Genomic DNA, 70,542 nt, shown 5'->3' on the forward strand with positions numbered 1-70,542 from the left:
GATGTTTCAACTTGCCAGCTTTTTACCTGTTGGAGGGAGTGATGGCTTCTAGGCTTCTCACATGATGGATCAGAAACCTTATGCTGTTTTTGAGCTAAGCCAAGCTCTTTCATGGTCAGCCCGCAGCCAGGGACTGAGCAGACTGGGGTCTCTAGGGCCTGGCTGTTTCGGCACAATGGGATTCTTCTGTTGTCCGGGACTTGGACCACGGTCGGAAGTTCTCTCCACCTGATCCTGCTTCCTCCTGCTTTATCTTTCACAGGTATTACCCTCTGGTACCCCACTTGCATTCCTGTGTCTCAGCATCTGCCGGCCAGGAAGCCCACCTGGCACATTTGAACATATGATCAATACTGTTTTGGTTCCAGGAGGAGAACAGGCAAATCTATGAGCCACGGATGTGGATAATCTGATTTACAAGGTGTCGCTACACTCACTTTCAGGCTAGGCTCCACCACTCACCCTGTCACAGGTCCTCCTTTAGCTGTGGTGCTACGAGCCACCCTACACAGCACCGCCCGTGAGTGAAGACCTCAGCACCCGGCCTTTCAGAGTCCAGGAAAAAGGAGGAGTTTCTGCCTCTCTGTTAAGACTGGTTTTTGTTTGAAGACCTACCTTTTCCATCAGCACCTGACACAAATGATACTTTCACCAGAGATGGTGAACTTCTTCTGGAAGGCCTTCATGGAAACCTTGTCTTAGGTTTCCAACAGTCCTGGTGATCTTACAAGAGGAAACATGGAGTCGTCATGGGGCAGTGGTGGTGGTGGGGCCCTCATGTCATCATGGAAAGCAATCACGACAGCGTAGCTGAGAGATGATGAAGGCTTGGATTATGGCAAAGGCTGTGAGAGTGGAGTGGGTGCGGGGCTGGGGGAGTGGATCAGAATGGACCACTCATCAAAAAAAAAGTGAAATGGACTTTCATCACTGAGGGGAATGAAGGGGTCACTAGTGACCATCATGAGTCTGACTTGGGGACTCGGGCATGGGGATGTATTTACTGTGTTGAGGACCCAGGAGGAGGTGGAGGTAATTTGGGGGAAGAGAGTGACTTCGGTTCAGTATCTTTTGATTCGGGGATGCCTGTGGGACATCTAAGGGAAGGCATCCCAATTGCTGCCTGACTTTTATTTTCTTTTGTTCTGCTTGCAAAATCAGAGAGAAGCCGCATCCTGTCAGGGGCTGTTGCTTTCCCTTTGGTCCCTCTGCTGGGTTTTTTCCAGCCCCTTGCCCTTAGGCAAGAGAGGAGCCAGCAGCGCAGTCTGCTGGGGGCTGCAGGGCAGGCTCTTAACACAGCAGGGCCCTTCAGATGTTCCGAAACTGACAATCCCAGGTCTACCACCTGCCAGCATTTGTTCACAGAGACACAGCATCACAAACTCTCCGGACTGGAAGGGACGTTAGAGGTCATCCATTCCAGCCTCGGGGGTGGCATTTTCAGACCGTTCTAAGAATTTAAGAGTTCCTCCTCCTATTAATGTGGGAGCCTTTCTTCTGACTTCTCCTTAATATGCTGTTAAAGACACGGTCCACCTGTGCGCTTCCTTCCTCGGGAGGAGTATGCTGGGGCTCACGTTTGTGGGTCCAGCGGGCAGGGATGAGCGAGGCCAGATTTGCGAACACAGTTCTTTCTGTCCTTCACACTACAGCTACGAGAATGGTCTCCATGGTTACAGCAGCTTCTCAGAGGTGCCTGGATGTTCACTTTCTCTATTCCCCTAAATGTCTAATTTATGAATAATCTGTTTAGGTAAATTGCTAGAAAGTTTCTGTATATATATGAAAATCAAGATATGTATAAATATACACACACACTCAAAACAGCAAAAAAAGTAGGCTGATAGGCATTTTGGGTACATTTTTTTCCTCCTCCTAATAACAAAAATTGGGATTGACTTTAAAAATTTCAAGTTAAACAAGATTCAATGAAAGAAACACTGCCTTCATGTTCTTCAAAGGCATGTGAGTGAGAGGGGTTGGAGCTAACCTAATTATGTTTTCTTTAATGTGAAATAGCTATTTGCCTGACATTCCATTTGCATCTCCCCATCACATTCAAATGGCTGGGACATTGATTTTTTTTTTTTTTCTGCTAGGGCTCCCTTTGAACATGAAAGTGCTTTTTCCTATTTTTTTCCCCCTTGTGAGAGCAGTGATAAGAACAGATCGATAATTACATTGTTGGATAAAAATGAATATAAATTTTATTGAAAAACAACACCAGCAACAATGTGGGGAAAGCATACTCAACAGCCACTGGCCCACACAACTCAACACACACATTATGAAAAGTAATCACCATTTAAGAGTTCCAGCTACTTATTCCAAATGAAATGATAGACCCCAGATAAAGTGATGTGGGATGCGGATGCACACCCGCCTCTGAACACGCTGCTAACAGCAAAGGATGCGGCAATCCTGTTCACCTTGCGTTTGCTGGGGGCCATGTAGCGTATTTTAAGGATTAACTGGTTTGGTGAGAATTTAGTCCTTCCAGTGAGCAGAGCGTCTAATACCCAGACCACTGGGAAACCTTTTCTACTTTCCAAGTCCTTTGAGAAGAGGATTTCACAAACTTTCTTGGCAACGTGTCCCTCCTGCTTAAAAACAGGAAATAGTTCTTTATGTCTAGCCTAAATCCTTCATGCTTCAGTTACTCTATTTATTTCCTTTTAATCTCAGCAGGCGGTGAGAGGTTTGCCTCTGGTGGGACAATGTAGCATATGGGGAGCTCACAATGATCATAATCAGATTGAAACGGGCTCCAGCTGTGCTGCTGGCGCTTGGGAACCAAGCCAACCAAGCCGCACGCAAGGAGTTAAGAGCAGTTAACTCCCTCACCCTCCCCGACCTCTGCACCCTGCTGCCTGGGGTGAGGGCCACCGTCCTAGGACTTGCGGGGCCAAAGCTCGGAGTGTGATCGGTTCGGTCCTTACAATGGGGGCACAGTAACGAGCGCTCGCAGAGCTGTCCCTTCCAGTCTCATACCCAGGGTTTGCATGTCAAGATGGGATTTCCCGGCAAAACACTCCCCAGTGGCACACCCCGGTGTCTTCTCACCCTGCCAGGCAGTCCCCAAGCTCGCCCCACAGCCTGTGCGCTCCGTGTGCACGCCAGGAAGCACGCGGTGAACGTGACACCAACATCGGAGTGAGCCGGAGTGAGCGTGAACTCTCGGCAGCTCGCGGACTGGGCACCAGGGAGCGCCCGTGCCATTCCACCGTCGCGCCACGGCGCCACCAGGAAACAAAGCTGGGGATTTGAATAAAAGACTTCAAAATGCAGCCCTGCGTTCCACCCTGAGCAGCATGCGTGTAAAAATTCATGAAGATTGGATTTCATTTCATGTATTTTTACTTCAGTGGAGAGAAATACAGGTGATTTCTGGCTGCGCCCACAGCTGTCTTTACAAATGGGGTGGGGTGGTTGGGGGGGGCCCTGGTTAACGCCGCAGACGGAGGGGCACGTGGTTGCTCCGCAGACACTTTGCGAGGCTGGGCCTTGTCTTGCTTCCTGGGGCAGCTCCTGTGTTGCTGGGTGGCATCCTCCGCATGCTCCAGAATGTATTCATTAGCTGCACTATTTTAAAAAAGACGCACGTTGTTCTCATCGGGACGACCCGTGGCTCTGGGTCCGGTGAGCGACATGAGTCATAGGAGGCACTTATTATTCAGATAAAACACAGCAGGTTTCTTTCAGCCCATAAAATCAAAGGTGTGAAAAAAATTTGTTTTCAGGGCATCAGAACCCCCTCCTTGTTTCCCTGCCGAGTGCTCAGTGGTCCCTCCTCTGGGGCCTTTGTGCTTTTTTCCAGGCACGGGTGACAACAGTGCCTGCCAAGGGGGTGTGGGACACGGGCCAGAGGAGAGCTCAGACCCCCCGGGTGTACCGCCCTCGTGTTCGGCCAGGGGGGTGGGCAGCCCTAGAACATGGCCCTGGGACCCCAGGGAGAGGATGGACTGAAGCCTCCGGAGCCCGCAGCCTTAGGCAGGCCTGTTGGGGGGAGGCTGCTGCTGCCCACCCTGAGCTCCGAGATGGCAGGGGCGGGACCCCCTTGTTCCCCCCTAACCCCGGCATCTAGCACAGAGCCCCGTGCTCATTAAGTGCCCCGTGAACATTTGCTGAATACACAAATGTGAGAATGAAGGCAGAGGAGGCGTGAGCAGCGGCTGGCCTGGCTGTCGCGGAGCCTGGGGACATTTAGCAGCGTGGGGGAGGGGGACGGGGGCAGTGTCCCGCTCTCAGGGTGAGGGGCTGAGCCGGGAGGGGCGGGGAGCCGGCGCCAGGGGGCGGGAGCACCTGCAGGGGGCGGGCGCTGCGGGGTGCTGCGGTGGCCACGCGGGCCTCTCCCCCTTCCCCTTCCCTCCTCTCTGCCGTTGCCATGGCAACACGGGCCTGAGGCGCCGCCGAGGCCGCTGGGCCCAGGCTCCTAGGGCAGCCGGGAGGTGCACGCGGACCCCAGGGTCTCTCCTGTCAGAGCAAGGCGGGGAAGGAGCGGGGACAGACGAGCTCAGAGGCTCGGGGCGGGGCGGTCCCCCTGTGCGGGCTTCGCGCGTGGGGACCCTCGGGGCCAGCAGGGCCCTGCTAGTTCCCGAGTCTCCTGGACACTGTGGTATTTGCCCGACTCCCTGCCCGGCCTCCCTGCTTGGGTGTTTATTTAGGGTTGTCCGCAAGCCCCCACCCCAAGGGCCTAGCAGCCTCCTGAAGCTCCCCCTATGGAGGTGCAGGCCAGGGCCTGACACCCAGGCTCTGAGAGGGCCTGGAGGACCACCAGCTAGACCGAACCGGACCGAACTGCCCTGTGGGCTCGTCTGGGAGCACGGAGTCTGGGGTCTCACACCCTCAGACTCAGGTTGTGGGGCTGCTGCAGCGTCCCTCGCCCTCTGGCCCTCCACCCAGGCCACCCAAGAGTGGGCACCGGGGGCCCCCTTCCGACTTCTCTATTGCCACATCCCCAGAGTATACAGGGATTGTGGAACCTCCAGGCAGAGGCGGCCTGGCTGGCTTCCTCTTCACACCTTCTCTTTTCTAGGGCTCCTGAAGAGCACGAGGCTGCAGGAATGCAGAGGATGGTCAGGTCTGGGAAAAATGGGCGTCCAACCCTCCCTGGGGTCGAGGAATTGGTGAGAAACACCGATGCTACTTGAAAGGGGTTCTGTGATTCAGGACGACTCAGCCTCGCAGACCGGGTCCCTGTGGGGCGTAGAGGAGAGTCCTCTCACCATCACGTGCAAAGCTTTCTGCTGGGGCCATATGCCTGCTTTCCCACATCAACCCTACAAAAACAACAACAGCATGAATACGAGAAGGGGCATCTGGGCAGTGGTGTACAGTTTACAATACCTTGGATTTACATAGCACCTTTTTCTTCTAAAGGGCCTTTGCCTCAGTCCTCTCGGCCGTTGCCACAGCTGAGCGAAGCCATCAGAACACAAACATCGCAGCTTCCACGGCGGGGCAGGGAGACTGAGGCAGAGGCCCAGAAGTGGTTTCATGCAGACTCGCTGGTGGCCGGGGCTCGCTGCACTTCCGTTGGGCCCTCCCTGGGCAGGTCTGGCCTTGGCCCTCTGGGAGGCGTGACCGGGCACCAGGCCTCACTGGGAGTTCACTTTGTATTTCAGGATGTAGGAGTAGAAGTTGTGGTTGGCGTTCTCCAGCACCATGACATAGATTTCTTGGCAGCCGGCCGTGCTGCAGCTGCCCTCCCAGTAGCCCTCTCTATTCAGGGTCAGGGGCCACGTGTCCTGCCCCTTCACCAGGGCTTTGGCGATACCATGTAGCTTCAGTTTGAATGGGACATTCCGGTTGGCAGGAAGCACGCCCGACAGGGGCTCCAGCAACTCATTGTCCTGCCCCCAGTTGCCAAAGCTCTCGGGGAACATGGGCCAGTTCACCTTGGTGTTGGTACAGCACAGAAGGTAACTGAAGACAAAGACGTAGTTGCCCGGCTCCAGCCTCTTCTTGACGAAGATCTTGAGGGCAAACTTGCCGGCCTGGGGCAGCTGGACCTTCAGCTCCGCCCGCTTCTCTCGGTGCAGCTGGAAGATGTAGCGCCGCCCGGTCTCCTCGGTGATAGGGCCTTCGTCCCCGTGCAGGGAAGCCAGGACGCTGATGCCCTCGTCTACACCGAAGCTGACGGAGCAGCGGCCGTCACTGGTGTGGATGATGGGGTCGGGGTGGGAGGGCTTCACGATGCCCATCTGCTCCGAGAACCAGCTGGGGCCCACGGGCTGGTGCAGCTCAGCGGGCAGCTGGACACCGATGTCCACGTAGTTGCACTTGAGTGTGTACTCCAGCACCGAGCTGTAGATGTCAGAGTTGCCTTTGGCAAAGATCTGCAGCTTGTGGGTGCCCACTGTGGGAGGGTAGATGTCCAGCTTCATCCCGTTCTTCCTGAGGCTCAGCAGCCCATGCTCCTGCTTGCCATTGAGCATAAACATGAAGAGCGTCGGGGCACAGCTCTCAATGGTGATGGTGGCCTTCCCGTTCACTGCGGAGACAGAACCAGGGTCGGGAGGTGGATCCAATATGTGCTGACGTGCTGCTAAATGTTTGACAACTGGCTCTCCGGGGGGACCCTGACTCTAGCATCTGCCCATTTCCATGATGTGAATACTTTCAGCACGATGGATTTTAAGCAATCACGGTGGTATCCCAGACCTCGATGCGGGCCACCTGCGGCGTACACTAAAAGGATCCCCTCCCCACTGGCAGGTGCTTCTCTGAGAGGGAGTTGAAAGCTGAGGGTCTCAAGAGAAAATCCGCCCCAGCCGTAGATGCTGGCCTCACCCTAGTGATTCTCATTAGATGAAGGTTGCATGGAGGCTTAGCCTGATTCTGGAACCGGGTAGAGGGCCCAGGGGCAAGGAGGGCCCGTGACCCGTTGGACACCCTGTGTCTCCTTCCAGGTCTTAAGTCTTGCCTCCCACCGCTCTCTCCGCATCTGCTCATTGCCAGCAGCTGTCAGGTGAACACAGGACCTTACAACCTGGCTTGAATGCCATCGTGCGCTAGAGGCTGTGCTCCAGGGCTACGACTGCCTCCTCGCTCCACTCCTGCCCCAACCCCAGGACTCTCACTTAGCTGTGGCTTGGCCCGGCTCTGGAGGGCCTTTGGCATCCACTCTCCTTCTGCCTCTCCCCATGCCCACCAGTTTTGTGATCTTCCTCTGTCCTGCTGTTTTTCAGGGACAGGTGGTCAGTCCTCTGGTCTTGCAGCCCATGAGCATTTCCTTACCTGGTCCTCCCTGTCTCGAGGGACCACGGGCAGGGCGGGGGCGGGGGAGGGCAGTGGCTCCTTGCAGAGCCTCAAGCCCCTTCCTCTCGGAAGCCCCACACCTGCTCCTTGTCCCAGCAACCTCCCCAGCCCCATTCGTGTTCACAGATGAGCATGAGGGAAGGAGACAGACTACTGCCAGAGCCATGCTCACTAGTCACCTTTCCCCAGTCTGAGGTCCAGTACTCTTCTGCGGAGGCAATGCCTGGGCTCTGGGACAAGTACCTCCAAGATGTCCCCTCTAATCTGCCACAAGGGCCCCGACTCCAAGCTGCTCTGCTACTGCATTCAGTGCTAACTTCCAGCCAGCCAGTGAGAATCCCACACAGGCAGCAGGAAGAGATGGGAGCTCACTGGCCATCTCCCCTCTGCTTCTTCGTGGGCTTCCTCATCCAGAAACCTTGGCAGGGAACCCCTCCCCACTGCGGTCCTCTTCCACCCTGTAACTCTCATCTGGCCTCCGTCCAAAGACTTCAGTGAGTTCCTTGGAGCATCGGGGCTGCTGGCAGGCCCTCCTGGACGCCCTCTTCTCCCCTTGCAGCCACCACGCTCTCCAGCCCAGCCTGCTGACCACCACCCCAAGCCCTTTGCTGCCCTTCCTTCCTTTTCTGGTATATTGATTGTGGGGCCCCTTGTGCTTTGGTGTTCTTTTCTTGTCTGCTTTCTTTCTCCACTGCCTCCAGCCGCTATGGGACATCTACCTCCAAAGGAAAGTGACCAGGAGCAACAGGCTTGTTATGAGTCTCTCTGGTCTGAATCTCCCCTCACTTCCTCTTCTAAGCCAACTCAGTGGGCAGAAGCCATCTCAGCCTTCAACTGCTCATGGCCCCATCCTGTTCCATCTTGCATCTGAGTTGGCTGTGAGATCCCACGGAATTCACCTTTGAGGTGGAGTGTCCACCCAGCATTTCCACAGGGCCTCCCGAGGGCCCCTGGGAAAATATCTACCTGCCAACTCCTGGGTTCACTCATGTGGGTCACCATCAGCCTGGAGACCAGTGAGAGTCTGTCGCCTCCTGCCTAAGCTGAGTCAGGACCCGCACAAGCATCCTCCCACATCCTCCAGGGCTCCTTCACATCCCAGAGCCCTCACTCATGTTCTTCCCTCCACTGCTTTCCCCTAAACCTGCTAAGACCTTAGCATAATGTCTGACTGCAGAGGAGTGAGGTCGAGCTCCCCCGGGAGCCCCTCTTCTAGCTCCACATCTCCTTCAGGAAGCAGCACTGTTGTAGTGAATTCGTTCTCTGTGATGTCTGTCTTCCCTGCAGGGGTGAGCACTGTGGGGAGCTGCCCTCCTCCCTCCTTTCCTGCACTCCTCAGGCTTGACGAGGGCACCTGGGCCAGCAGATTCTCTACCAAGGTGAGCTGAATGGCCCGAAGACTTGAAAGAAGGACTGGCGACTCCGGGGACTCTGTGGGAGCCTGCATCCTCCCCTGCATCCTCCCCTGCATCCTCCCCTGCATCCTCTCCCTGCACCTCCCCTCACCCCTGTGGGTGGTACTCCACTCCCCACATCCCCTGTCCTCTTCATTCCCTGTCTTTCACCCACCTGTTTCCCTCTTCTGCTTTCTCCGCATCCCTACTCTTAACGAAAGTAGCTCCAACAAAGAAATATTCTTTAAATAAGCAATCATGAATATGGAATCAAATTTGAGATTACTGTATATTAAGAAACCCAGCGTTGACATTTCTGTGCCTCTTGCAAAGGCAAGTTCTTCTACTCCGTGGCATTAATTTGATGTTGGTGTGGCCTGGTCCATCCTTCCCTGTGGTTCCACAGCCTGCACTAGACAGAACAGGCTCCCCATCCGATATAAACAGAGGAAACACTTTCTCAAAGATAGCAACCTCATGCTGTTATTTTAGCAGCAGGAGCCTCCAGGTATTTGTAGTTTTAAAAAAGTATTCAAGAGAGCTCCGCAAACTGGTTAAGGAAGCCATTGTGAGGTGGAAGGGACAAATCAGCTGGAAGTAACTTGGGGACACCTGTGCTCCCCATGCCCCTATCACTCTACAGTGTGGGATGGGGCTCACCTGCAGGCCCACCCACAGGTGGCCTGTGCGCTTGGCCTTCTCTCCTGGGAATACACATCCCTCTACCCCCACCCCCACCCCCACCTCACCCCCATTAGCAGAGATGGTACCAACAGGCAGGCCTTTGCTGAAGTGGTGTGTGTGTGTGTATGTGTGTTTGCGGGTGGGTGGGGGGTAGGTACACTGACTAGGTTGTGCTGAGCCCTGGAGCCTGTCCAGGTTATGTGCCCAGCCTTGGACCAGGTGCCAGGGCCTTGGACGTACATAAGACAAAGTCCTCTGTGGTTAGCTCTGCGAGGCTCGTGACCACAGTTCTGTACCCTCTCCCACACAGCTGGCTCCCCCTAAACCTCAGAGTGCACAACACACTTAGCTCGGTGCCTGTGGCCCCTGTGGGGACCTGGGGAGTAAAGGTCAGTCTGGGTCAGCCGTGGGGACAGCTCAGCTAGGTGTCCTGCACTTCTTACTCCCAGGGACGTTGGCTGGAAAAAGCTGGCCTCTGCCTCCAGGAGGGAAGCAGGCAGAGTGAGCATCTGAGCTTGTGAGGGAAGGGCATGGAGGAAGGCAGGCTGCGCCTCTGGGGCCAGCCCTCGTCTAGCGGAGCTTGAGCTCAGACGTTGGAGGGCTTGCTGTGCCCGTCCAGAGCATGTCTGTCCCCTGTGTGTGGCGGTGCCTGTACTCTTCCAGCTCCTGAATAAAGCGCCTCCCCCCCCCCCAGTCCTGTGTCCTGGGAGACCCACGCTGCTCTCCCACTAGCTGGTTAGACCACTGACATGGAGATCCCTGCTTGGCTGGGCCAGCAGGAGCTCTTTGCCAGGAGTTTGGGAACTCCTGTCGGGAACCTGAACTGGGGGTGGGTACAGCCCGGCCCGAGGCAGTCCTTTACTGGCTCTGGGAACTGGGAGAAACTCATCCAGCTGGGGACCCTCCAGTCCTGGCTCCCTGACAGGTTGGGCTGTAAGTGTGGCCCTCAGGGGCTAGGGAAACTCAAGGACTTCCTATGCACCCCGTTTTTGGTTTATGCTGCTGCGAGCGGGTACCTGTCCCTGCAAATGTGACCTATGGCTGGATCTTGCCCCAATGGCCTCATGGCCTTGGCTGCCGTAGAAGCATCTGCACATACGTTCTGCTTACACCAAGCTCAGGGACCCTGGCTGTACCCTGGCAGGGCGGTCCCCTGGAGGCCCAGATACCTTGAGACACAGGGAAAGCTGCTCTGTCTCTGATGCTCGCATGCTGGCCACCTGCTCAGGGCTTACCTGTTTTGATCACAGAAGTCTCTGGGTGGGCACTCAGCATCCCCTTGTTGTAGAATTCACTCTTGTGATACATGTTGTTCTCAAACTGCTTCAGGGATTGAGGTGGTTTTAGCAGTTGCCAATTCTTGTTGTCTGGGAAATGGTCCTCGATGAACAGTGCGGGATGGGTGAGGAAGTAGAATTCATTGTATCTAGAAGTGGGGTGGGGAGGAAGATGGTCAGTAGCCATATAGGGTGAGTAGGCCTCAGCTCTGTGGAGAAGCAGGTGGGGGCTCACAGGGGGATCCCTGGGGCCTTCTTTGGCCTAACACATCCACAGAAGGGGTCCTGCCAACAACCCAAGGGGAAGAAGCACTATTTCCAGCCTTAACATGGGCACTGCAGATGGCTCCTCAGTGGCTGCTTCCAGAAATAGAAGCCATGGCAGGATCTGAGGCCCCTTTTAAGAGAAGGCCATAGCCCACGTGGAGCTGTGTCCAGGTGGGGAATGGGCTCCCCCTACACTCAAAGCCAAAAAGAGATTTGAGGGAGCAAAGGCATAACCCATGGACGAGGTCCCAGCCATCAGGGTGGAGGGACGGCAGGCAGGGAGTCTTGGGTGAGCAGCCCTCCTGTGGTCCCCAGGGCCAATGAGACACAGCTCCCTAGAGGTTAGTGATGGGGATCAGGAGAAGAACACGGAGACTCATCTGAGATGGGGAAGCTTCACTCTTAGCTTGTATTTGGCCTGTGTGCAGGACTGTCGAGATTTAGACTGCAAAAATCAGAGACAATGCTCTCATTCTTCTGGATAAAAAGGAATCTGAGCTGCTGAGAGATGTCATGATCCATGAGGAAGGTCATGGCTTTAAGGTTAAGACCACAGTTGGCCAGAGCCTTGGAGAACAGACGTGCTCCAGTGCCCTGCACCCCACCACCCTGCCCCACTGCGGCTCACAGGGACTCTGGGCACCCACAGCCCCCTTCCCACAAACTATAACCCCTTCCTCCGAGATGTGATGTGGCTGCCTTCAGTGCGGAGGAGCCCTGGTGTCTGGGGGAAACAGACACCAGGAAGAGAACTCTGGCATCCCTGCGTTACAATATGGTCAATGGGTCAAAGGCCTGGAGGGAATCTTGATAGTTCAGTAGCTTCTCAGCCCTGCCTGCCTCTCTTGTATGGCCCGTGGGCAAATAAATGCTGGGCTTTCAGCACTTGGGTAGAGGGAGCAATGGGGAGCCAGAGGAGGGATTTAGTCAGTGGAGGGTGAGGTGACAAAAAGGTCTGGGCCCTTCCTCTCGGCCTGGGGCCAGCTCATTTCAGAGCCCGAGGAAGGCTGGGGTGGCCGGCAGCGCGCACCTGGCTCTCCCTGCCCTCCCACCTGGCCTGCCCCACCTGCTGCTTCCTTCACCTGTGTCCCCCATTTCCACCAACAGAACCCAGATTCATACTTACAGGAAGGTGAATTTGGAGGTAGCAGAGTCCACCAGGCCACTGCCCCAGGTGCTGTCCACCAGGTGCCACCTCCCCTCCAGGTACACGGCGTTCCAGGCGTGGTCAAACTCCCCCGAGAAGCTCTGGCCCGTCTGATAGCCAAAGCCCTTGGAGTAGCCAGGCACAGTCATGCACTGCACCCCGGCGATCCTGGCGGCGGGACAGGGGTCTGAGAGCGGGCTCCCGCCGGGGCTGCCCACTGCCTGGGACTCTGTCCATGGCCCCCCGCGCAGGCCTGTCTGCTGCGTGTCAGTCCCTCCCTGCCTTTCACACGGTCCCATACAGACAGCCTGAGGACTTTCATCCCCAGGGCTGGGGCGGGGAGGGAGGTACAGGGGGACACCGGGCTGGCTGGTCCTGCTGGCACCCACTGGCTTTAGTCCCCATTGCCGGCTCCTCCTAGGGGACGGGGCAAATCACTTCTGGAACGTTCTTCCCCAGACAGAACCTGCCTGAGTGCTCTCCCCGCAGCCCTCTGGGAGGACACTGGGTGCCGTGGCGAGTATCACCCCGAGAACATGGAAACCAGGGAGAGAATGATGTTCTCGAAGTATCAGAGCAGCTCTAAATTGAGGAGCTAGGTCTGGGTGACACAAGTGGGGTGATGAGGGAGGGGGCTGGATAGGAGGGTTCAGGAGAAAGCTCAGCCCTAGTCTCTCCATTATGTCCTGTTTTAGGACATCCGTGGGGGGACAGCTGGGGCAGGCTGGCCAGTGTCTGCAGCCCTGACTGGGGAAGACTGGCCCATTGCTGAGATGGCTCAGGTCTGACCACCAGGGCCACTGCAGTGCAGTAAGGTAGTCTGCTGACTGATGGTCCTGGCCGCAGTTTTGGAGTCCCCCATGGATGTCCCTTGAGGTGTGACACGTGGGCCAGCCAGCCTGACTTGTTTGGCCCTCTGACAGTGTGCTCCCCCACTGCTTACAACCATGCTGGCACCACTTTCTGTGGCCTGGGCAGTGAGAGATTGGTGAAGGTCACCTATGGGGACCACAGAAATCTTGGGCAAGCTCCCATGTGGGCATTTGTAGCCGAAACCCTGAGGCACCACCCCAAGGCCAATGCAAGAGCCCCGAGAGTCTTTCCATGACCAGCTGGCTCTCCTCTTCAGCAGCCCTGCCCACCACCTGGCAGTGACCAGAGTGGACCACTATCTGCCCCAGGGGACGCCCTGTGCTTGCTCCCCTGGGGGTCTTTGTGTGAATTAGAAAAAGGTGTTCCTTTTTTAAGACTCTCTCCTTCCACTTCTGGCAGATTGGCATAATAAAAACACAGTCCATGATTTCCAGGCTATTCTGGTGGCTCCTTAAATAGGGCCCCTTTGAGGATCATGCAAGCTGCCCTGCTGAGTCTGCACTCCCCTCAGATGAACCGATTCTGTACACTGGGTGTTAGCCAGGCCTGGAGGCCTCTGGGGGCCAGGGTCCTTCCGTGGACCAGGTCTGCAGACTCCAGTGCTCTAAGCAACAGGGCCACGGAGCCTCTCAGGGTAATGGGGAAGATGGCTCTGCAGCCATAATAGGAACAGGGGAAATTTTCCCTATAAAAACATAGGTTTCTAAATCTTTTCTTTTATTTTTTTTTAATTTTTTTTTTTAGAGAGAGAGTGTGAGAACACGCACCTGCAAGCAAGTGGAGGGAAGGGCAGAAGGAGAGAGAGAGAGAATCTCAAGGAGGCTCCAGGCCCAGTGTGGGGATCAATCTCACAACCCTGAGATCATGACCTGAGCTGAAATTCAGTCAAACGCTCAACTGACTGAGCCACCCAGGTGCCCCAAAAACATATATTCAATTAACCACTAGAATGCTGGATTAAATATTGCTTATCATTTGCTGAGAGAATCCGTGAAGCAAAATGGGGGGTCTGCAAGTTTCCACACCCCACCCTGCCACGGGGTCGCTCCACCCGCACACGACAACAGTGTCCCCTTCCCACGTCTGCCTGAACTTCCCTCCTCTGCAGGGTGCAGGCAGGGTGCAGAAGGTGCCCTTCTGCCCACAGCTTCACAGGAGGAGGTCCAGGCCTCCCAGGCTGTCTAGGACATGCCGCAAGAACAGAGCAGCTAGGCCCCCTGGATTTTAGGAGCACCTGGGGAATGCGGGGCAGAGAGCAAGAGGGACTGGACTGGGATGTCAGGTGTTTCTGCTGGTACAGGCCGAAACCCACTCCTGGAGCAGAAGGGCAGCCCAGAGGCAGGAAGCCAAGAAGGAGCCCCAAAGTGAGGGGGGGCGGCAGGCCTGGACGGGTGGGGAAAGAAAGTGCAGCGTGCATGCCTGGAGAGTCCCCGGTCTCCTTAGCTGCAGAGGGTGGTGAGAGGATGCTTCTGGGGGTCGGAACTGGATACGTTTCCAGGCAGCAGAGGGGTTGGGATGAGAGTGAGGCCAGAAGGGCGGGATAGAGGAGCAGACTGGGGGGCTTCCCTGGCAGGTGGGGCTCCACCCACCCAGAGTGAGTGAGAGGAAGTATGGGGTAAGACATGCTCCTGACACGATGTTAACTGACAAAAGCTCATACAACCGGGCCATCAGCACAAGGCCCGAGTGTGTGTGTGCACGTGCGCGTGGGTGCGTGGGTGCGCGTGCAGGGCGAGAGGCAGACAGAGGAGGGCGGCAGAGTGAGACCGGCGGGCTGCACCTGCTCTCCTAGTAATGCGATTATGGATGAGTGTAATTTTCTTTTTTAAACTTCTCTGTATCTCCTAAATTTTCAGTAGTGATTAGGTGTTACTTTTAGAATTGGAAAAAAGCCATAAATACTACTTGAGATTACATTCTTCAGTGAGTTATCTTCCTTTCTTGGCCAGCAACGTCTGTGAGCATCCATTTCCAGGCGCGTGTGGAGGGACAAGTGGAGACCTGGAAACAGTTCTGGGGTAGGTGTGCTGGCTGCGGGGAGCTGTGGACTTCTGCACACGCTGCCCACTAGGTCCGCCTCCGCTCATGGCCCGCTGTGGTCTGGGCCCGAAGGAGGGCCTTGCACATCCACACGGCCCGTCAGCACTGCAGTGAGACGGAGCAGGCATTGCTGTGGGCAGTGTGGCCGGCTGGAACTCGGGCTGAGTGTCCTCCCGGGAGAAGCTATGGGCCTGGCCAGTGGGCCCGGGGCTACCCTCCCACCGAGGGATGGAGTGGAGGGAGGCTCTGAGAGCCAGGTCGGGGAGCAGCAGTGAGATCCTGACCCCAAGCCCGGGAAGGGCAGAAGGAAGCAGAAGTGGGTGGCCGGAGGGGTGGTCCCTGGGCTGAGAAAGGGGATCAGGGCTCAGTCTCAGTAACATGGTCACCTCTAGGGTGACCTTGCCAGGCCCACGATGGACCAAAAGAAATGTTGGATTAAATGGTCTCTAGGGGGGTGATTCTCCTATGACAAGCTGAAGGGAAGCTGGGGAGGCCATGGGGAATGCCTGGGGCAGAATAAAGATGAAAAAGGAAACTTAGCTGTGAGCTTATACCATGCTTGACTATGACATGAGGGTATTTTACTACCTGGAAGCAATGTGCCAGATGGATTGGACAAAGAAGTCATAATGTAAAGCATTATTGTTAATAATCCATAATTCTCTCACAAAATTGTGGAACTAGTAATTCCAGCTGCTGGTTGCTAGTCAGGATGACCCATAGCCATTTCATGCCATCGAAAGACACCACCTTTCGTGCAAAGCACTGTACCAGGCACCAGGGAATAATATCATATATCATCTCATTTCATATAATAAATATTATAGCCTAATAAAATATTCTGGGGACGTCTGGTGGCTCAGCAGTTGAGCGTCTGCCTTTGGCTCAGGGAGTGACCCCAAGTCCCGGGATCGAGTCCCACATCGGGCTCCCTGCAGGGAGCCTGCTTCTCCCTCTGCCTATGTCTCTGTCTCTCTATCTCTCATGAATAAATAAATAAAATCTTAAAAATAAAATAAAATAAAATATTCTGAAAGGAAAATTCACTGGCTTCCCTAGATGTGCTGATAGGTGCAAGAGGGGCAGATATGTGAAGCATCACTAAAATGCTAGTGATACAGACTTTTAAGGAGACCCAAAGGAAGAGGAATTTGCTGGAAAGATCTAGGAGAGTATTGAAGAAGGGACAGAAAGTGAGAAATGTTTCCACTTCCTAATGAGATCTGACTAGTCATGCTAGAGCCTAAAATATCATCCCAGGACATCTATCTAATAATCTCAGGTTGTAGAGTTGGCTTTTACTTTTGATAGCTTTTAAATTGCCAACACCAGTGGTATCAATTGAGGAGTTGGTGGATCCAGTCTGTGACTATTATTTTATACAGACATGGTCCGGGTCCTGCTGTGGGAACCGTGTAATACTGTGTTAGCCACACCACTGCCAGGCCTCAGCAGGGTGGCTGCACTGTCCGGGGTGGCCAATGAGCTCTGCAGGCATCAGGCTTTGACCATAGTGTACTTCCCCAACTCTGATCTCCTCCCAGAATACGTGAGCCATGTGGAAAATAAGAGAGGGAGGGAGGGATGTACCAATGGGAGAGGCAATGAAGCATGCTCTTTTTTTGTGTGTACCTTGATGAAAATATTGTGATTTTTTTTCTTTTTCTTTTCTTAAAGATTTATTTATTTATTTACTTATAGTACATGAGCGAGGGGGAGGGGCAGAGGGACAAGGAGAGAGAGAGAGAATCTTAAGCAGGCTCTGTGCTGAATGGGGAGCCCAATGTGGGGCTCGATTTCACGGCTCTGAGATCATGACCTGAGCTGAAACCAAGAGTCTGCTACTCAACCGACTGAGTCACCCAGGCTTCCCCCAAATTTTGTGATTTCTATACTGCAGCAGGACAAGTATAGCCATGTATCATGTTTCACAGTTTATTTACATAGTTGATTTCTTATAAATCTGATGGTGCCTATATTCCTGCCATACGGTATTCTTGGACCACCCTTTATGGTGAGGTCAGTAACTATAACTACAGTAATTATTCTTACTCTGAGGCCCTTTTGGGGTGTGACTTCAGGGCCCTCCTCTCTGACAAGTCAAGACTCAGAGAGGGAGGCTGATTTGCCTGGGGACATATAGCCAGCCAGTGGCCAGAGCAGCACCAGGACTCAGTTGTCCAGATGCACACAGTTCAGGAGGCTTTGTATTATAGTAGCACTTTTGTATGCCAAGATTCATTTTAATTTATAAATATGTGGGTGGAGTAAAATCAAAGAATGGTTTGATTTAGTGACATCATTCAGCTCTGTAAGCACTATCCTTTGATGTATCTACAAGGGCAGGGGAATTCAGATGTCCCTTTTAGAGGCTTTATCTGACAAAGTCAGAGATCTGGGCAAAACTTCAGGTTATCCAGGGTATCTGCCTCTCCCAGGAGGGTGAGATGGTCAGTCCTGGCCTTTGGGGCCTTTGGAACCAACCGATGTATTGGGATCGTCTGGGACATCATGTTGAGCAGAAGCATGCCGCTGCTCTTGCTCTCTGTGACAGCAGGAGGACGGATGGAGAACAGGCTGACATCTGATTGGTGACAACCAGTCTCTCCGGCAGCAAAGTCTCAAACTGGTAATAAGCTCCTGACTTTATCAAGTCTCTGGAAACCCTAGTAGCTGATGGTGGCTGGAGCTGTGCTAACAGAGGGAAGCGTTCTACTGGGGGCTAAGTTGGGGGCAGGAATCTGGGAAATTAAGCTTGGCCTCTCCAAGGAAGTTCAGCAGAATTCATTAAGGCCAAGGGGGATTGAGACAAAAGAAGGGACATTAATGATGGGTGATGGGAAGTCAGAAAGAAACCAGACCAGCAGTTACAAGCAACAGCACTAACAAAAAAACTCACATAGCTTACTTGGGAAAGACAATGTGGAAATGAAGGATGCTGCAAAAATATCTGAGTTCTCCACCAAATTACTTTATTCAATCAGTCTTTAATGAGGCCATTGCGAGGAGGCAGAATGGACAGACAGAAGTAATGAAGGCCGCATAGGTACTACTCTTGCTAAGAGGCTGCCCTGGCGACCGAGCCGGGATAAATCAGCAAGTGTGGATTACATGTCTTCTGTTATTAAGGACTCCGCTAATGAATTTACCAAACCTTCGGCAATTATTTGGAAGGTGGGGAATTAGGAAAGTGATGCATAGATGAGGTTACTGATTTTTAAAGCCAAAGTTAAAGGGTTCCAAGGGACCGTGAGCTACTGTTAACCGTCTGAGCGGTAGTATAGAGTTTTTCACATGCTAACTGCCAGGTTAGAACCTAGCTTTAAATGATGTAAAATGTTGGGATTGTTTTAATGATCAGCTGCAGGCCAGGATAGGGCCATTGTTAAGCATCTGGATTAAGCCAAAAAGCTGACAGATTCACTCAAGGCAAGTGTCAATTTTCTGAGTCGATGTGTGTCTGTAGGAAAGTTCCACAGAGCAACAGCATTCCCAGACTCAAGAAAGACAGGCAAGGTTAAAATAAAACACAACCACCCCAAAATCAGGTGAACAAACTCCAAACTGCATGTTCTCACTTAGCCCTAGCATTGCCAGCAGGCAGTACAGTCCCCATGTACGGATGAGAAAACTGAGAAATTCCTCAGTTTGTTCCTCAGAAGGCACAAAACTAACAAGTAGTAAATCAAGGACTGGAAATTAAGGAAGGGGGACGGAGGACTCTAAAAGTCTTTCTGGCTTTGAGTCTGGCACCCTTCTATATCATGCTGGAAAGCTTATACTGGATGAAGAAGGATGTATCCTAGGATTGAAAATCCTGAGTGCTTTCAAGTTGGCCAACTAAGATGCAAATTACACTCTGAAAGATGCCAGGCACAAACAGAGCTGAAAATAGACTGAGGGTTAGTCCATTGTTTAAAGAGAGGAAGGCCATGTCATACAAATCTGGTAGGAATATCTTATCATTTCCTGTCATTGCGGACCTATGGTGTGTAGGGTCTGAGATGGGCGTTCACAGGGGAAGCAGAAACAGCGAGCGCCTGAAGACACATAAAAGACATATTAGACCCACAAGACATATAAGGAAAAGTGAGCACAGGTAACATGTATGTGATAGAACAAGGTATGGAAAGGAATGTGACAAAATGTGAAGTGTTATCTCAAAGTGGTCAGAGTAACAATTTTCTTTCTGCTCCTATACATTTTATAAGTCACTTATAATTAAAAAGTATTTTTTCCCTTGATTTGGGAAAGTTATTAAATAAAAGCATAAGGCAAGACAGGAGCTTGTGAACAAGGCGTGCTGATGATATCAAGGGAGAGGAAGGTGGGGTGACCATCCTGGGGTGGTGCTGGAAGGAGCATTAGAGATAGGGGAGCAGAGTGAGCTTGAATACACGTAAGTGCGGCCAGTGGCACAGGGGGTAGGGCTGGAAGGGTGCTGGAGGTCAGATTTTGGAGGACTTTGTAAGACAGTGGAGCCTGTGGTCTTCTTCAGGAGTCCAGGGCCTAGGGAGTCTGGGCAGAGGGCCAGTGAGGATCCTGCATCCTGGAGAGGCCCCCCGGCATATTGGAGTGCCTGGGTCAGAAGCAGGGGCAGGAATGTGAAGGGTGGGAAGGACTAGCGCTGGGGGGGTGGATGGGCTGCTGAGGGGCTGGCATCCTCTGCAGGCCGCAGGCTGACCTGCCCTGGTGGCCTCAGGGACTGTGGTCTTAGCGGTGGGGTGTGTAGGTGGGATAAGTGAAGAGCAGGGAGCAAGCAGGAGGCTGGAGCAAGATGGGAACAGACACATGTCTATGCTTGGTGGTGGCATTGAGGGGTGGGAGGCCCGACAACTGGGAGTTAGACAGGAGCAGGACGTCTTGGGCTGCCTGTACAACTCCGACATGCGACAGCTGCCCCACTGTGGACTCGTGTCTGTTGCTACACTTGGTTTGATGAATCGTCACCTGGGTCCTGGTGGGCTGACATCTGGGTGCCCGAGAAGACCCACTCCCAGAGGCCTGCAGAGATGGTGGGCAGAGCCTATCCATCTCCCTGGGAAAGAGACTTTTCAATGGCCTCCAGGGCTGACTGATTGATCCTGGGGAACCCAGCAGACCTCGGAGAGTGAGCAGAGCAAGCTGTGGGGTCGGTGGGGCTCCCCCTGCCTGAAGTGTGTCCTGAGGTCACCTTGAACCAACAACGGTGTCTCTGTACGCAAGTGGTTTCCTTACCAGCCACTCTCCTGTCGTCACCCACCCGGGCAACCTGGCCAGGTGCTCATTCCCAGAGCAATGAAAACGGAGCCCAACGCCTCCAAGAGAAAAGCTGCTTCCTAGTTATTCAGCTTCTCCAACTGACAAATCTTTTCAGGTAGGAGATCATCTGTTTCCCCCGCGAGAGGGCCCCCGTGCCAGCCCCGAGGACAGGTTTTCACAGTCCCCTTGGCATCAGCAGCCACTGTCCTCCTATTCTCAGACCTGCCATTCTTCTAACCTTCAGCTGCGCAGAGATCGGCGAAGGTGGAAAAAGGGCCTTTTATAACCAAATTATCTCTGTGCATTCATCTGCCATTATGTTAATGCATCGCGAAGCCCGGCAGATGGTACAAAGTCAATTATGCTGGTGTTAAAAAGGGAGAAATTGACCTTTTCAGGACTCACTTGGATTCCAGAGCAGAGTTTGCAAACTCAAGTTTCAGGCCTGGCATGTGGGCGAAGGCCCACAGCGCTTTGGAAGGGAGGAAGGGATGTGTCAGGGTGGTCAGCCCGGGACTGGGGGACCCCTCTTGTACCTGCACATCCTCTCAAAGAGTCCAGCGTAGCCATCACAGTTGGTCTTCTGTGTCCGCAGGATGTCGGTGGGCTTGAAGGCCTGGCGGTCCTTCTCCTGGGCCGCCTCGACGTCGTATTCTGGAGGGCAGAGGCGTCTGTGAACAGCTAGGTCCGGGGAGGCGACCAAAGCTTATGCAGAGCAGAGGGGGTCTGTGGCCGGCAGCACTGCCCTCCCGCCCTTGGCTGTGCTTTCAGCACCACTTGGGCTGGCCTCCCTCAGGTCCCAGAGAAACCACTGTAGGCCGAGGGGAACCAGGGCCCAGCCAGGGCCAGTGCTGGGAAATGTCACCCCCTTGCACAGGTGGCTAGAGGAAGAGCGGAGCATTGGCAGAGCAGGCCTGGCTCGGTGGGCCTCTGGGGAGAAGCTGGGAGGGAAGGGGGCCGAGACAGCACTAGGGGTGGGGGCTCTGGTCTTGTCCCCACCACACAGCTCTGCCAGCAGCTCCCCTGAGGCTGCTCACCCATCCCTGCTGAGGCTGCCACCTTCCAGACCTCACACTGACCCACAGGGGGCGCTCTGAGCTGCCGCTAAACAGCCTGTCTGGTCTCTCTCTGGTCACTAACAGAGGCCTGGGGTCACTAAGGCCTGGGGTGAGGCCCTGAGGCAGGAATCACTGTGGCCACTGGGCACGAAGGGAACATGTGGGAGGGTGGCAGGCAGTATATGGAGTCCTACCTAATGTTCTCTTTCTGCCCCTGTAAGGCCGAGGCTGAGTGGAGCTGCTGGTGGTGGAGGGGGAGGAAATGGCCTCTCAGGCCCTATGTTCAGATACCCTCCCTGTGTCCGGTGAGTTCACCCTCTAAGCTGCATCCCTCACTGCTGCTTTAGAGGACAAAGGTAAAGCCCAGTGGCAGCAGATCAGGAGAGCCCGGCTGGTTGTGGGGTCACAGGGAAAACGCTAGAAGTCCACCCCACCACCACTGGCTCTTCCACTGACTGCAAGGGGTAGCATCCAGCATCTCCCTGGCAACCACCCACGGGGCTTGGCTTGCCCTGGCCAGACTCCCAAGGCTGTCCTGTGCAGAGCTGGGGACAGGTGCAGAGGCCCAGGTCCCCTGAGGTTGCTCTGAGTGCCTGGAGGCGGGGCTGAGGTCATGGGTGTGGGAACAGGGAGCAGGGAGAGGCGAGCCCACTCTTCCTGGCACTGGTGCTGTAAGAAACCTCTTGGTGTTGCAATAACTTTCCAACAGTTATGAATCTTCTGCATCCTTCTGGAGATGACCTTCTGTCCTGTGTTCTCAGGTCTGTGCAGCAGGTTTACCAGGAAGCCAGGACTGGGGGAATGCTGCTGCTGGGTGAAGGGCCTTAGCTCTGGTCACTGGCTCTGGGCTGATGGCCACAGGAGATCCCCCCACCCAATGACCCTTTATGGAGACTGAGTTTTATGCTCCTTGGTTAGTCTTTGATTATTCACCTAGCCATCTGGGAACCTTTCTCCACTGTCCATCTAACTCCATGCACACTAGTGGTCAAGTGAATCCCAGAGAGGCTCCCCTAGGGACAGGGTCCTGCAAGGAGTGGCATCAAGGAGTCCTAGAGCCAGTGGCACCACAGGTGGGCCTACCTATGTGGTGGCAGATCCAGATCCAGATCACGCGGACCCTCTCCAGGTCACTGTGGGCTTCCTGGAGCAGGTCACTCACCAGCTCATCCAGGCCACTCTTGACCGTCACCTGGGGAATGGGAGGGGTGTACTATGTCAGGGTCTGGGTGAACTGTGGGAGCTCGGTGCCTTGCCACCTGCAGCCAGCGCTGCTTTCCCTTCAGTCAGAGGAGGAGGAGGAGAGGGCCAGGGGCACAAAGGCTAGGCTGAGAGCAACCCTTGGTTGGGGACTGGACATATCAGGTTGTGCCGACCAGCTGGGTCACTGGCCCAAGAGTCACACAGACCCTGGGGCCAGCATTGTAGATGGACGTTTGGGCAGATGTAGCAGCTCCTACTCATGGTCAATACTCCCCAAAGCAATCTATGGACTAAACACAATCTCTATAAAATTCCAACAGCCTTTTTTGCAGAAATGGGAAAGGCAATCCTCTACCTCATATGAAATTAACAACAGGCCCAGAATAGTCCAAATAATCTTGAAAAAAGAATAAAAAAGTTGGAGGACCCATGTTTCTGGATTTCAAAACTTACTACAAAACGATAGTAATCAAAATCAAAATCAAATCAAAATCAAAATCAAAATAAGTCAGTGCTTATGGTACTGACATAAGGATCATTTGGCCAGTGGAATGGAATTGAGAGTCTAGAAATTAACTTGTACATCCATGGCTAACTGACTTTTTTTGACAAGGATGACAAGTCTATTCAGTGGGGAAAGAATAGTCTCATTAATAAATGGTGCTGGACAACTGGATATCCACATATAAAAGAACGAAGTTGGACCCCTACCTCATACCATATACAAAAATTAACTGGGAGCACCTGGGTGGCTCAATCGGTTAAGCATCTGACTCTTGGTTTTGGCTCAGGTCATGATCTCAGGTTTGTGAGAACCAGTCCTGTGTTGGGCTCCACACTCAGCAGGGAGCCTGCTTGAGATTCTCTCTCTCTGCCCCTCCCCCTGCTCTCGCTCTCTCTCAAAATAAATACATAAATCTTTAAATAAATTAACTCAAAAAGGGTCAATGGTTTAAATAAAAGAACTTAAATGCTAAAACTCTTTGAAGTAAACACAGGAGTAAATCGTCATGACCTTGGATTTGGCAACAGATTCTTCAATATGGTACCAAAAGCACAAAGTACAAAAGAAAAAATAGATTAATTGGGAGTCATGACAATAAAAAACTTCTGGGAATTGAAGGACAAAATTGAGAAAGTGAAAAGACAACTCAAAGAATGGGAGAAAACGTTCACAAATCATGCATCTGGTAAGGGATTAATATCCATAATATATAAAGAACTCCTAAAACTCAACAACAAAAAGACAACCCAGTTTTAAAATGGGTGAAGGAAAAAAAGTAAAAAAAAAAAAATGTATGAGGGACTTGAATATACACTTCTTCAGAGATATATAAATGGCCAGTGAAAAGCTGCTCCACATCATTAGTCACTAGGGAAATGCAAATTGAAATCACTTCACACCCACTAGGATGGCTGTAGTAAAAAAGACAGCAAGGATGTGGAGAAATTAGAACCCTTGTGCATTGCTAGTGGAAATGTAAAATGGTGCAGTTGCTGTGGAAAACAGTTTGGCGGGTCCTCAAAAAGCTGAAGAGAATTCTCATACGATCCAATAATTCCACTCCTTGGTAAATACCCAAGAGAACTGAAGACAGATACTCAGATACTTGTTCACCTGTGTTCACTCGAACATTATTCAATACACAAAAGGCAGAAACAATGCAAGTGTCCATCACACATGAACGGGTCAGCAAAAGTAGTGTGTCTCCACGACGAAATATTATTCATCCATGAAAAGCAGTGAGGTTCTGACACATGCTACATCACGGATGCTAAATAAGCCAGACGCAAAGGGACACGTACTACATGATTGCACTTAAACGGAACATCGAGAGTAAGTTAAGGGAGACAGTAAGTAATGTAGAGGGTACCAGGGGGGATGGGGAGGGATTGCTTCATGGGCACAGGGCTTCTGTTTGGGGTGATTTTGGAAACAGATAGTGGTGATGGTTGTACAATATAGTGAATGCAAGCAATGCCACTGAGCTGTACACTTAAAATTACTAACACGGCACATTTTATGTTCTATACATTTTACCACAATTAAAAAAAAAAAAAGAAGGAACAAATGAGGTTTGCTGGCCGGGGCCCTCAGGAGGAGAAACAGTTGGGGTTGTAGGAAAGGCACCCCTGACCATGTTTAATCTTTCTAGAGAAGCTGGGGCAACTGGGTGCCTAATTCCGTGACAGTTGCTCATGCCTTCACCAGCCCTCACCCTAAGGTACTCCCCAAGCTCCCGGACCCTTTCTGCCACTCACATCAGAACCCCAGGTGCACTGTGTGACCACAAGGAGACCTCTGGACCTTTCTTCTGTCTCCTACCCACCCAGCTGCTGTCTGCCTCCTTTTGTTTAGTGTCCAGCTCCAAACCGATGGTTCTTGTCTTTGTCTTTCTCCCAGGGCGGAGGACAGCGCCTGACTCCAGCCTGGCTGACTCTGACCTAACCCCATGGCTTCTGTGCCTCTGGTCCCCACCTCCTGGCTCTACTTGGGTCTGGCTGGCCCCGGACACCCACTGCTCCGTGGCTGGGTCTCTGGCCTCAGCTGGGCTCCCGACACCGCTCCCGGAGCCTGGCCAGTAGCCTGGCCTGTCCCTCCCAGCGGCCACTGCAGCGCACCCCACGATCCTCGGACCCTGACACCGCCCCCTTCTCGTCCTTTCAGACAACCTGGCCTCAGATCAACGAGGCTCAGGCAGGACTTCCCCTAAGGAGCTCTCCCTCTGGCGCAGCCAGCCTCTCGGCCAGCCTTCGGTCCTGGCCCCGTCTTGGCAGTGCCCTTGCTCACCCGTGTCCTCGCGCCTCCCTTCTAGTCCTGGTTGCCTCATCCCCTCCTGTCTGTACCTCTTCCCCAAATCTCTTCCTCAGGGCTGTCTACACGTAGCCTCCCCTCCTCTGCCGGCTCCTGTGGGGTCTTCACTCCCTCCTCCTCCATCCCTGCGTTGCTCCTTGGCCTGCAAGAGTCGGGCTGAGGCTCCAACCCCTGTCCAACCACCCCTCTGGGGGTAGGAAGCACTTCAGTGCTGACATAGTAGAAATGAGTCCATCCTAACCTCACTTGACTAGACTCAATAGCTCACGCTGTTGACCATCCATGCCCTCAGGGAGCTCTCCCTGCACCTTCCAGAACATTGATCCCTCCTGGTCTCGCCCTGGCCTCACATGGCTCAGGGGCCTTTGGACCTCCTGCCCTGTCCTCCCTAAAATGACACCCACCCTCTGGCTTCAGCTCTTAGCTAAATCTGCTGGTTCCTGAATCAGTGTTTCCTGCCCAGACGTCTCCAGGCCGGATAAGGCTCTGGGCTTCGAGACCTGGCTGCCTGCTGCTCACTTCCACTGGCTGTTCCGCAGCTGCTAGCGCCCACTGCCCCTAAACAAACTTGTCAGCCCCTGGGACTTGCTTCTTGTGATGAGCTGCTGTCCCACCCTCTGTCACTCAGTCCGGCAGCCTGTGAGCCACCTGCCTTCCACCTCCCTCACACACACTGGGATGCAGTCCTCCCTCTGCCGCCAGCTCAGTGTTGACCACTCCTCTCTGCTCTCAGTGTTCCCACTTAATCCTGCCAGCACAGCTGGTGGCCCCCTACTGATGACCCTGCCTCTAACGTGATTCTGGATCCATGCCCCCATCCATCTACTCATCAGTTCAACAAACAAGGTTCCTGAGTACCTACTATGTGCCAACCGTAGGGTGGTCTCTTTAGATTGCAGGGGATCTTACTGCTTACTAGCCTACAGTGGCTCACTCAGACTTGAGCAATGGGTCCAGCTCTTTGGCCCTTATAATCAGACTTTCTGTGGTGAACTCTCCCACCTGGCTCCCAGGACCCCAGTGTGCCTCTGGTGCTTCAGCTCAGGTAGCTGTTGCTCCCTAACCACATCCCAGATGAGCCTGGACCCAGAGATGTGACCCATTGACAGCCCATATGCTCCAGGGGTGAGCATGGCTGTGGTTGCAATGGGTGCTAGCCAGCTGCATCCATGGTCCTCCCTCATCCTCTGGCTTGCTTCCATCATGGGCTGGGGATGGCCTAGTTCAGTAGCAGCAACACCTAAGTGGCCACCGGCAGCGAGGCAGGACAGGGCTGGCCAGAGGAGCCTGCAAGTGAGGCCTTTGCAGGGTGTGAGTGGCCTGGGGTGGGTGCATCAGGACTCTGGGTGGTATTGGGGGGATGGAATGGCCTTCTGTCCTGGGTAGGGGCCTGATGCCTTGGTCTTCTTTTCCCCATCCATATAATGTGAAAAGGCACTCCGGGCCATCTCTCTGAGGGCCTCCAAATGCATGTGGCGGGGAGGGGGCCTGAAGAGAGGCTTCATAACCTTGACTTGGGAAACTCTAAGTCACCTTATACAGAGGGGCTCGTTCTCTTACCTGTGAGGCATAGCTGTCCAGTTTCTCAAACTGCCGCAGGTCCAGGGGCATGGATTTCAGGCTGGACCGATCCCACGGGTAGGCTGGAAACACAGGGAGGCTCAGTCAGCTCTTGAGGCCTGCTGACCAGTGCCACCTGGCTCAGGCCTCTCTGTCGTTTTGAGGAGCTGTGATTGCCTGACCTCCAGCATGATTCCAAGAGCTTGAAAAACCACTCCCAAGAGCTCTATTTCCTAGAAGGCTTCCTTGGTCAAATTGGTTTGTGAACTATGGCAACTCCTCTAGTTGTTTTGGAGACTCACAGGGGAGAGGAGCCCGTTTGCAGAGCCCTGCAAGTCAGCAGTAAGGAAACTGGTTTTACCTCAATTAACTCAGCAGGGCCTAGACAGATTAATGAAGGGACTCCTTCTCCTCACCATTTAGTTTTCTGCAGATTTTTTGCTCCTAGGAATGAGTGATCTGCAGGAAGTGTCTGGGCAATACTTCCAGTCCCTAACGGGCTCAAGAAAGGAGGGTCTGTGCCAGCGTCATGGTGCCCAGGGCGAGGGCATCTCGGGTATCAGAGGAGGGTGTGCTGGAGCCAGGCCATTTGGCTTCGGTAGGGTGAGGTGGGTTTGGCACCCAGACAGGCTTCCTCTCATGCCCACAGTCAGTTGGAGACTGGAGCACCCCAAGAAAGCCAAGTGTGTTCCAGCAAAAGGCACCCCAGGTACTGTGGGGGAGGCCTCTGAGGGAAGTTGGCCCCAGGACCACTCATCTGTGCCAGCCTTTCTCATAGGAAGCCAGGCCACAGGACAGCCCCAGTCAGGCAGGTGTGGACACCTATGCCCCGCCTGTGCCTCACCTATGTATGCCCCACTGCCCCAGCGGTCAGACCTGCCACGATGGGCAGCAAACCCCTATCACAGCCCAAAAGGGAACCTGGGCTTTGGCAGGGCCTATCTTATTCAAGGCCAACCAAACCAGGCAAGCTGGATGGGAGGCCAGGGAGGAGGTGGGGAAGGTGGGGCCGAAGGGGTGCTGATCCCCAAACTTACTGATAACCCAACTCCCCTGAGCGGGGTGCTGGTGGAGTTCCAGGGTACGGCAGCCAGCCTGGAAAGAGTAGAGCGACCTAGAAAAGTGCCTGGTGGGGGCCACATGAAGCCTATGTCCTCGCGGGGGCCTAACCTTCAGGACCTCCACCTCCCTGGGGGTTGCTGGACTCGGCCACCAGGCCACAGGCGCATACCTGTGGGGCACCTGGGAGAGTGAATGAGATGGTGGATCATGTTGCAAGGTCAGTGCCAGTCTGCTCCTGGGAGGGTGCAGGGTGAGGGTCCTCCGTGGGCAAGTCCGAGAGGAGACATATAAAGCCTCTGTGCCCGGTGTGGGGGTGCAGCTACATCTGCCCACACATCCCTCAAGGTCGGTGAGAGACCCATGCCTTGGTGCTACAGACCCAAGGCCTGTGGTGCTAGAGTGGGGAGCAGCTCCTGCACGACCCTCTCTGGGCCAGCTTTGGCTGAGAGGCAGCAGCAGCTGGTTAGGGAGCCGGCCAATTTCTGGCCACAGAGGAGCTCCCAAACTCTAGTCAGCTGTCAGAGCAGGCCACATGGGTCGCTCGCACTTCCCCCCTGACCAAGGTCCCTTCCTCTTAGGAACCAGGCCTTCTTTCTTCACAACCCAACTGGTTCTGGCACATTCCCCAGGGCGGTGCTTTCTTGCTTCCTGCTGACAGTCTGCAGCGCCCCGAGAGGGCTTTGGTCTCTTTGACTCCAACCTTCTGACTGGGTCCTCACCATGTCACATGCTCTGACACATCCAGGATTGGAGGGCTGTTCCTCTCCCAAGAGGGGGCAGGGGGCAGGCAGGCTATATAAACCCTACCCTGAGGCTGTGGTTGTCGCTCACCAAGCAAGCATTTTCTTCTTTCATTTTTCTGCTCTTTCTACAATGACCAAGACATTTCCTGGACCGTCCCCAAACCTTCTGTGCTGTACAGTCTTACCCTGAGGCTCTCTGGAAGCCCAGCACCACTGTGGTCACTTGCCTGGTACTGGAGCCGGGATCTCTTGTCCCTCATTACTTAGATCACTGTCAGCCCCTTTCCTGTGTAGTGTGAGCACAGCCCTTGTCCAGCCAGCCCCTAGGGACGGGGGTGGGGACCCGCGGCAGGCTCTCCGCACCCTTTCCCTCCAAGGATTTGGGCTCCTGCCATTCTCTGACAAGGGCTAGCAGGCTGGCCTAAGTGGATATGAAGTGGACTTACATTTGACAAATTTCCGCTCAGTACAACTTGGCAAATGAGGTCTCCCCCGCCCCCATTTAGAAGAAGGATGACATTTCTAAAACGGGACCGAAAGCCTTATTACTAATTTTACCCTTTCTTGGTTCCATTTTACAATATCTGAACATTAAAAATACCCACAATGATTTATGCCTCATTAAATTTACCTTCTGAAGAGATTATATAAGATCTAAATATGATTTTGCATAAATACATTTAAAATACCAGTGGCATTAACTGAATTATTCTAATTTTAAAGCAAAACAATGGGAAGAAGTGCCAAACTCTAGCAAACCTTAGAGCCATCTGGTCTACTGAGAGGAAGCCTGAGGCCCAAGGAAGGTGAGCGAGGGACAAAAATAGGATTCGAAGCCAGGCCATCTATCACCCTATTCAGGGTTCTACCCTCTGTCCCATTCTTATTCACATGCCTCCTACCTTACAGATGCTTGGCATTCCATTTAAAGTTAACACAGTTCTGAATTATGTTTTTAATATGTTTTCTGTAATGGGCTGCCTTATTATTGGGGTTTATGCTTTAGCTTTGGGGTCATATGGCATGTGAGCTTTTCATTACCCTGCCTGTGTCCGTGGCAGACATTGCTAATCAATCATGATACTACTACTCCTCATCCTGAGCCCAGAGGTAGCCCCGGACTCTCACCGAGTCCCCAGGGAGCCATTTCCAGACCATTGGAGATTGGCCCACCAGGCTAAACCGATTCGCCATGTCACAGAACAGCCCTGGGGAAGGCCCTGCAACTTACCATGGGCATCTTTCGCTCCAGGCTGCCGGGGTCTTGTGTTTCCATTTTTATCACCTTGCAAACCTGCAATATCCCAAAGGTCAGAAGTAGAGATGCTCCAGAACACAAGCACAGATGACTGTCTGCGTGGCAGTCTGGGTTTCTGACCCCTCCTCTTCACTGTCTTTCCCCAGCCTTCTTGCTCCGATATCCACCCGCCATCTATTACTGCTGGAATTGCCCTGGACTTCCTCCCGATGTAAAGGAAGGACTGGGAACCAGAGAGGGAATGACAAGAAAGAGAACCGCAGTCTGTGAGCAAAGGCAGAATTTACTCTGACATCAATATTTTGTGTTCCTGTGTTCCTCAGTGGGTCCACCTGGAGCCTGGAGCTCTTGCCCTCCTCTGGGTTCCCCTACCATCTTGGAACACATCTGGGGATGCTAACAGCACCAGTGAATTCTCAGCCAGATAAGAACGGACCATGAGAAGAAATGGATGTGGGAGTGAGGGAAAGGCAGTTTCTAAGGAGTTGAAACCCAGAAAGGTCAAACAATTATTAAATTATTCCCCAGGATGTTTCAAGGGCAACCAAATCTCATCAGTCTGTTAATGCAGAATGGTTGCCAACAGTCATTAGACTCCATGGAAATAGGAGAGGAGCTGCTGATTTGAAACCAGGTCAGGGAGATATGGGTCCCTGATGGAACCAGGAGGAGCTGGGGAGTAGGGTGTCAAGACAGGTTGTTTTCTGCCCTTGAAACCCACAAAAGGATGTAAATATAACAACAGATGGTTGCAAATGTATAGAGGCACTGAAAAACAGTGGTCCTTGTGTTTCTTGCATCTATATTTTATTTCCATCTCCATTCTTTGGTAGAATAATGAGGGTTCAACACCATAGCTAGCGTTTATTGTACACTTACTATGCCTGCCTTGTGTTTCAGACGGACTGTGCCATTTAACTTTACAACAGTCCTATGAAGGAGGGTGAATTATTTTCCTCCTTTCACAGATGAGGAATTTGATTTCAAGCAAAGGGAGGTTAAGCTACTTGCCCAAGGTAAGAGCTGAGGTCTGACCCCAGCCAGGAGGCTCCAGGGCCTGTCCAGTCTACATCTGACTGCCCTCCTGAGACCCTGACCACTGAGGGCTATAGGGCCAGGCAGCCAGAAGGACCTGCCTCGCCCATGCATGGACATGGAGAGAACCTAAGCCCTGGATGCTCTGGGGCCTTCATTCCCTGGCCGGCATTTCCCCAGGCCCCTTTGGCCATAAGGTAGACAGATGCCTATAGAGGACAAAGAGGGAGTGGAAGAGACATCATGGGCCTGGGCCTGTGTACCTTACCTGGAAGGTAGCAAGCAGGCCTTGTGTCAGACCTGGTTTTGACCCACTTCCTAGCTGGTCCCTTAGGCAGTTATTTCACCTCTCTGGGCCTCACTGCTGACTTACAATGTGGGGATAATACTGGCTTATATCAAAGGGTTAAAAAGTTAATTAATGTAAAAAGCTTACCACTGTGTATGCCACTTTTTAGGCAGACAATAAATGGTATCTAAAAACAACACTCTTGTGATGAAATTCATATTTAGCTAAATGCCTCGTGTTACCCACATCTAATTGCAAAGACTCAAGAACAGTGGGTGTTAGTTATGGAGAAAAGAGTCCCCAGAATGAAGCTGTCATGCCTCATTTCTTTCCAGTGTGTAGGCCTGGGTTATTCCTCCTCTTCTCCCAGAAGAGGCCTAAGGTGGGCTTTGGCCCATTAAGTGACTGTAATTCCTCCCTGCCAGCCCTCCGCACACAAGCAGCCCTGTACGTACGTACGTTTAGCCAAGGAGAACTTCTTGAGCAGCTGGGGCATGGCATCTCGAGGGTGGACTTCCACAGTCAGCTGTGTCCCTGCAAGGGAATGGGATGTGATATTCTCAGCCAGATGCTGCTAGGAAAGGGTGTGCGGTGTCCCATGACAGATGTTTGAACAACAAAACACAATCGGTTTTAAGCTTTCTTCTGAATATGCAAATAATTCTTGTTTAAAAAAGTGAAAAACAAAATACAGGCAGCCAGTTTTCAGAGTCAGGCAAGGCGAAATAAGAACATTCTACCTTGTATTTCCCACTGAACACAGCTATAAACCTTGGAAAGAATGCACACAGCAACTATTGAGGACTCTGTAAGGTAGTTTATAGAAGGCAAGTTGTGGAATAAGATTAGCATTTAAAGCACCACCATATTTGCAGTGAGTTTGCTGTTCCTCTCCCCCTATGGCTTTACTTGGACTGGACTTTCAAAGGCAGCCCCAAACCCAGAAGTGCACATGGGTACAGAGAAACAGTGCTCCAAGAGAAGTCCTTTCTTTCAGCTTATGGAGTAAGAAAGGAAACCTCTGAGAGTCAGAAAGTGTGGGGGAAATCCTCTGTCATACCCCCCTCTTTTTTCTGTTATCTCTCCACCCAGCCCCTAGGGAAGTCTGTTGGTAGCAGTGTAGCAGTGATTTTGTTGGTCAGCCAAAACCTTAAGCGTCTGAGTCTTTGAATGAGGCCACAGAGAAATTATGATTCCCTGGAGTGTAGGGGCCAATACTCATTGTTCTTTCTCTCTCTCTGTCTCCCACTGATTGTCTCTAGGTGCAGACAGAGTTGTGAGAAGTGCCTGGCAGAGTGGGCAAACTAAAGTCTAGCTTTTGTGCTGGAGAACTGGGAAGTGGATTGTGAAGAGGAGGGAGCTCTAGAAAGCAAACCCATACAGGTATGGATGAACTCTTGTGGTCACCTCTGAGCTGAGCATACATGGATCTCATCCTAAACATCATACCAGAGTATTTGAGAACTAAACTATGCCAGACTGCCCCCGGGAGGTGAATGTGCTGGGCAGATCTGCATAGCATTGCAAGGGCTACAATCCGAAATTATTCAGCATAGGAAGAACCAGAAATATACTTGAAAGAAAAGATAACCAACAGATGCTAACCCCAGGATGACATAAATTTTGGAATTATCAGACAGACTTTCAAAGAACCATAGTAAACCATCCTCTAAAAAGTGAGGGCAAATAGTCTTGAAATAAATGGAAAGATACCAAGATTCAGCAAAACATCAGAAGCTATGAAGAAGAAACAAATAGAAATTTTAGAGTTAAAAAATATAATAGTTTGAGAAATTATCTGGATATTCTAAATAGTCGAATGGAGATGACAGAGGAAAGAGTCAGTGAACTCAAAGAAAGATCAATAGAAATTATCCAATATGAACAACAGAGAGAAAACGTGAACAAAACTTCAGGGATAATACTTAAAGGTCTAACATTCATGTTATTGAGATCCCAGAAGGAGAGGAGAAACAGTGTGGTGCAGAAAAACAAAACAAAACAAAAACACAACTGAAGAAATAATGAGAGAATAATCAATGAAACCAGAAGCTGTTTTCTTTTTTTTTGGAAAGATCAGCAAAATTGATAAGCCTCTAACCAAACTGTCCAAAAATAAAGAGAAGTAAGACATAAATCAGGAATAAAGACAACAATACCAGGAATGAAATAGGCAAGACCACTAAAGATCTCATGTATATTAAAAGAATAATAAGGGAATACTACAAACAGTCCTATGCACATAAATTCTACAACTTGCATGAAATGAATCAATTCCTTGAAAGCTACAAACTATCAAAACTCACCCAATGCATAGATAACCTCAATATCTCTATGTCTATTTTAAAAACTAATTGTAGTTCAAAATCTTTCAGAAACAAACAAATGCCAGGTTGACGTCACTGACAAATTCTAACAAACGTTTAAAAAGAAGTATGACCAAACATTTTATAAGATCTCTCAGAAAACAGAAGAGTAGCAAATACTTCATTACCCATTTTATGAGGCCATCATTAATCTGATATCAAAACCAGACAAAGTTTAAGAAAAGAACACTACAAACTGATATTTCTTTTTCTTTTCTTTTTTCCAGACCAATATTTCCTATGAACAAAAAACTCTCAAAAAAAAAAAATTAAATCCAGCAATATAGCAAAAGAATTATACGCCACAATCAAGCATGATTTATTTTGGCAATTCAAGGCTGGTTGATTATTTGAAAACCCATGAATTCACCATATTAGCAGGCCAAAGAAGAAAAACCACATGATCATATCAATTGATGCAGAAAATGCATTTGACAAAATTTAACATCTATTCATGATAAAATTTCTCAATAAACTAAGAATAGAAGGCAGTTTTCTGAATCTGAAAAAGGGTATTTACCTTTTTAACATATTTAATGGTCAAAATTTTAAGAGTACAATTATTGCAAATTTACTAAATTTACTATTTACTAAACAGCATATTTAATGGTCAAAAAATGCAATGCTTTCCCCCTAACACTGGAAACAAGGCATAGATGTCCACTCTCACTGCTCCTACTAAATATGCACTGGAAATTCTATCCAGTGAAATAAAACAAATAAATAAATAAAAGTCCTATAGATTGGAAAGGAAGAAACAAAAATTTCCTTAATCACAATCACACATCTGTCTACATAGGAAGTATCAAGTAATCTACAAAGAAGTTCCTAGAACTAATAAGAAAGTTTAGCATGGTCATAGGATATGAGGTCAGCACCCCAAAATCACTTATATTTATGTTCACAACAAATGACTGGAAATTGAATGTAAAAATTACATTCACCACAGCTCCAAAACACTGAAATGTCTAAGTATAAATCTAAAAGATAGTTCAGGAGCCATATGTTGAGAACTACAAAATATTATTAAACAAATTAACAAGACTTAAATAAGTGGGAAGATATACCATGTTCATGAATTGAAAGTCTCAATATTGTTAAATTGGCAATTCTCCCTAAATTGATCTATACAGATTGAATGCAACTCTAATCAAACCCCTTGGAAGACATTTAGGCGAGATGATTCTAAAATATAGATGGAAAGATACAGCAACTAGGGTAGTCAAACCAGTTTTGAAAAAAATAAGTTGGAGGACTCTAGCTATCTGATTTTAAGATGTGTTATAAAGCTACAGTCATCAGTGCGATACTGGCAAAGAGATAGATTCATAGATAAATGTAGCATAATAAATAGTTAAGAAATAGAGCTATACAAATATGGCAAATTGATTTTTTTATAGATGTGCAAAGACATTCCAATTAAAAAATGGGTAAAAGAACAAATATTCATCAAAGAGAGTACAGATGGCAAATAAGCCATGAAAAGATGTTCAACATGATTAGTCATTAGGAAAATGCAAATTAAAACCACAATGAGGTATCATACCTATTAAAGAGCAATAATCAAAAATAGTGGTAATAGGGCAGCCCGGGTGGCTCAGTGGTTTAGCACTGCCTTCAGCCCAGAGTGTGATCCTGGAGACCTGGGATTCGGTCCCACGTCAGCCTCCCTGCATGGAGCCTGCTTCTCCCTCTGCCTGTGTCTCTGCCTCTCTCTCTCTCTCTCTCTCATGAATAAATAAATAAAATCTTTTAAAAAAATAGCGGTAATACTATATGTTGACAAAGTTGTGGAGAAATCAGATCTCTAATACATTGCTGGTGGGATTATAAAGTACTACAGCAACTCTGGAAAATAGTTCCACAGTTTCTTATAAAACAAAACCTACACCAAACATATGATCCAACAATTGTACTCTTGAATATTTACCCCAGAGAAATAAACACTTACATTCACACAAAAACCTCTACAGAGGGGCACCGGGGTGGCTCAGTGGTTGAGTATCTGCCTTTGGCTAAGGTCATGATCTCGGAGTCCTGGGATCGAGTCCTGTATTAGGTTCCCCACAGGAAGCCTGCTTCTCCCTCTGTCTATGTCTCTGCCTCTCCCTCTGTGTCTCTCATGAATAAATACATAACATCTTAAAAAAAAAAAAAAACCTATCCAGAAATGTTTGTAGAAGCTCTATTCATAATAGCCCCAAACTGGAAACAACCTAAATGTCCTTCAATGGGTGAATGGATAAACGCCCTGTGGTACATTCATATCAAGGAATACTTCTCAGTAATACAAAGAAACTCTTAGGATAGGTGAGAGGATGTAACTACAGAGATTCTGCACAAGAGAATTTTGGGGTGACAGAGCTGCCCTGTATTCTAATTGTAAGGGTGGTTACATGAGCATGTGCTGTGCATGTGTTAAAACCCATAGAACTATATATCAGACAATTCCATTTTAGTAATTTAAAATAAAACAAAAATAAAAATAAGTACCAACTGAGCTTTTTTGCAGAATTAAACCAAGAATCTGGATGATACAGAAAGATACAAAATAGAAAGTCCAAAGCAGGATAATAGTAAACATGTTCTTTGTAACCTGCTTTCTTTTCTTGACTCTTCACACGTCAGTGAATTTAGTCCTACGTCATCATTTTAAGTGGGCTGAATAGTACTCCATTCTCTACATGGTGTATAATCCATATAAGCAACCCTTTTTGGTTGGATAGTTAACTTTTCCCAAATGTTTTGTTATTATAATCAGTGATGCATGAACATTCTGATACATATCTCTTTACACACTTTTCCTTTGAATAAATTCTCAAATATGGATCAAAGGTTATGGAGAAGGCCTTTGTTATATATTGGCAAACTTCCCATGAATGATTTTTATCGGTCGATGACCGCACCAACAACATGAGAGGATGTCCATTTTGCTCATTCTTGCTGGGTTTGATTGCAAAATTGGTCACAAAACTCTGCACTTCTGAGAGGTCTTTTGTTATGTCCCTTGAATTTGAGCTGTCCCTATGGCTTGGTTTGGCTAGTTAGCATGTGATGTCAGTAGAAGTGATGCTGGGCAAGCTCTGAGCCTAGGTCTCAAGAAACCTTGCAGCCTTCATTCTCATTCTTGGGAATCCAGCGACAAATGCCTTGTGAATGAGCCCAGGCCAGCCTGCTGGAGGTTGAGACACCACGTGGAACAGAGCAGAGGCATCTCAGAGCAGACCCTATCCGATCTCTAGCCAACTTACCAGCTGACCACAAATACGTGAGCAAACCCGGCCAAGACCCGCGATAAACTGGGTGTGTCTCAGGCAAGAACGCCCAGACATCCTGTGCCCTTGTGAGCTGGTAAAGGCTTATTGTTTTCAGCCACTGAGTTTTGGGGTGGTTAGTAATATAAAAATAGATCACTGATGTACTCACTGACATTTGATTTTTATCAATCTCTGAAACTTTTATTAATGAATAATGCCATCTCATTTTTGTGTATTTAATTTTAATGTATTTTTCATATACTCATTTGCCATTTAAAATTCTTATTTTGTGAATTGCCTATTTTCCTACTCACATATTATTTTTTCCTTATTAATTCCATAAGAGCTCTTTTTACGAACCCCTTCCTGCAAAGTGTATTGCAATTATTTTTCATAGAATAACAATACTGACTTTCTTGTGTAGCTCATAAACTTGCTCTGCATGCTAAAGAGGGTAATTCTGAAACAATTTTATAAGCTACAATGTGGCCTTCCAAAGCATTACTTTGAAGAGGTTAACATCACTTTGAGTGTAGTTTCTGGTACATTCACTGTCAAAGAAAATCAGTGTGTGACTTTATAATTAAGACTTTAAGCATTTGAGAGTTCAAAGCATAATTCGGTTCTGGTCATAGGATCAGGCGCCATTGCCAAGAGCAACACTCCCTGTGTGTCTTCTCATGCTGAATGGGCCTGTTCTCCTCTGCCTTTTCACTTTTTCCATCTGAAATACTTTCAGGTGTTTTCCAAAGTGGGTGCCAGGCTGTACTTGGCTGCAAGATGTCTTACAAGAAAAGGATTTTAAAAACCTGCCCACTCTCTCTCTTTCCCCTTTTGCAGGTCACAATGTGTAATGCCCTGAGAAGTCCTGCAGGGAAGAAGTCAGTTTACCCCAGGACCATTTTGTGAAACACAATTTGGAAAATGCTGGGCTGCAACCTCATCCAGAAGCTTAAAGAAGCTGCAAAACTGAACAACTTGGTTTGGGGGTCAACAACACACTTCCACCCCAAACTTCTCACATCTAACTTCCAGGCACTTCCCACTGCCCCCAGTTCAGCCGTGTTTCTCTGTCCAAGAATGAGTGAGCTGAAAACAAGGTACTGTTAAAGCCCTGGCAAAAGGTGGTGCTGATATTCTCATACTCCGACGTGATCCTGGCCTGCAAGCTCCACCCAGCCATTTCCAATTCCTTTTTCCTTTCCTGTACCTCATCTTTTCTCCCCGCTCTAGGACAGGGGCCCAAATTCCAATATTCCCCTGAGCCCCTGACTTCCTGAGTCAGGGGCTAATCAGTCCCCGTTGAGGAAAACAGCAAAGCTCCTTGGCCTCCCTGATCTGCGGGAGTGCTGTACCCACTCTTATTGTACACCTGTGTGTACGGGCCCTTGCGGGGGCTTCTCTGCCTCTGAAACCAGGCTCTCCAAGGCTCTTCATATGCTCATTTGCCATTTAAAATTCTTATTTTGTGAATTGCCTATTTTCCTACTCATGTATTATTTTTTCCTTATTAATTCCATGGTTAGAGAACCATGGAGAGCCTTGGGCTTCCTAAAGGTGTGAAACGGTAGGATTTTCTTTTTTTTAAGATTTTATTTATTTTTTCATGAGGGACACAGAGAGAGAGGCAGAGACATAGGCAGAGGGAGAAGCAGGCGCCTCACAAGGAGCCCATCCTGGGACTTGATCCCAGGACCCCAGGATCAGGACCTGAGCCTAAGGCAGATGCTCAACCACTGAGCTACCCAGGTGCCCCTAATGGTAAGGTTTTGCAGACTACTACATTCCTGTATCACATATAACTCTTAATTTAAGAAAAAAATTAATGGGACCAATCTCCAATGGTAAAGAGTGGAACATCATTTGGAGCAAAATTTCAAGTAAGATCTAAAACCTAAGTATAGTCAGATATCATGAACCAATCTAAACAGTCACGACCACCCCCGGGGGAGGCCCTTCCTGGGACTTTAGGTCACCTGGCTGGTTCTCTCACAGCGCCCCTCCCCGGTTCTGCCAACTGTCACCCAAACAACATTTCTGAAGCTGCCGCCCTGGCTGTCTTAGGAACACCATATTAGTGGTTGTTTCCTGTCACCCCTGACAAGTGGCTCCTGGGGCTTTTCCAGATCCCACCAGCTCTGCTTCCTTTTCCTCTTCCCCTCCGATGTGGAGATGTAACAGGCAAGCCCCAGCACGTCTATGGCCCACCGCCTTGGGTCTGCCTTTTACCTGGTCAGGAGACTTCTCTCCCCCAGCAGCTCCTCCCCGGGGCTCTGCAGGTTTGAATGAGGATTTGTCTAAAGGCCTAATTTGCTCAGAATATCTAATGCAGAGACGGCAAACAGATTTCATGTTGTTCATTAACTCTGACTGACTGGAAGTGGCTGCCTGGAGTGTGAATCAATTAGCCATGACTGTGGGCATGTGTGTGCACACGAATGTGAGTGTACACAAGTGGGTGTGTATGTGTGTGTGGGGGGGCTAGGGGATACATGTCAGATATTTGCCATCCTTGATTTTAAGGAGGTTTCACTCATGCTTTCCATAACTAGAACTCGGGTTAATAACCGGGTTCTTCTCCTGGAAATTTTTCTCTGCAGGAGCTGAGAGTCAGGAAGCCTCAGCTAAAGCATCTGTAATTAAAAAACGCCCTGAAAGAGCTCCAGGGTAGGTGTTCAGCAGCGCTGTGCTGCAGTTTCTGCCTAGAGAACAGCATGTGGGATGATGGGAGGAGCAGTCTAGCTCTGTAGAACCTTCACCAGCCTCTGCCAGACACAGCGGGCAAGGTCTGCCCTGAAGCTCTAGTCATGAGATGATGACCTGCCAACAAAGTGGGCTAAGGCCTCTGGAGCATCAGCCCAGTGGAGAGGGGATGGGGTGGGGGGTGGGATGGTGGGGAATGAAGGGCCCTAATCTGCCCTAGGCCTTCGCTGGGCTCTTGGAAACATGGGGCCATTATGATTCTTTCTGCAGAGCAGAGCTCCACAGGAGTGTCCCAGGTCTAGAAATGTGGCAGTTTGACTCTAGCGCATGTGTGATCAAAGAAGGCACAGAGCGTCTGCATGAGACCAAGGGTACATGACCTGGAGGGACGAAAGCCTCAGAAGAAAACCAAGGAATCGCTTTTGGGGCCTGAAATCACGGGGGCTCCGGTGATCACTCTTGTCATTCTACCCACACACCTGTTCTGGAGTAATTTTCTGAAGCACCCCTCCACATGAAGATCCAAGATTCCAATGATCCCTTTGTCACCCCTTGCATAAAGTTTATCATACCTGGTGCTCCCTCTGCTGGAAGCTCCTCCCCAGGTGCCCCCAAGGCTTGCTTCCACCCCTCCTCCCTCACTCAAATGTCACGGAGGCCTTTCTCAACTACTCTGCTTTAAATTGTCCCCAGGGTGGTAGGCTGTGTAACAGTCCTTAAAGATATCCATGCCTTAATTCTGGGGACCTGTGAATGTTACCTTATATAGGAAAGAGGACTTTGCAGATGTGATTAAATTAAGGATCTTGAGATAGGAAGATCATCCTGGATTATCTGGTGGGCTCAGTGTAATCACAAGGATTCTCATAAAACAGAGTCAGGAGATTTAACTACTTAAGTGGGAGAAAGGTAAGATGACAATGGTTACAGACAATGGAGTGATGCAGCTACGAGTCAAGAAGTGCCTCTAGAAGCTGGAAGAGTCAAGGACCAGATTCACCCTTAGAGCCCCCAAAAGGAACCTGCCCAGCCCACACTTTGACCTAGCCCAGGGAGGCTGACTTGAGACTTGTAGTCTCCAGAACTCTTTAAGAGAATACATTTTGGGGACCCCTGGGTGGCTCAGTGGTTGAGCATCTGCCTTTGGTTTGGGTCATGATCCAGAGGTGCTGGGATCAGGTCCTACATTGGGCTCCCCACAGGGAGCCTGCTTCTCCCTCTGCCCATATCTCTGCCTCTCTCTGTGTATCTCTCATGAAGAAATAAATAAATAAATGATCTTATAAAAAGAGAGAGAGAATACATTTTTGTGTTAAGCCACCAAGTTTGTGATAATCTGTTATAGCAGTTATAGGAAACTAACACCCATGTGTACCCACCCTACCCTCATCCTCCTCCCGGCCTTGTTTCTTCCTTCAGCCTCCTTTGACACCTGTATTTTTCTTCTTAGGATTGTCTGGCTCCCTCACTAGGGTGTCAGCTCCACAGGGACAAAACAGCTCCTTGCCTGTTTTGTTGTGGACTCTAGTTCAGCCCCAGACAGGGGCAGCCTTTTCCCTCACTGTGGCCCAAGCTCTCGTAAGACCTTCCTGGGCCCATCTCATCCCAACCTACAGGGCTCTATTCTGCACCTAGGACACCAAGGCCACCCTCCTTTCTGCCCGCTGGAAGCCTTGAAAGCTGGAAGGGAGAACGTGAGTAGCCCATGAGAGCCAGAGTGTGGTGTGCCAGGTGAGGCTCCAGTGACTGGTGGGCCCCATCCCACTCCTATCTGCCTAGGACACAGTGGGGGCAGTGCAGTGTGGAGGGCTGGCAGGTGCGCCGAGCTCGGGGACCCCAGCGTCTCCTGTCTCCGCTTTCTTGTGCACAAACAGTGATGACACCATGACCGCATCAACCAGGGTAGCCAGAGCTAAGCAAATCAGTGAGGTAGTGGCTGATCCACTTTCATTCCAGTGCAGTATTGTTTACTTTTGCTTTGTGCTGAGCTGTGAGCTGGTAGTCCACTTCAGGGAAGCAGCGGGGCACAGGTTTGTCTCTGCCGTGTGCCCAGGGGAATTCTGCTGCAAGGCACACTGGCCCTGGTTGCAAGGAAGGCTGGCCTAGTGCCGCTAACCCGTCTGGAGAGGCCTTTCCTCACCGCCGGCCAGTGCCTTTCTGTTGGGGATGCTGGCTTAGTCCGTGCTTCTGACAGCCATTCTCTGAGAGGCTCTGAGTCCTTCGGCGAGTCCTACTTTGCCACTGCCCCCTGGACACGATGAGATAATTTCCTTACAAGTCAGGACGTCAGCACCGAGAACCACAGTAGTATGATCTTAGGGCTGAGTCTATGAGGCCTCTCAGGTACCAGGGCCTGAGTCTTTAATGAGGAGCCGGAAACCAAGGTGAGAGGTTAGTGTGTGTTAGGAGTGAAGTGGGAGTGAGCTGGGGTGTATGTGTGTGTGTGTGTCTATTTAACCTGGTCTCCCCTGCAGCTGTAGCTGTAGAGTCCTCCTGTCTTTATCCACCCCCCCTACCCCTGTTCTCAGATCCAGTCAACTGCAGAGTCAGCGCAGTGATGCCCACTCAGAGCCCCCAGAACCCGTCCCAGCAAGGGAAGGATTCTCAAAGAAGGGCCCTCTCACTTCCCCTTGATCAGTCAAATTCATCCCTGGGTGGAAGGCCCTGGAAGGCTCAGTCTCGGGAACAAGAGGCCAGGGAACCGCTGTGACAGGAGGAGGGAAAGCTCTGACTGTGAGCACGCAAGGTGAAGGCTGCTTTCCAGAGGCGCCGAGAAGCCCTGCTGTGTGAAGGTTAACAGCAGAGGCCTTGGTGGTGGCTGTGAGGGGAGGGTCGGGCTGCTTACTGGCCCTGTGCTCGCAGACCCATGGCAACCTTTCCAAGCCTCAGTTTACTCATCTGTAAATAGAGGATAATTGAGAGGACTGATCAAATAGGAGTGCTGTGAAGCTTCATTTACATGAGAATAATTATGTAAATGAATCGGCAGGGTGCCTGGCACATGCTTAGCACTCATAAATGTTAGCTCTAGTGATGACAGTGAGGGCGATGAGGACAGCTGTGGGTTCTGTGGCCCAAGGACTTTACTACTCTACCTCCTGTCACCATGCAGCCTCTCACTGTTTCCCCTGGGATGTGAGGAGGAGAGGGAGAGGGTGCTCCAACCTCCCTGGGGCAGAGAAGGCCCTGTTTCCCCCAGTCTGTGCTCTGCACTTGCTGTCTCTGGCCTGGACAACAGATCCAGACACACAGGAGGTGGAGGAGAGGCCACAGGGAGTGGTGAATCCCTTACCTTGGTTGTCGTAGGACGTAATGACCTGGGTCTGCTGAGGGTTCTGTTTCTCCGCTAGGCTTCCTGTTGAGCAAGACAGAGAGAGAAGGACCTTCAGTGACCACTGGGACCCTGGTGGAATTTGCCCCAGGCAGAGCAGGGAGCTGTGTGTGTCTGCAAGAAAGGCAGGCTGGTGGGGGCTGAGCTCATCCCAGGCCTGGCCTAAACCTGTGCACACCCACACGCACATCCACATGTTTAAGAGGCAAATGACTACGAACTCATGCACACACACTCTTACGCCTCTCAGCAGGTGCCAGTGGAGGCTGGGTTTCTTCTAAAGAAGGTGGGGACACCTCTTGTGGGCTAAGTAACCGTAAGTCCCAACTTCAGTGTCGCTGGACTCAGGTGCCAAAGTGCAAAGGGATGCCTGGCTGATCATCACACCTTCTGTGGAGCGGTCTTCGAGGCTCCTATCCCCTATTTTATAGTCGATAGGCCCGTGGCTTGGACATTTAGCTTTTGGCCATAGACCCTGCCCCCAGGGCCTTGAACTCCAAGTCTCCTGATTCCTAGATCAACCTCTTGCCTCCCTCTGAGAAGAATGGGGGCAGCCTGCCTTCTCCTCCAGTTTAGGAGTTGGGGTGGCTTGCAGTATGGCTCAGTTTCACAGAAACCTGCAGGACACCCACTATGTGAACACAGAGCTGTCCCCCAGTGGGGTCAGGCTACTGTGGAGAAATGCCCAGTTCCTGCCACAGGCCACGAAGAGGGAACCCACAGACTCACCTGCCTGTCCTATGGGAAGCAACATCTTTTCCTATATCTCTCCCTTTTTTTAAAAAATAAATTTATTTTTTATTGGTGTTCAATTTGTCAACATACAGAATAACACCCAGTGCTCATCTCGTCAAGTGCCCATCTCAGTGCCCGCCACCCAGTCACCCCCACCCCCACCCACCTCCCCTTCCACTACCCCTAGTTCGTTTCCCAGAGTTAGGAGTCTCTTATGTTCTGTCTTCCTTTCTGATATTTCCCACCTATTTTTTCTCCTTTCCCCTTTATTCCCTTTCACTATTTTTTATATTCCCCAAATGAATGAGACCATATAATTTTTGTCCTTTTCTGATTGACTTATTTCACTCAGCATAATACCTATATCTCTCCCTTAACAGCTGCTGTGGTGGCCTAGTCTTGCTGAGGCTGCTTAAGGGGGGGGGGGCGGGGAAGGGGTTGAGGGAGGGCCAGCATTGTGGCAGCAGAGCATTCCCCGCTGTTACCACCCAGAAGGCCTGCCACCTTCTCCCCTGGCCTCCCACTGGTCTGCATAAAGGCTGTCCGGCCTGCCACTGGAAGTGACCACTAGGACCAGTGCCTGAGCTGGAAATAAGCATGCCTTTGGGGCTCTGGCCTAAGCAGATTCCATTCAGATGACTTCCCTTGTGCACCTGATCAGATCTGCCACTCAGGGCTTCCCACACCTGGGCCCACGTAGAAACCGGTCAAGGTGGATAGGCAGGTCACTGAGCTGGGCTGGACTTGTGATCCACCTGGCAGGGTCTTGCCCTGGAGAACCTGCCTGCCCCAGCCTTCTATGAGCAGGCCCAGCCAGGACCCTCACCCCATGGGCTGAGGTCGGTGGGTCGGCCAAGGGCTAGGAGCACTGGGTGTGCCAATCCAGGGTGACACTGGTCTAGAGCTCTAGGCCAGACTCAGGCCAGGACAGGGAGGCTGCCTCCTTCAGGCACAGCTGGCTACATCTCTGCTGGGCTGGCGGATGAAGGAAACAGGATCCGGGAAGGGAATCCTCAAGGAGCACGATTGGCTGGCATAGCTGCTGTGGGTATTTATAGTCAGGGCTGCACAATTGGTTTCCCTGTGGCTATGGGGTGTCGGTCCCTGTGCTGCTAGGCAGACTTCGGCCAGGACCAAGGAAAGCAGCCAATCACAGCAGGGGAAGCCCGTTGCCAGGCAAGCTAGTGGGGTTGGCTCGGCCCAAACACCTGCTGCTCGGAAAAGTTTGGAGCAGTCCAGGCTCCCCCCACCCTGCCAACGCCCCAGTTCAAGGAGCACACAGGGCAGCAAGAAGGGGAACATGTGCCTTTTTGGATCAGTCCCATGTTCAGCCACATTTGTGCACACTCCACCAGCACAAGCCATCAGCTGCCTCCTCTGCGGATGAAAGCCATCCAGTTTCCAGGGCTGAGTGCCTTGGACACCAGCAAGGGAAAGTATGAACCCAGAATCTCACCATCAGAAAACATAGAGAAGCCGTAATTTTAATTTCTGCATGCATACAAATGTGCAATTTGAAAAATATAAATACAATTTTACTTTAAATTACCTATATTTGTGGAGTGGAGCAACTCTTACCTTTTCCAGGCTCTGTAGAGCCTCTCCCCAGGCCTCTACTTACCTGAAATTCTCAGTTCCTGGGTGATTTTTCAAGAACTACTTTCACCATCCTCACTTTTTTAAAATTATTTTTTTAAAAGATTTTTAGTTTTTTAAAGTAATCTCTACACCCAGTGTGGGGCTCAAACCCACAGCCCTGAGATCAAAAGCTGCATGCACCACCGACTGAGCCAGCCAGGTGCTCCATGATCCTCCTTATTTGTTGTATTTTTCCACTAACATTCCCTCAAACCAGGGCCCTAACGGTGGTAAAAATAGGATATATTCACTATATTTCAATCTTCTCCTAATGTAATAACATGGCTGAGAAGACATAAGATGAATTTCAGACAACTCAAGGTAAGAGAGTTATAACAAATGAAGACGCTGTGTCTCTTTTGTTCCACCTCAACCCACTTTTCCACGTACCCACTTGTACACTGGCCAAGCATGCATATCTGCATAGGCTCTGTGCATTTTTGCAGCTGACAGGTTTCTGGTGGAATTATTCCTATAATTCTCGTGCGCCTGCAGCATAGTTACACTAACTTTGGCATCTGCTTCCGTACAGCTAGAGCAGGTGCATCTACCATCCTATAGCCCTGAAGCAAGGTAAAGGAAGCCATCCCACCATGCATGCCCATTAGCCAGGACCCTAAGGGATGGTCTCCCGGGCAGGGATATGTCTTGAGGATGATCTGTCCTCATACACAGGGCAGGGGACACAGGAAAGCTCTTTACCTCCAGGATGTTGAAACTCAATTGCAGTAAACATCATTATAATTATGATCACTAACGTGGCCCCATGAGGGCAGGGGTTCTTGACTGTCTTCATCCCAACAACTAGAACCCTGCCTGGCACAGAGTAAGCACTGTAGACCTTTATTGAGGGAATGACTGAATGAATTTACTTTTAGAATTTCATCCTTCCCTTTTGTTACCTTCAGGATGGTCTCAGTCAACTGGGGTCCTGGTTCCCCATCTGTGGAGGGTCATGGGAGTGGTTTCTTCACAATAGTATTTGATAAACCCAGATTTGACTGTGTCCTCTCTTGGGGCTCAGGGAGCAGAGTTCTGATTCTTACTAGAATTCTCATATGCCTATAGTGCAGTCTCACTGATGTTCGTTCTTGGAAGCTGGGCTAATGAATCTCTGAAGGGTACAGAATAAGGCCTGGTATGGTCAGTCCATGTATGGCATTCCCAGAGATGCCCTGGGCCTGTGGGGTGACAAACACCTGGCACCAGAGAAAGGAGGCTTTGGAAAGTGACTTCTCTCAGATCTTACTATATTGTGAGTCTCAGGACAGCCAGGAATCACAGCACCCATCGCACTAGGCCGGGAGTAATAATGTCCCAAAGCAGGCCACTATCCTCTCTGTTTGGAAAAATTTTCAAAGGATGGATGCCCTGCACGACATGGGCAGCCCTACCTCCAGTGGGAACTTACTCAAACCTAGCCATGCCGAATGATGATGTTAAGTCCGTTCCTATATGTAGCCAGTGAACAAGTGAGCGCTCAACCTTATGGCACTGCTCTCCTCTCCTCCCACAGCCTCAAAGAAATTGAGGGACCTGATGCCAGGGAAAGCTTTTGGGGGTCACAGAGGCTCCAGATTTGACTGAGTCATGAGCAGTCACCTTCTGAGTGGTGAGGTGTGTAGAGCCCGTTTTCAAACACGTGAAATCTAATGCTTCCTATCATTTTTCCATGTGTTGAATGACAGAGATCAAAAAGAAAATGAAAAGAGAGGATTTACCATGCACATCATTTCCTTCGAATTTCTGCCATCTCCGGATTCCGTTTCCGACACCCTGGAGTCCTGTGAAATAACAGGGTCTGGCATGAGGGTCTTCATGGTGGGAAGACCCGGGCCAGTGAGTGATGGGCCAGTTGTTAACGTATCTGGGTTGAAGTGGGGCTGCTGGAACCCAGCTCTCTCGGGATCCAAGGGAGGCTGCCCACGAAATGAGATGTACTTTAAAACATAAAAGAAAAATATTAAAACAGTAGTTTTCAAAGGTGGTGAGGTTGGTAATCAGGATCATCCAGGGAGAATTTTCACAATGCAGATGCCCAGTTTTCACTCTACATCTCTTTCTCAGAAATATGGAAGCATTACTGTGGAAGATGTTCACCATTCATTTTGGTGAATCTCCCACTTTTAGAGTCATGATGTGAGGATGAGGGTGGGCAAAGACGGCCTATCCTTGTGGAAACTAGAAGTGATAGTTGCCTGCTCTCCCAGCCTCCCTTGCAGCTAGAGCAGGGACCTATGTGGCCTAGGCACAGCCAGTCAGATGCAGCTGTGTCTGGCTCTGTCTTGGGGCCTGGTGATGCAAGAGGGAGGGAATGGAAGCACTCTCTCTCTCTCTCTCTCGTGGTAGCTGCAAGGTCAAGTTCCTGGCACAGAAACGGTGTATGTCCTGGCAGGGAGCGGCTGCAATAAAATCAAGCTCCTGGTGAGGAAGGAGTACCTAAGGTCCCTTGGTGGCAACAGAGGTGTCCTCACCAGAGCAGCTCTGCTGTGTAGCTTATGGCGCTTTTCCTAGAAGATCGGCCTCCAGCCTGGATCTCCAGCCCTTGCAACCGTTGCAAGCCCCCAGTCCCTTCCCGACGCTCTTCTTTTCTGCAGTCAGTATCTGGGGCTAACCACTGAGAACCCTCACTGACACATATGTGGAGTGGATTGCACACATCATATTGACTTAAGGGATGAAACCTGACTTGGGAGCTCTTTTAGACTTGGTGCAGGCAGCTGTAGGCCACCTCCTCCATGGCTGGGGGATACATGATAGGAGGCAAGGGTGTCCACGCATGCTTTTGAGAAGCACGGCATAAAGGAAATGGAAAGGCCATAGAGGAAAGAACAGAGAGCATCTGTTGGCAACCCAAAACCCAAAAGATAGCACACGCTATCTTTGCCTCCTTGTCCCTCTCACTCTTTTCTGCCACAAAGACACAGCAGAAAACCACCCAATCATATCTCCACTCAGTCTTCCGCATTGTGACAATAATGGAGCTCAGGCCCTCCTTTGCAGAGCCAAGGACCTGGGCTAGACAGGAGACAGGAGGAGATGCCTGGGGATCTTGTACACCAAGAGAAGGCCTTGGAACAAGCTAGTTTAATTCAGTGTTTCCCTGCCTTTGGCTGTGTGGGGCCATAGGTCGACTTAGCCAGGGGCCTCCTGGACATCATCACTGCCCAGCAGACTTGGAGGCTGGGCACTCTCCGTCTTCTCTGCTTTGGTATAAAACTGTCTGATTGTAAATAAGTGACACCAGTCTCTACACTGGCACAATGTCTGGAAGAAACCTCCTTTCAGGAAAATTTTGGAGACAAATGGCAGAAAGGGCTTGGAAAGCAGGGTCTTCTTTCCTTACGTCATGGTCACGAGTGTGAAATGCATCAATGGAGTCATGTAGGGTTTGTGCTGGGGGTCGGACACCTCTGGGAACAGTCCTGATCCCTGGCATTTCTGGGGCTTCCCTGTGTTCCTGGAGCTTTTAGGAGAGATGCAATCAGAGTGGGGAAGGGAGATGGGACTCAGGCCGACCCAGAGCTGGGCCTCATAGGGGCCCTCTGGCCTCACCACACACTGGGGATGGCCTCTGGACTGTAGTTTCTGGAGGAGAAGCAGCTTCTTTTCAATCAAGGAGTGGATGGCCTCTGCCAATTTTCTCATTACAAATACTGGGGTGGCCCCTTTCCACCTCTCTTGGGAGCAGCTCTGAGAATGAAAGAACCAACCAGGGGCTTCCCGGGATGGCCCGCGGCAGACACAGAACCAACTCAAACAACTTCCAGCCCCAAATCCCTCCGGAGACTGGAGTACCTGTCAACACACGCAGTTCTCCACAATCTATTTCTTTCCCCGGCCTCCCCAAGAGGTCACCAGGAATTATGGGGCAGCTTTGGCCTGTGTGACTGGTGGGGGCAAAGCCAGTGGCCGCGCCACTGCCTCAGCATGGCCGATGGAAGGCAGGTGTTCAATGCACACAGGGCCTCTGTGTACAGAAGAGCCAGAGGCAGACTCAGAGGAGCTCTGGAGCTGGAGGGCAGGCAGGAGGCAGAAGTCATTTTGCTGCATGGGCTGTAAAACATCACTCCCAAAGCACTGGGCCACAGTCAGTCCAGCACAAACCTCACACCAGCCCCCAAGGCAGCTCGGGAGGGCTTTCTCACACACCTAGGACCTGTGGTCCCCCAAATTCCGAGGGGCTTGTTTAACACCTGCTATTCTCCATCTCTATTGTCTTCAGGTGTCCTCTCTGGAGATTACAGGGGCCTGAGTGCTGCTTTCCACCACTGCTCTATAAGCAGTCACTTTACTTTTCCAGCCTATCCTTCCTCAGAAGGTCTGTAGGAAGAGTAAAAGGAGTAGCTCCGTGAGAGCGCAGAGAGCAGATTTTAAGCTTCCCCTACCCAAGCCTCGGTGCCTTTTGCACCGCCCTTTATACCTTCTACTGTGGGACGCTGGGAGAGGCTTCAGGAAAGGGGAAACTGAGGCCAGGAGTTGTGCAAGGACGCGACGGGAGCTCCCGGTCTCAGAGTCTGATTCAGCGCCCAGATTCCCCTGGCTGCCCCCGGGCGCCCTGCAATGTGCCGTGTGAGGAGCAGGCCTCGGCGGCGCAGGGCTCAGGCCTGAGGCTCCGGCCCCCCTCCTCCAAGGCATCTTCCAACCCTGCTGTGCACCCTTCAGACAGTGAGTGGCCCGGAGGAAGCTGGCTCCCGGGGGGGGTGACGGAAGCACCGACAAGCCCGCGCGGGGAGTCACCCCAGGGCAATCACGGGGCTGCGCGTTGCCACGGGACGCCAGGGCCACGGCGCACAGGCACAGGCGCAGGCAGCGGCGGGGAGAGGGTCGGTGGGGCCGGGCTCGGTGGGGGCGCGTGGGGCGCGTGGGGCGCCCCCCGGCGGGCGGGCCCCGGGGCGAGGAGGCCGAGGAGGCCGAGGAGGCCGAGGAGCGGGGGCCGGGGGCGCGGGCGGGGCGCGCGTTACCTCCTCGGCGCTGCGGCGGCGCGCCCGGGTCCGCCTGCCGCTCCGAGTGCGCGCCTTGCGCGGCGCGCCGCTTCTCCGAGTGCACGATCAGCAGCATGTCGATGGACACGGCGTTGCTGTCCTTCTTGAGCTCCATGGCGTCGCCTCGCTCCCCGCCGGTGCGCCGCGGCCGCTCTCGAGGCTGCCTGCGCTGCAAATGGCCCCGTGCGCGCCGCTGGCCGGCGCGGGACGCGGCGAGGGCGCGGGAGAGGGCGCTCCCCCGCCGCCGAGCCGCCGGGCGCCGCGTTTCGCTGACTCTGCCAAACACGCCATTAGGGCCCGCCCGGGAGGGCGCTACCCTAACGCGGCGGCTCTAAGTCACCTTTGAAAGGAAATCCCCAGCCGAGCCCTGACCTGCGCCCGGGCCGCGCCGCACAGCCGCCGCTGCACAGCCTCCCCTCCGGGCGCCCCGAGCGCGTCCCCGGCCAGCGGCTTCCCGGGCGGCCCGCAGCAGGCACGGAAATCACGCGGCGCTGCCCGCAGTGAGCGCTCGGGGAAGGCACAACAGCACCGGGTGGCCCCACTGCTTCCCGGGGGCGGGGGGGCGTCGGGGAGGTTGAGGGCCTCCTCCGTAAGAGGGAGATGGGCAGGGTGTTGGGGTCAGGACCTCTGCGATTGCCGCTGCACCGGGGCTTGGAGCTTGACCGCTGGGCATCAACTTCACAGGTCTTTCTGGCTTGCGGTGGAAGTCTTAACATCTCTGTTCCTTCTAGAAGCCTGGCTCATGCTTGGTGGGCCGGGGGGAGGGGCAGAGGAGGAGGCCGGTGCAGGGAGCAGCCTGCCCGCTGTGCTCAGGGAGCTGGACCTGAGAGCCCATCTATTTTTAGTGGGGCCCGGCCAGGCCAGCCAGCAGCAGCAGCAGGGCCTTTGGCTCCCGGTCTCCGGAGTGTTTACAGCGGCATCTGCCTGGTGGCCCTTGGCACCAGAGGGCCCACCCAACCTGGGCCAGGCCCCCACTCAAGTTTCCGCCATTAATAAATGCCGAGCGCAAGGAAGCCTTGCTCGGAGACCCTTCCCGTCGCAGGGTAATGCCCCTGCGTTGCAGCGCGGCCCTTGAGAGCTCCTAGCTCCTCCTTGGCGGCGGATGACATATGGTGCTGGATTCCAGTCCTAGCTCTGCCAGCTGCCATGTGACCCTGGACAAGCCATATCCCCCCATTTCCCCAGACCTCTGGTGGGCACGATACTAGTTCTCACCCGGCTGCTGTGAAAATGACATGTGCTTGAGGGGCTAGGTGCATAGTACCTGGTCTCCAAGTGGCAGATGTCATTCATAACTCATTTTAAGGATGACGGAAAGGATAGGTGAAGTGACAAGTCAGTGATGGAGTTGGGGGGCTATGCAGACATACCCTCAGATTCTGAAGGCCTTTCTCCACTGATTGTGACTCACCATTTATCTGACAGTAGAGACACCACCTTGCTGTGTCACCACCACTGCCTTGCTCACTGGGCATCTGATGAAAGATGTCACTGGTTTCTAACAGTGTTGACTTGGAATCCCTAGAGAGCTGAGCTGTGGGACTGGTGGAGGCAGGTGGGTGACTCCCAAGGCAGGTTTCCTCATGCAGTGTGTCCTGTCCTTTACTGTCACGTCTACGTGTGTGTGCTCGCGCACATGCGCGTGTGCGCCCACATGCCTGAGGCTGGCTGAGCCTTGTGCTCTCTAGATGCCTAGGAAAGTGAGGACTATGGATTATTGAAAGTCCCTGGGGTCTTGGAGATTGCCCAGGCATCATCCCCTCATCTGACCTGGGACGGTGTGTCCTACCTCCTTCTATGGTGTAAGTCCCAACAGAAGCCTCTGGGTAGCCCCTCTCACTCAGTAATGAATGAAATTTGCCTGAATTTGTATTCCATCCATCTCCCTTGTCCCCCCCTCCCCCGGAAAGTGTCACTGATGGGAGCTTGCTCACTTGGCATCCCTTTCCAGACTTGCCTCTGAAGGAGAAGATGATGACCTGGGGGTGTATCAACCTGAGGTCCAGGAAGCCATTCTAGGGGCCTCTTGCCTCTTTAGGATATCAGATCCTTTGGAGTGGGGCTTCTTGTCTGTAGCACTACAGACATTTAGGGCCAGAGAACTCCTTGTTGTAGGGGGGTGTGCTATGCATTGTAGGATATTTAGCAGCATCCCTGGGATCTAGCTACTAGATGCCAGTAGCACCCACTCCCAGTTGTGACAACCCGGAATGTGTCCAGATGTTGACGTATGTTTCCTGGAGGACAAAAATGCAGGCAAAACACTGCTTTGGAGCAAACCCATGAAATAGGGGCTGTGTTACTTTGTTCTGAAAAATGCTGCCGCTCCTGGATCCTGATAGTGTCCAGAGCCTGGACCCACTCCTCAGAGGTTCCCACTGATGGCTCTCAGTCTAGTAGCTGGCTTCTTGGACGTGTAGAGCTGTTCCCTGCCAGCAGCATGGGCAGAAAGATGTGATGCTGGCCTCATTCTTCATGCCCCCACTCTGGCCTCTGTTGACCCATCCTCTCATCCGCACTGCTTTGGCTGAGAGGGGACCAGACACCACACCACAGGAAAGCATTTGGATGTATTGGAAAGGGGAGGGGGAGCAAGAAGGAGTGAGGCTATGAGGCATCATTCACGGAGTCTATACCTTCTGTTCAACACGCCCCCCCCCCCCCCGCCCCAGCCCTAACCAATGGCACTGAGAACAGTCCCTCAGCCTGTGAGTTACACCCTGGGGCCAGCCTTCCTCTACAGACTCACCTCTTCCTCTTTCCTTGCCAACTCACACATGCTGCAGCCGTAGCTGTGTCCACTCCTGCACAAACACATCTACGTGGCCTTTCTGCTTCTAGGCTTTCCTCAACACACTAGCCCCTCCCCCCTGACACCATCTTGAACAACATGGGACTCAAGTACTTCCACATTCTGACCTAACACATTTCTCTACCTCGTTGTCTTAGGATATGACAAACGAGGGGCTCTCTCCATTGTTGGGCAGACCTTTAACGATTTTAAACACAATGAGTTAGAAATTTCAGGACACCAAAAGTCAAAGAGCCGTCAAAGTGGTTATATTGCTGCCTTTATCCCCCATTACACTGAATACTCAGACATGTCCTACTGGCATCTACACAGCTTCCACCCTTTTAGTTGAAGATGGGGTTCATCAGTTGTCCTAATGGTTCTGAGCCCTGAGCTGTCTTGCAGATGGGAGGTGGTTGACAGGGGGGAGGCTTGCTTCTGGCAGATGACATTTTCAACAGAAGGGGTGTGTTCTGACTCACATTTTTGTTTTTCCTAAGGAATAGTGGTTCTTTTTTTTTTTTTTTTAGGATTTTATTTATTTGAGAAAGAGAGGGAGAGCACAGAGGGAGATCGAGAGGAAGAAGCAGACTCCCCACTGAGCAGGGAGCCCGATGCAGGGCTTGATCCCAGGACCCTGAGAACATGACCAGAGCTGAGGGCAGATGCTTAACTGACTGAGCTACCCAGGTGCCCGAAATAGTGGTTCTTCAGGGACCACCAGCCCTAACTCTTTCACCCTTCTAGAGATCCCAAGAGGTAAGTTTCTCCCTTCTGCATAGAGATGAAATAGGCAAAGCCAATACACAAAAGGCTTTTAGCAGGTGATTTGTAGACATCACATGGTTTTCTCCATTGGTGCAGTGGGGAGGGAGCACGCAGAGAGTGGGGCAGCTCGGTAAAGAGCACGGATCACGTCCCAGACTCTTCATACCCTTGCTTCTGCTGAGATGGACAAATTGTTACATGAGAGACCAGAAACCTTTTCGAAAGCTGGTACAGGCCTCCTGTGGTGTCTTCACTAGCCTGACTTGGCTCATTCCCGTTTCTGAATTTGTTATTGCTGTCACTTCTTCCTGAAATGCCTGTTTGGACATTCCTGGCAAGTACAGTCTAGCCATCCTTTGAAGTCTGACACTGGCTCTCACCTCCACCCTGAAGCCTTCCTGGTCACCCTGGTTCTTGGAGCTCCTGGAGAATGCCAGTTCTCTGTGGTGCCTCTCTTTTTAACCATCTTTAGTTCCCTTTTTCTACTGGAATGGCACAAACATTTATTTTTTTTAAGATTTTATTTATTTATTTGTGAGAAAGAGAGACAGGAGTGGTGGGAAGGGGCAGAGGGAGAAGGAAAAGCAGACTCTTCACTGAGCAGGGAGCCTGATGTGGGGCTCGATTCCAGGACCTGGTGATCATGACCTGAGCTGAAGGCAGACACCTAACCAACTGAGCCACCCAGGTGCCCCTGACATGAGCATGTAAATGTTAGTTTTTTAAAAAATGCTCTTCCAAACTACCTCAGGTATTTCCTATTTGCATAGGAAAGTTTTTGGTGAAGTCATTGCCTGGCCTCAGATCACATTAAGCTCTCTGAGGGCCAGGTCAGGGTCTTCCTCATTCCTAATCCACCCCCCACTACCCCCCACACACTGTGCCTCCTATGTGTATTGCACACAGGAGGCGCTCAATAGATGCTTGAATCAAGTTGGGCAGAATGAACGCTCCCAGCCACCCAAGACTTGTCCCTTTAGCCCGGAGGTGTAGCAGCCTTGCAGAGACTTGTAGCGTTTGCTCTTCTGTGCCTTTCTCTCAGACCGTCAGAGAGTGGAAGAGAGGGAGGTTAACTGAGGACAAGCAGCTCTAAAGGCACCTTCTCCCACTGCTGACAGAACCATCTGGAGCATGAATTTGGGGGAGTGCTTGGTTCTAACAGCACTGCTGGGTCCCCTGCCGCCGCCTCCATCCCGCCCCAATCAGGAGCCAGAAGCTGTGACATTTCTGTTCAATACAATTCCCTCTCTCAGCCTTTCTGGCCTGTGTCCCCCTGGTCGGCCTGTCAGCCTGTTCTGGCATTTCTACCCATGACGCCTTCATCGGTTTCCCCTCTTTTTCCTGTCCATAGCTTTTACGATCCCATTTTGTTGCACACAGTGATGTGCAAATGTGGGAAGCACTCCATCCCAAGTTCCAGGGAGTTTGAATTTTGGAGTCTTTATACACTATGGCATTCTTGGCCTTTTCCTGGGGATGGAGATGATGAGAATCAATTTGTCTCTCACCACCACTTCCAAAATATCTCCGGCCGTGCCAAGAGAGGTATCCAGTGGCACATGAAAGCCCATGGAGAGATTACCTCTTCAGCTTCGCCAAGTGTTTATTGCCCAGCCATTGAAATGCCCCTTGCATATTCCTCGATCCGCCTCTCCGAGGGACACCAGAGGTCCTCGCACGGACGTCACGCTTCCCAGTTCACCCCTCGGTGGTCAGTTACTCCTGTAGAGAAGTGTGCACTTTTACTCTCATAAACTCAGGTCGTCCTCACAGTAATTCAAGGCAGGGCTGACACATTTATGCACATTTTATTGACACTAAAACAGGATCGAGACATGGGATTGTGCGATTTTCCCAGGGAGTCAACACCAGCTTCTAGATGGGCCCAGGGCTCACACCAAGCCTCACACGCTTGCCATTCTGTATGCTTTAGTGGGGAAGGGCACGAGTGTCTTTTCCACCAGCAGGCTGAGATTTAGGCCAGCCACTTTTTGCAGGGCCCAAGGCAATGCCCTGAGTGACGTGTCCTGTGGGAGAGAGCACCCACGCCTGGGGTGGGAGGTTGTCTAATGAGGAGAGTCACAGGAAACAGCTCTGGAGGGCTTGCACCAAAACACAAATGAAGTCAGAACGGGCTTCTGATCAGTCCCTGGGGACTGTTGGAGTGAGGTTTGGTGCCCTTCTGCCCCAAACGGGATGGGCACTGTGGCCTGGATCCCACAGGGGCAAGGGAGCCAGTTTCTCGTGTCAGTGCAGACTTCAGCCCTGCCTGTCCCTGGGGCACAGCCTCTAATAGGAGCTGCGGGTATTTTTAGTTTCACGTCGGCAGGCACAGGACAAGGAGAGCTGGACAGGAACAGCTAATAAGCCATGGTCCTTATTAAGTTGGGAAGGGTGAAATGAGGGGGAGGACAGGGAACTTGCTGGAACTTTTGCACATGCCTCATTTTCAGAGAACTCTTTTTCCATAATTCACCAAGAAAGATTGAGGTCAGGGTGATTATGCGTAGCCCCAGTTAGAGAAATCTGAAAGTGGAGCATGCTCCCCTCCTGTGACCTCTCCCAACAGGCCCCCTGCTCTGCCCTCTGGGTGACGAGGCTGGGCAGGAGGGATGTTCAGCTTTGGGACTTGATTATCAGGGCTCCCCCAGTGGAGGTGACTCCAAAGGACAGGATGAGAAGCCAATTCCCAATGAGACCCTTGTAGCCTCAGATGATAGTTGAGCAGTATCAACTATAATCCTTTTTTTTTTTAAGATTTTCTTTTTCTTTTTTTTAATTTATTTTTTATTGGTGTTCAATTTGCCAACATACAGAATAACCCCCAGTGCCCGTCACCCATTCACTCCCACCCCCCGCCCTCCTCCCCTTCTACCACCCGTAGTTCGTTTCCCAGAGTTAGCAGTCTTTACGTTCTGTCTCCCTTTCTGATATTTCCCACACATTTCTTCTCCCTTCCCTTCTATTCCCTTTCACTATTATTTATATTCCCCACATGAATGAGAACATATAATGATCAACTATAATCCTGATTTTGCGGGTGAGGGAATGGGGGTTCAGAGAGGTGCAGACACTGTGCAAGGCCACACGGCCGGGGCGAGGTAGAGCTGGGTCAAGCTCGGAGCCCTAGGTCAAGGTCTACCATTGTTTTTCAGTATATCCTTCCTTTCCCCCAATGACAGGCAGTTGTGTTGGAGACTCCTTATCCATTTTATTTAACTGCACACATTTTTTTCTATGCCAACTCTGTGTCAGGAACTTCCTCCCTGGCCTGAGGCAGTGAGGACGATACAGATGCTCCCAAGAGTCCTGGGCTTAGGGAGAGCAGCATAGAGGCCCCTTGCAGCCGACCCTCGGCACAGCCAGTGTGCCAGCTTGCCCGGTGGCAGAGGCAGCCCGGCAAGCGCCATTGAAATTGGCAAGTTTCCAGCCTTTGGTGCTGAGTACGAGGACACTCGAAGCTCTGCTCATACAGTCAGTTCCCTTCTGTGCAGCATCGTCCAAGGGTGAGACTGGTGGAAGTGGCCAGGGAGGGGCAAGGGTGCCCTCAGCCTTCCTCCAGTCCTGTAGCTCGCACTGGGATGCTGGCAGCCTGGGGGGCAGGACTCACCAAGCGAGCGCCTGGCAAATCTGCAACCAAGATGGTACCGGCTCCAGCTGCTATCAGCCGCTCTTTTCCTTCCCTGCCACATCTTTACAGTTTGAGAGCAGGAGACAGTGAAAGCATTGATTTGGGATGAAAAGCATTGAAGTGGGTTCTCTGCACCTTCCTGCCTCAGTGTGAAGCCAGCCATGACATGTCTGCCCATCTACCCATCCAACAATCCATGCTCTCACACACTCTTTCATGTTGATCCATCCAGGCCCTCTACCCCCTCTTGTCCATCCATCTCTCACTTAGCCATTTGTTCACTCATGCCTCCCTCTCTACCTGAACATTACCCCTCAATCACTCTGCCAACCCCATTCTTTTATCCCTCCCATCTGACTTGTTCCACCCATCCATTCATCTCTTCACCCAACTGTGACCCACCCCATCCATTACCAGTTCCTTCATCCCATCTGGAACCAGACACTGTGCTCCAGGTCCTGTGTCTGGAGTTGTGGGGACACAGAGATGAATGGGTCTCTCATTGTTGACCTAGAAAACAGTGCAGATTCATTTATGAAGGGAGCAGTGGAATCAAAGAGAGAAGGAGAAGAGGGAGCTGCAGCTGGATCAACCAAGATGATTAGTCTCTGCATTTTGGGAAGATAATAATGGAAAGAAAGAGAGAAAGAGAGAGTGGGTAGGGGATAAGGAAGGCAGGAAAGAAGAAAAGAAGGAAGGGAGGGAGGGAGGTGGAAGGGAAAGGAGGAAAAAGTATGTGTTGAGTACCGGACCCTGTGCTAGGAGCGTTTACTAGTCTTACTTACCCCAACCACCTTTCTAGGTAGTTCCCTGCATCTTAGAGATGAGGAACCCCAGTTCCTCAGGGCCCCTGTTCCACATGAATAAATCATGAAGAGCAGGGCTAGGTTGAACATGCTTGCTAACACAGAGCATCAGAATGAGAGCCTGAAGCAAACAGGTCCAGGACAAGTGAAAACCAGGCTGTCTGACAGTTAACTTCTGCACTGCGTTGCCCGGAGGCGTATTCGGATAGGAACCACATAGTCACTCCTGTGGTGACCGGTGAGAAGGAGGTTGGGGGCAGGGGGACACACACAGCTGTTGGAGTTTGATGCCAGGTTGTACCTGTTGGATGTGGAACTAGAGCATCCCTTGGTGGCTGTGCCAGATCCAGCGTCCTTCTGGAAGATTCCTGGCCCTGGACTCTGTCTGCTGGGGATGCACTGAGCACCCTTAGGGAGATCTATAGGCATTTGCATGCCAGTCCAATGTCCAACTTTTCTTTTCTTTCTTTAAGATTTTATTTATTCATTCATCACACATACACACACACAGAGAGAGAGAGAGAGAGAGAGAGGCAGAGACACAGGCAGAGGGAGAAGCAGGCGCCATGCAGGGAGCCAGATGTGGGACTCGATCCCGGGTCTCCAGGATCATGCCCTGGGCCAAAGGCGGCGCTAAACCACTGAGCCACCCGGGCTGCCCTGCTTTGCTTTTCTGGTCCAGGTTCTCCTCCTGGGGAGTGTGGGGCCCCTAGAGACCAAGCATAGCGCCAGGGATGAGAGCTCAGCTTCACCTCCCATCTGTTAGGGCTTCAGCCAGGGTCCATGAGCCCCAGCCCCAGGCCCCTCTGGCACCCAAGGTGTGCAGTTTCCCACTGATGTATCACTCCTGGCACTTTCTGGATCCATACCCAGTTCTCGTTGTTTGATGCCCCCAAATTGTTCACTGCCACCTGATGAACTGTAAGTGTTGACAACCACCACCCCAAGGCTGGAGGATTTCCAGGCGGTTAGGTAGGTGGCCCAGGCAACCATGGGCTCTACGGAGGGAGACGGCTTTGTGGGGCGAGGGGAGGTGGCTCTGCAGTTTACTACACAGAGGCTGTCTAGAAACAGCTGCAGAGCTGGTGGGCGGGTGGGAGGGGAATGTGAAGGTGGCCGGCTGAGGGGCAGTGCAAGTGAGAGATTCTAGAATGACACAGGTTTCATTTATATGAGCCCCACTGGCTCCTCCAAACCTGTGGGTCTTTGCGTCTGAAGCCAGGCTGTCTGTCTGTTGAGATACTATTTGGCTTTGGCTTTGGCTATCCTGGAGAGCAGAGTTTGGGGGAATGGAGTGCAGGCGCCCAGGTGCTGGAGCAGAGTCCCGTGGCCCCGGGGTGGCTGGGAAGAGGGGATGTGTGAGGAGGGCGGCTGCCTGAGGCCCCAGTTACCTCAGCCGTCCTTCCTCCCCGGCTTTCTCCCTCAGCATGACCAGGCCACCCACCTGCCAGCTCAGCTGTCCTCCTTGCTCACCATGTAATCCCTGCCAGGAAGAGAGGGGAGAAACATGAGCCAGCCTGCTCCCACTGCATCCTGCCATCCTGTCCTCCCTCCAGCCAGGAGGGATGAAGGGAGGGGGCCGGGGACAGGGGAAGGCAGGCCCTGGGGAAAGCTCCCAGGCTCCGTGGCCTCCTCGATGTATGAAAACCACAGAACGGACGCCTTCCCTCTGAGCCCATGTTGCAGGGACTGCTCTCGGCTCCTCTGGCATCTGGATACCTGCTAGGCACGTGCCATCCGGCAGAGCCTCTCCTGCCTCCCCTGGACTCCGCCTTCCCCTTCACTTCCCTGGGTCTGGGGTGGGGTGGGGAGGTCCCTGTTTACATTTTCTGTTTACATTTTCATCCTTAAAAGATCACTTCCGAACCAGGGAGCTCAAGTCCCAGCATCGCCAGGCAACTTGGAGCCTTGGTCTTCTGATCTGTAACCTGGGAGCAGTCATGCCCACTGTCCAGGGTAGAAGACAAAGTGAGGTGGTGCAGAGTGTGGTGCCTGTTCTGAAACGGTGCCAGTCCAGTCCCCGAGCCTGGGACACGACCACAGAAAGGCCGCTGCTCACCTCTTTGTCAGGGCACCTCTGGGGCGCTGGATGGGAGGAGCGAGGACAGAAACAGCCCCTGTGCACTCACGTCACTGCAGGATCTCAGGAACGTCAGGTGGTGGTGTGTCTACTGTGTGTTTGTGTGCAGAGCGCTGCTGTCAAAACCGTGCCATTCATCTGTGTTCTAGAACAATCTCCCGCCAGCCCATGGCAGGGGTTCCTTTAAAGCAATTCCAGGGGTGTGTGCATATGTGTAACAAGACCACTGTGGGTCCCCCACTGGTGCTGTGGGACCTTGGGAGGGTCACGTCATTTCTCTGGGCCTTGGTTTCTCATCTGAACAATGGGTGTGTTGATTCCCGCCCGGTGCAGCTGTTCCAGATTCAGCAGCTGGCCTTCTGCATGGCCTTCTGCATGGCACAGGGTAAATGAGGGATCCAGTGACATCTGTCCCCTCTCCCCCATCCAGAGGTCTTCTCCAGGTTGCCTTCGGGTCTACTCCAAGAAGACGGGAGAGGACTGGCTAGAACACAGGATGGTCAACAGATGTGGGGAGCCCTGGCTTCTCACCAGACTCTGGAAGTCTCTGCAGATCAAGGTGGGGCAGGGCTGGCCTAAGGTGAGCAGCGTGAAGCCACTTCTGGGCTCACCCCTCAGGTCTGGGAGAAATCAGGCTGGGTCATTAGGGCCCTTCACCAGCCTGGCTTCTTCTCCTCCATGTCCTGGTATGAGAGGGGACCAGGGTGAGGGCCTTGACCATGCCTCTCAGGGAGAGAGGTCAGGGCTGGCCTGTGTCCATAGGACCCCTAGCTCCCGGTGCTGTGACGGGGATACGCTTACTTGGAGCCAGGCTTCTCCCCTCCCCCTGCCCTCCCCTCGAGGCCTCTGGTCCCTGGAGCTGCTGTTGCGCAAGCAAAACCCCACAGGGTTACCTGAGGCAGGCTGGGCCCAGGGCTGGGCCAGGCCCTGGAGCACAGTGATGACAGGGACCTGTTGGTGGCAGGACAGTTTGCACTCCCCAGGTGGTGGCTGAAAAGCTGCCACTGAGGGAGGAGCCTGTGATGACATGTGCCTCTGGCCAAGGCCTGACAGCCATCTGTTCCCAGCCACCAGCCTGGGGGCCTCCAGGGAGGGAGAAGACAGGGAAAGAAATAGCAAGAGAAACAGGGGACAGAGAGACACAGAGACAGGGACACAGAGACAGAGAGAGACACAGAGACAGAAGAACGGAGACAAGAAGAAAGAGAGAGAGAAAGAGGTAGACAGAGAGATAGCAGGACCCACAGACAGAGACAAAGAGAGACGGAGGGAGAGAACAATAGGAACAGAGGAGCAAAGAGAGCGAGAGCGAGAGCAAGAGCAAGAGCAAGAGAGAGAGAGAGAGAGAGAGAGAGATGGGAGGGGACAGGGAGGGGTGGGAGAGAGAGAGAGAGAGAGACAGACAGACAGACAGAGAAGTAGAGAGACAGGGGAGGATGGACATGGAGGGAGACACTGTCAGGGAGAGAGACTGAGAAAGACAAATTCCTGGAGGCAGATAAAGAGGGGGTGCGTGCTGGGGTAGCTGGGTTGGAGGGGGAGATAGACCAAGGTGCTTCTGGTCAGGCTCCTGGTGGAAGGAGAGCCCTCATGAGCCAAGGCTTTTTCAGTCTCAGCACATCGAGAGGGAAGAAGTCACATGTGACCCTGGACCCCTGAGTCTGGGGTCCTGATGGTGGTTCTCAGGTGTTAGTGGGCCACAGAATCCCCAGGGGGCACCTTCTAGTTCAGGTGCCAGGCCCATCCCCAGAATCTGACTTGCTGGGCAAAAGGAGTTTACTTACTCTTGCTGCTTTATTACAAAGGATATTTTAAAAGCTCGGAACGAACAGCCAGGTGAAGAGATCTATAGGGTGAGGACAGATGTGAAGGATCCCAAGACTCTGCATTTTCATCAGGCTCCCCAGGAAATTCTAGTGTGGGGTCACCCCAGTTACAGTCAGAGACACTGCAGCAGGAGGAGCCGGGAGTCGGTGGCCCTGTCCCGTCCTGGCCTGGCCACCCTGTGGACCCTGGCTGGGCGGGGGCCAGGGCTCTGAGGGAACTCTGTCCACAGACTTGGGGGCTTCCCACATCCCTTGTTTCACCAGCCAGTGATCCCCAGGAAGGCTTGGGGCCCTCTGTCTACCTGTGGATGGGCAGACAGGGAGGCACCTTGGTGGTGCCTCAGTACCCCCTTCTGCAACTCTGTGCAGTCGAGGACACTCAGCGTCTGGGCCAAGGCAATAAAGACAACATGACACGTTAATTTATCCATCTCCGGCTATGGCCCAGGCTCTGTGCTGAATATGAGTTCCATTTGTCGCTTCAACAGGGGAAATGTTGTCACTGTCTCTACCTTAGAGGTAAGGAAATGAGGCCCAGAGATGACAAGTGACCGTCCCGAGGGCACACAGCTAGTAAATGGCAGAGCCTGGGCCAGACTCCGTGTCCGTCTTACCCTAACACCCATGCTCAATTCTCAGCTTCTCCCCTATTTCTATTAATGGCTCTACTGGCTCTCAGGCTGAGCTCCCAAACGCAGCTATCTTGGTTCCTCCCCTGCCCTCATCCAATCAGTGTCCCAGGCCCGCGGGTGCCAGCTCGGGTTCCCCCTGGAATAGCTCATCCCCAGTTCAGCCTTTGTACCTCTAGCACCGACCCGCGCGGTACTCTGCCAACTCATCCCCACCCCACACCCCCAAAACTTGTTACCTCTACCCCTGGATGTGAGGAGGAGGGGCTTAAGTACTCTGTCTTTCCAGGCACTCTAGAAGACGGCCCTCGGCAGATTCTCACGCTAACACTTTGTGAGACTGGGTGGGCTGGGCTGCAATCCCAGGTCAGCAGGACGGAAGGGGAATGGCTTTTAGTGAGGCAGGGAGGAGAGGAAGGAAGATTTTTTTAAAAAAATTTAAATTCAATTTGCCAACATATGGTATAACACCAGTGCTCATCATATTATGTGCCCTCCTTAAAGCCCGTCACCCAATCACCCCATCCCTCCACCCACCTCCCCTTCTGCAACCCTTAGTTGGTTTCCCAGAGTTAGGAGTCTCTCATGGCTTGTCTTCCTCTCTAATTTTGCTCAGTTTCCCCTTCTTTCCCTTATAATCCCTTTCACTATTTCTGATATTTCACATATGAGTGAAACCATATGATAATTATCTTTCTCTGATTGACTTATTCCACTCAGTATAATACCTTCCAGGTCCATCCATGTTGATGTAAATGGTAGGTATTCATCCTTTCTGGTGGCTGAGCAATAGTCCATTGTACACATATACTAAGACTTAAGAAGCTGTGCCTCTCGGTCCGGTCATGGTCTCAGGAAGCAGGGCCCGTTTCTTGAGGTACACTGGCTGTTTCCAGAAAAAATTGGGAATGTCATCTCTTGAAATGGTATATTTCAGCAGCTCACAGAACCCAGGAGAGTTTGCTTACTCTTGCTGATTTATTACAAGGGATATTTTAAAAGCTAGGAATGAACAGCCAGGTGAAGAGATCTATAGGGTGAGGACAGATGCGAAGGGTCCCAAGCACAGGAGCTTCTGTCTCTGTTGAGTTGGGGCGCACCACCCCCTCCCGGCACATAGATGTACTCACTAACCTAGAAGCTCTCCAAGCTCCATGCTTCTGGGCTTTTTAGGGAGGCTTCATCACACAGTCATGATGGTTAGTAAACCCATTTCCTTGCTCCAGTCCCCTCTCTGGAGGATGGTGGTTGGGGCTTAAGCTTGTAATCATGGCTTGGGTTTCCAGGAGCCCACGAAGAATTAGCTCCTCCTAGCCTCCTATCACCCAGAAATTACGAGGTTTTTAAGAGCTTTGTGTTGAGAACTGGGCTCAAAGACCAAATATTAGCAGGCACTGGAGGCAGAGACTAATATATACATTTTAGTGTTTCACAATTTGGCAGTATGAAAAACCCAGTGGGACACCCATGGGCCAGCTTCACAGACATATCTGCCTAGTGACACATCCTGGAAGGGGACTCCCTGGCTCCTAATGTGGTAGCTGGCAAAATGTGCTCCAGCCACTCAGGAGGGACATTCGGGGAGCCGCCACACATCGGATCACAGGCCTTTGCTCAGAATCCTCTGATGGAGGGGCTAAGAACTTGAAATGTAGAGATCCAGTGTGCTCAGAGGTTGCCTTGTGGGACTGCCCTGAAGGGAGGAGCTTGGGGCCTGTAGAAATGTGTAAATCCAAGTCTACACTTTGCAAACTCTTGGGGTGCTCTGATATATTGCTTCTTATGTCGCCCTGGCTAGGTCATGGATGGAAGAAGCCACAAAGCCCATGACCATGGGCCTCCCTCTCCATACAGTTGTCCACCTTGGTGTGAGGAGGAAGTTGAGGACTGAGAAAGGCTGTCCTGGTGGAGCCCACGATGGGAGGAACCGCTGGGTGGCCCTTGGCCCCCAGGAACTGTTCTCCCAGAGCAGAGAGGTCAAGTAGGAGGTGGCATTATGAGCCTACTGACTCCTTGACCTTCAAGACAAGGCAAGAACACATTCTGGACAGAGCTGCTTTTAGCAAAGTGGGCTTTCCTCTCTTTTGAATGGCTTTCAGTCCAAACGGTGTCCAGTTAACTCCCATGATAAAATCATTTACGTTTCCTCTTTTCACTGAACTCAGCTGCTCTTCAGGTAGACTGCAGAGTACTCACATCTTACAGGTTTCCACAGAGGTGAGTGCACTCTCTTCTTTTCCCTTGGACTGGTTCCTTCTTAATAAAGTGCATCTTACTGCTATGTTTCTATCAAGAGGCCACCACCACCATCTCATCTCCTCTACTTCTACCTCTACTTCGACCACCATCACCACCTCCACCATCACCACCTCCACCACCACCACCATTTCCATCACCTCCACCACCTTCACTCTCTTATACCCAAAAGACTTTGTCTTACATCTCAGAGACTCTCACTCCTCGAAGTTGCAGGTAACGAAAGAGGCAGACTGTGCACTAGCCCAAGGAGCACAGGCCATGGATTCAGAGCAACAGTCTTTTTCCTCCTCTTTATGAGCCTGTTCTTGGGGGTTCTGGCCAGACACTGTGCTGGGGAGATGTTGGGCTTCTCCAGCCCTGATGCTTGTCACCCGCATAATGCAAGAGCCTGGCAGGGCAGGAATGACCAGTGACTCTTAGGCCCCGCTCTCTGGCTGCTTTGCGTGGCATGGCTGCACGAGGCTGTCGGCAGCTGCTATGTGCTCCGACAGATCAGCTCCTGCGTGGTGTGGACCAGTAAGTATTTTGCAGAACGCCAATGCTGTCCCAGGCTAACCATGCCTCCGTTCTTGTCACTTCTTGATGAGGGTGATGGTGATTTCTAGTCATGGTAAAGCTCTTTAGTCATCGTTCCATAGTTTCTGGAGGACTGAAATGCCTGGGAAATTGGGCCAAAGATCTGAAGTAAAAATAGAGCCACTGCGTCTTAAAAGGTAGAATTTGGGGACCGGAAAGTAATTTCTGAGCACAAGAAAAGGTTTTTGACTATTGTCAACAAGATAAACCAAATCAGATACGATTTTTGAGGCTCTCTGAGCTATTTTCACAAGTTGTTTTGCAAGTTGTTTGACACCAATGTGAATACACTCCTCCCCAAACCACACAGCGCCTCTCTGCCAGGGGCTGGGAGTAGGGGGAAATGGGACGTGACTGCTAGTGGGTACAGGTTCTTGGTGCAGGTTGGCAGAAATGTTCTGGAATCAGATAGTTGCACGACCTTGTCAATGTAGTTAAAATAACTGTAAGGTGCAAGTGTACATTCTAAAAGGGTGGATTTTATAAGTGAATTATATCTGTTTTTAAAGAGAAGAATTTAAAAAGGTGCACCTGTTGGAGAACAGGGTCGACAGTGAGGAATCAGAGACAGGAGAGAGAGGGAGAGAAGCCAGATCCGTGATCCCACTTGAGCCCCTATACCGGGTCGTGCCAGAAGTCAGACTACCTTGGAATGTTTCAGGTCCATGAGCCAACAGATTCTCTGTTTCGTAGCTCAGGGTAGATCAGGTTTTCTGTCACTTACCCCCAAAGGATCCCAGGCTGGCACATGTGCCCTCTGAACCCCAGGGGCTGGGCCTCTCGGGTAGCACTCTTTCCTCCCGTCCCCCACCTGTGCCCCTGTTGGCCCTAGCTCATACTTCTCCCATTTAAAAATTAGTTCCCCCCGATGCTGCTTTATACTTTTTCCCTTCCCCATTTCACTCAAATCTCCCAAAGGGGGGTCCACATGTGCCATTCCGCTTCCGGGCCATCTTTCCCTCCTCACCCCTGCCTTGCTCACCTCCCCACTTCCACGGGCACGCTACTGCCCTCCGGTGGCCGAGCACGGCCTGCCCTCCCTCCACCAGGGTGGGCTCAAACCTCTGCTCCTGCCCTTTCTGGAGGTTCCTTCACCGTCTACTCATCCGTGCACGCTTGCAGCCTCCCCTGACTCTGGGCTAGGCCTCCACTCTGATCTGCTCCCTCTCCCAGGGCTGCTCTCTCCATGCTCCATGCTCTGGACTTATCCCTGGACCCCCTACCTGCATGTCAGACTTGTCCTCCCCTCTGACCTTCTCTTTCTGAGGCCTGCTCATGGATCCAGCACCCTGTCCTCCTCTTCTTATGGTCACCCAGTCACATCGTGCCGTGTCCTAAGTATTCCTGGTGTCCTTGCTCTCTCTGCATCCCCATCACTAGGGCCCTACGCTCATCTGCTCGTGGCTCCCTTTCTGTTCTCCCCTCTAGTGTTCTCTCCTCTACTTTCACCTCTTGCTGTGCTCAGATTTAACGCACAAATCTAAGTATGCTACTCCCTGCTCAAACCCACATAGGATCAAGTCCAAGCCCTTGGCAGGGCACCCGAGCCGCCAGGCGCTGGCTTCCCCCTGCTTCTCAGATGTGTCCTTTGTCATCTCTCCTTAGGCATGAGCTCTTCCAACCCAGAACTCCCCGTTGGTTGCCATGGGAACCATGCTGCCCCACATCTCTCTGCACGTGGTGCGCTCCTACCTTCAGCCCCCTCCAAAGATGTTTCTACTTCTCAAGACTGGACCAGGTGATACCTTCTTGGGGATGCTTTTCTGGACTCCCCATCCGATATCTCCCCTCCCTCCACTTCCGCTGCCAGGTCACATGCTTTTCATGGTTTCCACAGAGTATTGGGATTATCTCTGAGAGACTGTTTATAGCTGTTTCAGTGGGTTTCACATCTATGCATACTTTGTGCTTCTGGAGGGCAAGGCTGTGTTCCTCCCATAGTGTCGGACACATACTGGTGCTTGTCCAAAGCTGAAAGAAAAAGCAGGGTGAACCATAACAGCTGACACTCCCTGGCCACTCACCATGTGCCAGTTACCACCCCCAAACCTCTTGGTTTATGACTCATTTAAAGCCCACAACAACCTTATGCAGTGGGTGCCATAATAGTATCCATTTTTACAGATGAGGACACCGAGGCACAATGAGGCTAAGAAGCTTGGCCAGACACGTGCAGCTGGATTCAAAGCCAGCTCTAGGGGCTGGCCGGTATCTGCCACACTGTGCTGCTTCTGCAGATCTGTCCACACCATCGCTGACTCGCTGACTCCTGCCCTTCATCCCCCCCACCCCCGCCCTGCTGGGAATGCCAGGGCCCCAGTCATGTCCTGGGGATATTGCTGGGGACTCAGCTCAGGCCCCACCTCTCCCTCTGCATGAGGAGTTCCCTGACATAGCAGGAATGAACCTTTTACATATACCATTCATCAGAACAAAGCACAATACCCCCTTCCTCAGAGCTCATTCAGGTCCCACTACCAGTAGAGCTGGTGACATATGGGCCCATTAGACACTGACTCTGAAGAGACACCACCAATGATAGCCATGCTTTGGGAAATGTCATCTTTCTGTGGGGGGACATGTTAGTTTACTCAAAAGGGAAAAAAAAAACACGTTTTAATAACTTTCCCTTATTTGGTATAATTACAGTTCATAATCTACTGCCGTTTCTTTGCTTTATCTTATTTGCTCTCCCCTACTTTCCTGTTGAAGTGTTTAGGACAGGTTAGCCCCATTTTATTGGACAGACAGCTGAATGTCAGCCAGGCTGAATCACTTGCCCAAAGCACCACAGTGCATCAGGACCCAGGTTTGTTGGTTCTAAGCTTGCACTTGTTCCTTGCTTGATGGAAGTGTCTAGACACGACCTGGCTCCATGCTGACCCTCAGTAGGACACCGTTCAGCTGGTGGGTAGCCAAGGAAGCCCTGCACTTAGGGATCTTAGCACAGCCCAGGGTCCCTGGGTTAGGACTGCAATGTATGAATTTGTGTGTGTGTGTGTGTGTGTGTGACACAATTCAGCCCATAGCAATGTGTGTGCTCTTCTTATGTGTGTGTGTGTGTGTGTGTGTGTGCACGCTCTTAAAAGAGAAAAAACAGAACTACGTTGGTGAACTAAGAGCCCAGTCGGAAGCCGTCACGGGAGGGCAGTACTGTTCCGCGTGCACTGAAGCCCTGACAGCTAATGCTACAGAATGTGACTGTCGTTGGAGATAGGACCTATTAAAGGGGTGATTAAGGTAGAATGGGGGGCCATTATGGTGGCCCTAATCCAGTAGGACCGGTGGCCTTATAACGAGAGGAAGAGACACCAGCTAGTGCGTGCAGGGACAAAGGGCCATGTGAAGGACACAGCGGAAAGGTGGCCTCCTGAAAGCTCGGGAGAGACCAACCCGGTGGATGCTGAGATCTCAGACTTCCAGCCTCCAGAGCCGTGAGCCAGTGAAGGTGTGTTGTGTAAGCCGCCCGGCCTGTGGCTTCTGTGACGGCAGCCCGAGCACACTCAGATATATAGATGTTCCAAAGCTCTGTGTGACCATTTATTCATGTTCGGTTTTCGATAGTCCCAGCCTTGTGAGCCCTGTGAAGTTTCCCAAAACTGGCCATGGAGGCGCAGGCTCTGTGATGAGTCCTGCGAAGTCACCACCTCGGGAGGCTGCGTGCTGAGCAGCACAGGAATGAGGCAAGGATTCCGGACAACCGTGAGAGCTCCAGCTGGGCCACTCTGGGCAAACAGGTAGACTTTACTGAGCCTGTTTCCTCCTTTGCTAGATGAGCTTGTTGAGACGCGTGACTGCGTCCCCTTCCAGCTCAAGATGGTCATCATTCCCCGGCAGGAGAGAGTAGAGCATTTCTGGCTTAGTGAGGCTATGAGACGTTCACGTTTCCGATTGGGAAGGTCCAAAGCCCCCCACCAGTCTCTTTCTACTGAAAGGCTTACATACAAAAAACCCTTTGGTTTCTTGGCAGGACTGTAGCTGGTGGCTGGGCGAGGAGGTGGCTCAGAGATCTAAAGGAGCCTGGGACTGCCAGCTCACAGCAGAGGCGGCAGGAGTTTTATGAGGACTTCAGCGAGAGCCTTTGAAACTTTCTGCTATTCAAGTCTGTTTAGAGTCTGCTTCTGAAGCCTGCTATCTTTCAACTCCAGTATCTTAATTCTTCCCTCCTGCCCTGGTGGCAGGGCCCAGAGGAGCTTTGCAGGATGGTGGCACTTGTCAGTGAAGCCCTGGGACAGGTGGCTCTCAGGACGGGAGCCTGGGAACACGCAGGGGTGGGCCTCGGAGTGGGACGAGGCTCAGGATGGGGAGAGCTGGAGGGGGTGGGGAGGTGGACACTGCAGGCCCAGTTCCTGGGAGGGTCAGGAAGGCATGTCTTTTGAGGCAGACACCACACAGAGGGGGCTGAGCAGGTGTGGAATCAGCCTTCCATGACCATTCAACTGAGAATAGATCACTTTGTTCTGTGATACTGCGTAAACTGTGAAGTAAAGGACTTTTACCCTGCTGCCTTTGGGGATGAACCGAGAACACATGGGTAGCAGCAGTATGGGCCAAACACAGATGGGAGGGCCAGAAGCCCTAAAGCTCTGTTAAGGTGGAGGATCTTTTTTATTTTTATTTATTATTTATTATTTATTTATTTTTTATTCATGAGAAACACAGAGAGGCAGAGACATAGGCAGAGGGAGATGCAGGCTTCCTGCAGGGAGCCCAATGCAGGACTTGATCCCTGGACCCCTGGGGATCACGCCCTGAGCCAAAGGCAGGTGCTCAACCACTGAGCCACCCAGGCGTCCCAAGGCGGGGTATCTCAATCTTGGGGTGCACATGCCCTAGAAGGCATGGGGAGAGGCTTCATGGATCTCTAAGCCTTTGAAAGTCACATGCAAATATGTGGTTATTTTCATAGGGAGCATGGCCATGAAGTTATGGCAGGAAACAGCAGAACCTAGGAA

General features: G+C 51.7%; 1 protein-coding gene and 1 long non-coding RNA gene across 2 annotated transcripts; one reads left to right on the top strand and one right to left on the bottom strand.

Moving 5' to 3' along the window:
* Positions 1–2,181: 2,181 nt before the first annotated feature.
* On the bottom strand, positions 2,182–50,411 carry KY (kyphoscoliosis peptidase). Its single transcript, XM_025448932.3, has 12 exons — positions 50,201–50,411; positions 46,958–47,020; positions 42,825–42,887; positions 31,666–31,740; positions 29,856–29,918; positions 26,820–26,902; positions 22,325–22,433; positions 20,720–20,837; positions 12,009–12,197; positions 10,574–10,764; positions 4,303–6,493; positions 2,182–3,582 (listed from the first exon to the last, which is right to left on the bottom strand). Exons 1-11 carry the CDS (start codon positions 50,334–50,336, stop codon positions 5,598–5,600), a joined length of 1,986 nt encoding a protein of 661 aa, XP_025304717.1. The 5' UTR covers positions 50,337–50,411; the 3' UTR covers positions 2,182–3,582; positions 4,303–5,597.
* Positions 5,034–15,488, top strand: LOC118352034 (uncharacterized). Its single transcript, XR_004808457.2, has 4 exons — positions 5,034–5,126; positions 8,548–8,639; positions 11,990–12,088; positions 13,647–15,488. It is a non-coding gene; the product is annotated as an uncharacterized LOC118352034 (long non-coding RNA).
* Positions 50,412–70,542: the final 20,131 nt, after the last annotated feature.

Source organism: Canis lupus, chromosome 23, assembly GCF_003254725.2.
Source record: "Canis lupus dingo isolate Sandy chromosome 23, ASM325472v2, whole genome shotgun sequence".
NCBI classification, from domain to species: domain Eukaryota; kingdom Metazoa; phylum Chordata; class Mammalia; order Carnivora; family Canidae; genus Canis; species Canis lupus.

Bases quoted from the DNA above. Each gene is read 5' to 3' on its own strand.
- KY (XM_025448932.3), bottom strand. From the start codon at position 50,336: ATGGAGCTCAAGAAGGACAGCAACGCCGTGTCCATCGACATGCTGCTG. The intron at 47,021-50,200 runs GTAACGCGCGCC...GTTATTTCACAG, and splicing joins GCCGCCGCAGCGCCGAGGAG to GACTCCAGGGTGTCGGAAAC. The intron at 26,903-29,855 runs GTAAGTTGCAGG...CTGTGTTTCCAG, and splicing joins TGGAGCGAAAGATGCCCATG to CCTACCCGTGGGATCGGTCC.